This window comes from Manduca sexta, chromosome 19 (assembly GCF_014839805.1).
Source record: "Manduca sexta isolate Smith_Timp_Sample1 chromosome 19, JHU_Msex_v1.0, whole genome shotgun sequence".
Classification (NCBI taxonomy): Eukaryota; Metazoa; Arthropoda; class Insecta; order Lepidoptera; family Sphingidae; genus Manduca; species Manduca sexta.
Window position 1 is genome coordinate 3,743,982 of NC_051133.1, and position 62,906 is coordinate 3,806,887.

At 34.2% G+C, this 62,906-nt stretch overlaps 7 protein-coding genes across 8 annotated transcripts; 4 read left to right on the top strand and 3 right to left on the bottom strand.

Annotated features, from left to right (window-relative positions):
• Nucleotides 1-24,480: 24,480 nt before the first annotated feature.
• Nucleotides 24,481-33,169, bottom strand: LOC115440971 (MMS19 nucleotide excision repair protein homolog). The gene is given in 8 exon segments (XM_030165516.2): nt 24,481-26,595; nt 27,054-27,221; nt 27,537-27,803; nt 28,146-28,759; nt 28,762-29,587; nt 29,814-30,163; nt 30,559-30,942; nt 33,082-33,169. Coding segments are annotated over 8 exon segments (2,901 nt in total). The 3' UTR covers nt 24,481-26,391.
• Nucleotides 33,170-33,974: 805 nt separating this feature from the next.
• Nucleotides 33,975-35,302, top strand: LOC115441272 (DNL-type zinc finger protein-like). Its single transcript, XM_030166003.2, has one exon. The coding sequence runs from the start codon at nt 34,136-34,138 to the stop codon at nt 34,664-34,666; it is 531 nt and encodes a 176-aa protein (XP_030021863.2). The 5' UTR covers nt 33,975-34,135; the 3' UTR covers nt 34,667-35,302.
• A 2,061-nt stretch (nt 35,303-37,363) lies between these two features.
• Nucleotides 37,364-40,882, bottom strand: LOC115440746. Its single transcript, XM_030165180.2, has 2 exons — nt 40,612-40,882; nt 37,364-40,357 (listed from the first exon to the last, which is right to left on the bottom strand). The coding sequence occupies exons 1-2, from the start codon at nt 40,693-40,695 to the stop codon at nt 38,798-38,800; spliced, it is 1,644 nt and encodes a 547-aa protein (XP_030021040.2). The 5' UTR covers nt 40,696-40,882; the 3' UTR covers nt 37,364-38,797.
• A 222-nt stretch (nt 40,883-41,104) lies between these two features.
• Nucleotides 41,105-42,138, top strand: LOC115440736 (U6 snRNA-associated Sm-like protein LSm1). The gene is made up of 3 exons (XM_030165167.2): nt 41,105-41,307; nt 41,387-41,571; nt 41,852-42,138. Exons 1-3 carry the CDS (start codon nt 41,250-41,252, stop codon nt 42,023-42,025), a joined length of 417 nt encoding a protein of 138 aa, XP_030021027.1. The 5' UTR covers nt 41,105-41,249; the 3' UTR covers nt 42,026-42,138.
• Nucleotides 42,139-42,916: 778 nt separating this feature from the next.
• Nucleotides 42,917-49,801, top strand: LOC115440727 (rho GTPase-activating protein 19). Of its 2 annotated transcripts, XM_030165157.2 has the most exons (10): nt 42,919-43,266; nt 43,351-43,538; nt 44,203-44,412; nt 44,781-44,989; nt 45,764-45,954; nt 46,352-46,524; nt 46,914-47,059; nt 47,752-48,342; nt 48,581-48,783; nt 48,997-49,801. In XM_030165157.2, the coding sequence occupies exons 1-10, from the start codon at nt 43,154-43,156 to the stop codon at nt 49,598-49,600; spliced, it is 2,628 nt and encodes an 875-aa protein (XP_030021017.2). In that variant the 5' UTR covers nt 42,919-43,153; the 3' UTR covers nt 49,601-49,801. The 2 variants fall into 2 exon arrangements, with proteins under 2 accessions (XP_037296310.1, XP_030021017.2); XM_037440413.1 differs by lacking the exon at nt 47,752-48,342 and having other exon boundaries at nt 42,917-43,266.
• An 827-nt stretch (nt 49,802-50,628) lies between these two features.
• LOC115440719 lies at nt 50,629-52,221 on the bottom strand. Its single transcript, XM_030165143.2, has 3 exons — nt 52,042-52,221; nt 51,512-51,935; nt 50,629-50,749 (listed from the first exon to the last, which is right to left on the bottom strand). Exons 1-3 carry the CDS (start codon nt 52,079-52,081, stop codon nt 50,629-50,631), a joined length of 585 nt encoding a protein of 194 aa, XP_030021003.2. The 5' UTR covers nt 52,082-52,221.
• A 6,340-nt stretch (nt 52,222-58,561) lies between these two features.
• LOC119189831 lies at nt 58,562-59,650 on the top strand. Its single transcript, XM_037440492.1, has one exon. The coding sequence runs from the start codon at nt 58,562-58,564 to the stop codon at nt 59,648-59,650; it is 1,089 nt and encodes a 362-aa protein (XP_037296389.1).
• The last annotated feature ends 3,256 nt before the right edge of the window (nt 59,651-62,906 follow it).

Below are 62,906 nucleotides of genomic sequence, written 5' to 3' on the forward strand. Positions count from 1 at the left end.
TATGCCGGTTAAAAGGACATTTACGTTAAAATATTATTGGACTCTGTGTGACTTAACAGGATAGCGTAATGTGCGACGCAGTTCGTCATACATATTTGGTGGTGTTGTTATAATGATTTCTTATGTTTACGCGCATGTTAGACATTAAATAAAACTATTTTACGGACCTTATTGCGGTTTTTTATATTAGAATTTTCTCACGACGTTTCGAAGACTGCTGCCTTTAGTGTTACGTAGGAAAAAAAACGCGATAAAATCCATAAAATAGTTTTATTTCGGTAATCCCATAGTTTATGGGTAATCGGGTCATTTGTCATGAGGCGCACTTGCTTATTTTATGATTCAGTAAAAACACTCTCACAATTTTAAACCAAATTGAATGAAATAGAAAAGCGTTACGTGCGCGATTGTACTTCGCCACACCGCACAACATTTCGGAGATGAAATTACACGGAATGCTTTTGTCTACTAAAATACGAGGCACTGAGTACTTTCTTATACAAATGCAGTTCTGTGATGCAACTTAGTTATAATTTATGCAACATTCCGATAGTATCTTTTACAAACATTCTTGGAGTTCACCTTGTGTTTCCACATCATTAATATTATGTACTACGTGTATGTTTATTAAAAAAGAAAACGAGCAAGCAAACCATTTAATTAGAAATCAATTTAGTACCATCATAATTAACCTTAGAATGTTCACTGCTATACTGCCCAAAAATTACCGAAGCGATCAGTTGAAAGCGGTTTGTATTAAGAGCCAGCCTATCTGTCAATATTAATACTGGCCAGTACGACTAATAAAAAAAGTTTGAAAATAGAACAACTAATTTTATATTCCTCTTTATCTAAAGTTCAAAAAAGGAATGAGAGCAAATTTTTCAACTGTTAGATAATGTTATATGATAAATAATAACCTGACTGAATTTAAAAGTGAGATCAATTAAACACTTTATACATAAAACTGTCATTTCAAAATATTTTGTGTTGTAGTTTATCCTACGAATAAATTTTATCTTATAGAAAAATCAGCTCTGAATCTTATATTATAATTTAAATCAAAACACAGTTGAGAATGGAAAAGTATTAAAATATTCCAGTTTAATTTAGAAAGGTTTAAAAATAGAAAATATTTTACTTTTATTACATCATTTCTATGAAAATTTCTCTTTCATTAACGGTTGCTCGTATAAGTTTATTTTAGGAGACCTTTGGAAACCCTCGCAAATCGCAGGCATAACCATTAGCTTAAAAGCTAAAACTACTTAAACTACTACTTAATTTTGCAAACTCAAATTACACTTAGATAGTGCTTATTTAAGTTGTTTTCGTGTAAAAAAATATTTCACAAAGTTTACAATCTATTTTTGTATAACCCAGTTTCGTTAGCTTTGGCATTTTTATATCAAAACTATTTTTACTATTCCACGACTCCTAAGTTAACTATGGTATTTGAAAAAAAAAACTTCATTTATTAACCTATTTAATGAGTTTGGTAGTAAACAGTACTTAAGCAACGAAACGCAAAAAAAATTAAAATCGTAATTTTTGTTAGATGCGACCGAGGCTTCGATTTACTTTTATAGTACCGCTACCATATAAAAAAACTATTTTAAATTACCAATTGATCAAGTATCTAATATGATATTCCTATGTTGGGAATCCAGTCTGTGGATTGGAATTAGTGTTAATCCGTACTATGTAGACTCCGGCCGTAAGAGCACGATGCGTTATCAAATCTTTTATACTGCGCACGTGCAAACTTTGGAATGGACTCCCTGCATCGGTGTTTTCCGTTATGACCTGTCCTTTAAACGAGAGTTAAAAAGAGTGCTCACCTACTTGTAGGCAGCTTGGCTCAACCTCTGGGGTTGCTACAGTCAATGAGTGGCGGTTGCTGCTTACTATCAGGCGGATCGCTTGCTCGTTTGCCTACTAAGGCAATAAAAAAGTAATATTTCTAAATTAGATTTACATGGAAGAATGGCTTTCGTCCTTCGTCAAATAAAAAAGAGCATATTTAAGCATCTCGTCGTCTTTACAAGGAAGAATTAAACTTATAATAATACACAAAATGTAACCGAGAACAAATCAATTGCAAACAAATTATCACATAAAAAGGTAATCCCTAACCAAAAACTAAATTAACACATACCATTGAACAAATAAGATAGGTTATCCTTTACCCCGTTGCAAAACAAATAGAATTGGTTCCCAATGAGAGCAATTAAATAAATGTGCTCGAGCTAGTTACGCTGAAAGGGACGTGCTGAGCCCAACGAATAGCCTATAAAAACTTGTGCACCGTTTGAACAGAGTCGGGAGATGCGGAAGTAAATTATATGAATTCGAAACTATACATATTATAAAACAAAGTACCCTTTCTGTCTATCTGTATGCTATTGATTTTGTCAAAATCTACTGAACGGATTTTTATGAAATTTGGTATGAAAATAGTTGGTTGGGAAGGTTACGGATTACTTTCTATCACGGGAAAATATATAGCGGGTCTTTTATCCCGGAAAACTCCTTCACATGTTCAAAGCCGCGAGCAAAAGCTAGTAAATCATAATTATAATTATTTCGTGGATTTTGATGCATACATGTCAGCCAGTTGTTTCCTTCCAATTTTTTCTAGACTTAAGTATATGTACGCTGTTTTTGAACCTTATTAAATAAATAACCATCTTTCGATGTTTGTTGTATACATATCAGCCAATTTTTTACTTACTAACTACTGTCACTTGCTCTGTTCAATCTTATAATGCCCGGTAATTGCTTATAACGATAAACTAATTGCCTATAGGAACTATCTCATTTATTTTTCGTGTTTGTTCGTTAACATACATAACCGTTATCGCTACAACTACAAATGGCAAAAAAGAACACTCTTCGTGTGCGCCCAGTAATTGCCTACATCGAAAAATTAGCCTCATATAGGAACTATCATATTTATTTTTGGTATTTGTTCGTAAATATAACTGTTATCGCTACAACCCCTATGTTAAAGCTTCGGTTTAATCTGATGGTTTTATGTGTAAAATAATAAATAATTTTAGAAGATACAATCATGACATAGATTTTATTAAAGAAGAATGACAATCATTTTTTATGTTCCATTTTTATAAAATATATATCGTAATTCTATCTCAAGCAGCCAGTACGTCAGTTTTCGGCTTCAAAAGTTTTTATTAATATATTATGGCTGCAACACCCTAATGGCAAAAAAAAACTTTCTTCGTATGCCGTCGACTGGTTCTTACGCTGTCTTTCAAGATCTACTAATATCATCAATAAATAATATGTACTACGTACTAGATCTGGCGTTCCGAACACTCACTGTGTTCAACTGTGTACTGCAATCCGGCATTGGTTGCTATTTTACTTATACTCTAAAGCGCTTTAACACTGTATGTTTAGTTTGCTTAGACAACTGATGTTTTAGCACTGCAGCGAACTTTAGTTCTAACTCCAGAATTTGAACAAATAGTTTATGGACGTTTGTGTCTATAGAATATACGTGAATGACTAATATGTTTTGTCTCTTTTTAAATTTGAAAAACGAACAACTGTCCTAATTATTTTTCTTAAGGCGATACCTCAAGGTCCATTTTCATACATTTTGTTTCGCCTTTAATCTGGGTAACTAAACAAGTATTGGCAAGTAAAGAATTTAAATTCACGTCTAGTTAGTGATTAGTTCTCGCAGTTGAAAGAAAAATGTAAAAATAATTAATAATCATGGATATTTCTGCCTTTAAAATTTCGTCATATTAAATTTGAAAGGCCGAAATATCCATGATTATTAATTATTTTTACGTTTTTCTTTCAACTGCGAGAACTAATCACTAACTAGACGTGAATTTAAATTCTTTACTTGCCAATACTTGTTTAGTTACCCAGATTAAAGCCGAAACAAAATGTATGAAAATGGACCTTGAGCTACCACCTTAATAAATTTAAAAAACGAACAATCGTAAATACTGACCAGCACGTACCTTTCAACTCACCCTTCCACTATCCCATCCCAACACAGCACAAGTTGTTTAAGAACGCAGCCAATGAAATTACCAAGCGTAATTGGCGTAAAGCTTTTATCTCTATTTACTTTACACTAATCTTCAAAATTGTATCATCAGTGAGCTGGAAACATCGGAATTCAATTAAACGCTCCGCATCGAGCCGTGTTTACGATTATAAAGTCTTCCAATGGAACGTTTTGATCGAGAGTACAAATCTTACTAATGTAAATGTTTGTAAAGGTTTTTTTATGTTTGTTACGCTGAAAGTGCTTAACAGATTTGGATGAAATTTGGTACGTATAGATCATGTACATTATCATGTACATTATTAAATTTAATATGACGAAATTTTAAAGGCAGAAATATCCATGATTATTAATTATTTTTACGTTTTTCTTTCAACTGCGAGAACTAATCACTAACTAGACGTGAATTTAAATTCTTTACTTGCCAATACTTGTTTATTTACCCAGATTAAAGGTGAAACAAAATGTATGAAAATGGACCTTGAGGTATCGCCTTAACTTACCTTTTTTTTCGGAAAAAGTAGTGAAAATTTTATACTGGGAAAAATATCAGGTTTAAACAGGCCGGCATAATTGTGTTGAAGGGTAATCATCTCTCGTCAGTTGACATTCTATTGGACACTTTGCCATGGCCGAATAAACAAAAACGAAAAAGTTTTCTACGCAGGTGGAGACTCCAGCTACAATTACTTAGTACTTAATATGACGATGTTACAATTTTTAATTACATTCTAATTCCACGTCAAAAATCATTAATAAAAAAAGTTGCCAATTTCAATGTACTACAAACTGATTCCAAAACCTCAAACTACAAATAAGTAATAACTTAAAATAAACTTATTTATATAAAACACTAAGTTCACATTTCAACAAACACGTCACAAGCAAACACGATTAGACTAATAAGCTAACGCGTTCAACAACACGAACCTGAAGAAATAGCGTCGAGTAGACAAAAGATGTCGCTCTAATGAGACGTATTTTGTATTATGTGTATTTTTATCCAATAGAAATGGTCTACTCTTATTTCTCTGCGAAATATGTAATAAAAATTTTACCTTCGGTGTGACAAATATAAAAGTCTATGTCCTTTGTCGAGGTTTAAGGTGAGTCTGAAGATCGTGCCAAATTTCATCAAAAACGGTTTTATGGAACGCTCTGGAAGCGTAACAGACAGGATATCAGTATAGATTAGTATAATCATGTAAATCAGTACAAAGTTTTACTCATTATGGGATAAAATGCAAACTTATTGCCGATCTCAATTAACGATCCCAACCTTTTTTTGATCTATCTCAAAAACGGACCAATCAGAATATTTTCGAAGTATTTTTGACATGCTTACAATTGATTTGTTGCTGATTAGCTCATTTAAAATTGGAATCCGTTATTAACGGCCGTTTTCTATGTTCGATCTTAAAAGAAAATTTCAAACCCAAGTTTAATTTTTATCTATTTTCAAGGAATCTCAATAACCAATCCTTGTAGCGTACAATCGATCGTTTTGATAAATCCATCTATGGACGGATTAAGTTTTAAGATTAATGATTGTATGAAAGAGACAGTTATACGTTTTCAATATTCAATCTTCAGTTTGACACGTCTATTTTTATGCGTAACGTCAGTAAATCAGACGTAAATAAACTTCCAAAATTTTACCAAAGAGTCATAACAGTGGAAAAAATATTCCAAGCCGAAACAAACTCCACATACCAAATGGCGACACGTCATCCGCAGACTGGCATAATTCGGACCGTTGAGGGACAAAACATTTCTCTTTAGCCGACATCACGCTTAAACTGGAATGTACGCGAGTAGTATAGTTAATATGTCAGTAATAGCACGAATAATTAAGATTTGCGCCATGTAACTATTAAGTTATCGTTGATATATTACTCTTTAATGTTTAGACCATACTATGCGTAAAAATAGATTCGTGGTGCCGATTTCCATGCCTTTTGATATACACTATTATTAGCGTAGAATAAGGAAGATAGGAATCGTGGCAAGTACATCATGTGATCCAATCTGTTCGGTAGTCTGTCTGTTGAGGTCATTGATCCAGTCTTGGATTAAAGGCGCGCGCGACGTTTTACTTTACTCTTTACGGAGCACGCGCAGCGTTCACTAGTTAGCGAAAATTCTTGTTAATTTTATATCATCATCAACAGCCAAATAAAATCTACTGCTGAAAATAGGCTTCCTCTAAAGATTTCCAGACGAACCTGTCGAAAGCGGCCTGCATCCAGCGAGTTCCTGGGACCTTTATCAAATCGTCTGTCTGATTAAATAAACATATTAACGATTTTATGTACAAAATTAAATGAAATAAATAGTCTGCATTATATATTTTGACGTAATTGTTAAAAAATATTTAAAATTGTGTTTGTAATTAAACATTTTGCAATTGTCATTGTTATTTTTAATACAAAATTTAAGTGTTTGCTAACACTATTCTATGGGTACACGATTAGCTATTAGATATTACGTGCCTAAAGTTCGTGCTTTCAATTTCGTCCCAACTACGCTCACGTGGAGCTGTTCAAATTCCCATAGTACAAATATTTACTGTGACGAATATTAACCAAAACTACAAATACGTTATAATTCGTACTAAGTGTACGTACGACGATTGTATTATGAATGAATTAATTTCATGTTTTTACAGTTCCCCTATGATAATGTTTTAAGAGGTACCTACAGTATAATATCTATCTATAATCATAATAAATAATAGTTCTATTATAGGTATAGTAGCTATGTTGTTGTAAGTAGCCTTGTTGAGTGTGGAACGGACTGCCGAGATGAATGTCCGCAGGTTCAAAACTCAAGGGCACCCATTTCTGACTTTTCTAAAATCGTGAGTACAAAGACATTCTATAAGGGTTCTTCTTGTGGAACGAAACTTAAATACATGAAACATTTTCAATCACGTGCATAGACTTCAGTAACCATAACAGCTTTAAAAAATTTCACATACTAAACACTAAATAATAATTTACAATAACAAATACACACACACCACGCATTTATCCCCGAAGGGATATGCACGGGGCAACCAGGGCATCCACTTTCCGCCAAGTGTGTTCCGTCCCATGATGTGATAGGGGGCGAGCCTATCGCCATTACGGGCACAAATCCAGACTCTAAGCTGATACTGAGCAGAAAAACCTAAATATCACTGCCCGACCCGGGATTTGAACCGAGGAGTACAACTACGCCACAGAAGCACTCATCAGGCAGTCAGCAAAAACAAATACATCTTACATTTATTTATATGAATAGATCAGTTATCCAGTAAATGTTCAGTTCCAAGAACAGTATAAAAACAGACGACAAACTTCTAATTGGAATCAAAGTTCCAAACACATTGAATTGACAATACATAGTCTGAACCTTTCGTAGACAAAAGATGTCGAGACTGGCCCTAATGAGGTATACCTCGCATTTCTTATGTATTCTTGGATTGAATTTACCTAGCCGTTTACAAGACTGCATTCATGTTTAGTCAAGAAAGATTAATTTTGTTTGAACTTTAGTTTTTGTATGTTTTTGTAGAACGCGTTTGTATGGAGTGTCTTTAGCTTTTATTAAGCTCAGAGAACTTGAATTTTATTATTATCTAAATTGTTTCTTGGCATGTAGTATATATGAAATAAATATAATAATAATATCAGGCCTCTACCACTGAAACGGATTAGGCCTTAGTCCTACACCTGGCCTAGTAAGAATTGGTAGACTTCACACACTTTCAAAATTCCTATAGAAACTTTTTAGGTATGCAGGTTTCCTTCATTGTGGTCTCGGCAGTCCGTTCCACACCCAACTAAGCTATTGCCACTTCAATGGCATTTAATATATTAAATAGATACAATTGTAAAGTTTTGGGTTCGATTCGATAGTCATCTAAAATATTTTTTAGACAAACATACATCATCTTGATCATTATTTGCAAGTTGTAACTATTTGAACTATAAGAAGTTCTTAGTTTATCCAAAGACGTCTCTCCTTTTACTACAAATATAAATTTAACTTTTAAACCTACGCCATTAAAAAACCATCGGGAATCAATCCAAGACTCACAAACTTCAAAGTTATGGTAATGTATTCATTGGTTTCGGGTGTGAGCAATGCGCGCGTTTGGGAAATTAAGGGTTGCCAACGCGATTTATAGCTGTGCAGTCTTAATTAGTTTATGATTGTCGATTTTGGGACCAAATAATTGGGTCAAATGTTGGGTCAAATTTTAGATGTATTGATTCCGAGTCAGTGTATAATTAGAGAAAACAGTAATTCCTTATCAGACTTAGATTTTTACCTTTCGCATGGCACAAAATAAAGCTTTTGTTGTTCATGGAAAGTTTAGAATCAAATATTTATATAAGCGTGATGATTAAAAAGAAAAAAGACAATCAAACGAAAGCCTTTTTATCTTTCATTACTATTATATTGAAAACATACACTACCACCTTGTAATCTATACATATTATAAAACAAAATACCCTTTTCTGTCTGTCTGTATGTCATCCATTGTTTTAAAATCTACTGAACACATTTTTATTAAATTTGGTTTAAGACCCTGGAAAGGTTATAAGCTACTTTCTATCCCGGGAAAATATATAGCGGGTCTTTTATCCCGGAAAACTCCTTCATGCGAGCGAAGTCGTACAAAAGCTTGTACAAAATAAATATGAAAGATACACGTACTTATACAAAGATTTTCTGCATTGTAAATAGAATTTATATGACAATCTTCCTTCTCCAGACACAGTAAAAATTGCACATCACACACATTAGTCTCGCAAAAATCGATCCGACGACCTTTTGCTTTTGTCCAGGAGCCTCATGGAGGTCGACCAATCAAACTTTGTTTGTCCAGCCACGGTTTATTCCTGCCGATTTTAAACAACGGTCCTGCTAACTATGAATGGAAATTCATAGATGTTGCTCACAGGTGTATTGAAATTAATTGTTAAATGATACCTATTTTGTATAACATCGCTTTAATACTATAACTGTTATATTTTATATATGTATATATAATCTATATCAACGGTTGAAAGGCTAATTGACGGAAACGACATTTGCTTTTCAAATAAGTTAAATGCGTTAAAAAAATAGGAAAAAGCGCTGATATTAAATATGTATGAAACTTAGTTTGTAAAAACTAAAAATTCAATTATATATTCTCTATAAATATATATGAAACTTAGTTTGTAAAAACTAAAAATTCAATTATAATCTCTATTTCCCTTAAATCGCATCACGCGTGAACGGATGAAACGATTTCACTAATTATTTTTTCGTGTGTTGATTATTGTCAAGAGAAGGTACTTATAAAAAATAATAAAATAATAAAATAAAAATAAAAAGCCTTTTATTTCACTGATAAACAATTATACAATTAGTTAATGAGATCGTTACAATAACATTTATTACATTATTTATAAAAAAAATAACAAATTAAATCAAATTAAATTAAATCAGACTAAATAATTTAATAATTTACTAAATAATATTGTTAATTATTATAATTTTATTAATTTATAATTTAATATTATTTTAAAAAACGTGAACCCCTCTAGCTGAAAGTGAAGGCCTCCTCCAGAGATGCCCAGTAGTCTCTATCTGCAGCCTTTACTCTCCATAGATTTCCAAAGAAGGTACTTATGAAAGAAAAATTAATTCACCCTGCAAATTTATAGTTAAGACAGGACAACGTCTGTCAGTTCAGCTAGTATATAAATGATAAATATTCATTGACGTATATTCTACAGACACGAACGTCCACATAAACTATTTGTTCAAAATCTTAACGAAAATGGCAACCAAAACGTCACTGTTATAACCTATTTATTCTCTTGAACAACAAATAATTTTACTTATTTGACTAATATTTATTATTCAAATCTTGGTTTACACTTAGACTCGAGTTCTTATATTATGAGCGCCACTCCGTACACAACCGCAAGCTGTCAATATTGACCATATAAAATCAGTTTGAATGGATTGCAGGTCAAATTAGTTGAACACAGTGAATGTTCGGAACGCCAAATCTAGTACGTAGTACATATATATCAATGTAATTATTATTTTCTGTTACTGGCTATTAATGTGAGCGGACGTGTGTATTTTGTGATTTTTTAATTTCCATTTAACAGATTACTCAACACAAGTCTCGTCTACTCACAATAATCACCCATACATCTAATTTTGAATTGTTGTTTGTGGAAAAAAATGTATGTAGCATATGTTATTAAATGTGTAAACTTAGATATATGTATGTTACTGTTTGTTTTCTCTGTATTAAATAATAAAAAATATATTATATTTTATTCGTTCTTTGGTCGACTTATCTACATTATAGAGCGCTGACTCAAAGAGGATAACCAACCTATTCCTTATAAGTTAATTGTTAATAAGCTAAGTATATTTAAATTTACCTTTTCACATTACACAGTATATGAAATTAAGTATTTTTCATCTATCTACAAATATGTTAGAGTATTTTTGCATTCAAAAATTCATGATGTAAAGTTATTATAAAATAAAAGTTAAAGTCCACGTAGATATTTCGCACCTGCGCTGGTGTTAAATAACTAACGAAGCTATAAAAGCCAGCTGTTCGTAGTTTACATAGAAATCATGCACTTTCAATAAATACTTCATCGATTGACTTTTGCAAAATGTATTTAAAACGCCTCATGGGAAACAGTTTTTGAACGGTCTACAGCAAGAAGTTCCCAAACATTTTTTCTTATAGAACTCTTTCAAAATTTTGCTGATTCTTGTGGACCTTTTTTTTTCAAGTCATATCTCCCGTTGACTCCTGAAGGTCCACCTGGACTACTTTGGGAACCAATCAGTCCACAATATATATGTTAAAATCCATCTGTCTGATATACACAAGAATTTACACCTCTGCTAACCCGTTTGGGATTAGCGTGACGATATTTTTATGTATACAGATCAGAATCTGCATCCAGCCACGTAGATGTGGCATAACGAAAGATATTTGGCTCCGCCGAGGGCCGTGTGCTAGTGAAAAATCTAATTTTGACGAATTCTGCATACGATATTGGCTCTCGAAAATAAAATTGTGAGAAATTTTAAATCCGTTTCCTACATTGGAAACAGCCTTTAAAAATTATTTCAAAAAATTCACATCCAAATATAAGTAAAAGCAAAACATATCAATTTTATTATCTGATGTAAATGGATGCCTCGGTGACGCAGTTGTATTGCAGTTGCATTACGACTAATGCTCTGAGTTCCTGGATTCGAGTCCCGGGTCGGGCAAAGTGATATTTTTTTGCTCAGTATCAATCCGGAGTCTGTAATTTGGGCTGCTGTACATGATATTGCGATAGGTTCCCCCCTCCCCGTCCTATCACATGATGGGATTCAACACATGGCGCAAAGTGACTGTCCTGATTGCGCCCTTGCCTATCACTTCGGCTATAAAGGCGTGTGTATGTGTTCGTGTATGTTTATGTGTGTGTATAAAACGTAAATTACAATCCTAATCACACGTAAATCACAATTGTATACACAAAACGAAGGCACTTAGCTGCAAACGACAACAATTTAGCCAACAAAGCCATAACTAAACACCGCAATCGCACTGCTAAAGAATGCATTAGCGGAATAGCTCGCTATGACAAACGATACCTAATGACGTCGTGAAACGCCTTTATGTATCTAACAATGAACAATGTCTTGTTCGTACGATGTTTTATGTAAAAATTGTACACGCCAATGTGGGTGTAGCTAAGCTAGCTAGTTTTTTTTAAAAACACGGCAAAGTGACTTTCCCTTGATGGTAAGTGGAGTGGAGTCCAATAGAATGTCGACTGACGAGGGATGATTGCTCCTCGATAGTCGACCCAATTATGCCGGACTGTTGGAATACTGTTACAATGCCCTACAAACCGGAACACAACAGTGAATACACATTGTTGCTTGGCGGCAGAAATAGACATTCCGGTGGTACCTACTACCTACCCAGGCGGACTATCACATATGAGAGATCTACCACCAGCAAACATGTTATTTTGACAGTATGTAACAAGTACATAACGCATTGCGTCACGTTAAAGACAATAGAAATTGCCATACAGGGCCCTTATTCTGTATGATAGTGTAAACGCGTAACGCGGCCGTGTCATGTTATCTTCGAGAAATGTGCGTGGAATGGTATTCTGTAAGCCAAATTTCTATAGTCCTAAACACGATGCGTTGTGTTACGTGCTTGTTACGCACTGTCAAAATAACGTGCGGGATAGAGAATAAGGCCCCAGACTACCATTTCATGCTAATTTCACGAAGATAACGCAACACCACCGTGTTCAGAGTTTACACTGTCATAAGAATAAGGTGCCAGACGAACTGACGCGTAGGAGGGACGAGTGCTATTCCTATGCGATATCGTCAGCCAGCTTATTGCCATATTGGGTAGAAATCCAATCCTAGAAAAATCACCTGTTTTCCAATCGGGAAACTCATACAAAGATTTCCCGACTTAGGGGTCGAACTCAGGACTACATTTGAGACAAAAAAATGCAATTATCTAATCTATACCACATGTACGCGTGTTAATTTCAAAATATTAAAATAATTGACGCTTGATTATATAGACAAGAAAATCTCAAGAATATATACAAGAGTTTAAAAGTATCTCAAATTTGCCTTATAAATGACGAGGTGTCAATCAAAACTGTATTCTAAATACTTACTGAAAGTATTTTTTTTTTGGTACGGGCATGGCAACTTGATCGAAAATCCAAACTAAAGTCGATTGACGAGAGATGATTACTCCTCGACATATATAATATATATTTTGATTTCGATATTTCCAAGAATTTTCGTTACATAGATGTGTATAAAATGCCCATTAAATACACCCAAAACCAGACATTAAAGACAGTCTAATCCGCCCCCTGTTGTTGTTTAATTACCAGATGAAATAGAGCACCTATAATTCAGTCAATTACCCATCAGCCTTGCTAAAAACAAAAACCTGATGAATATGTGCGAGAAACTCATTACACCCGGGAAACTCCATGCGTGGATACGTGATATGAAGACCTACACCAAACTACCAACCTCAGTTAGTGATGAAGAGTGATTTATCCTCTTTTTTTGACTTTCATTCTGTAGTTAATCGGTTAAGTACAATAAATGTTTCATTTCTCTTGGGGTAAAATCCAATAAGTCGGCACCCTTTCTAACTTATATTTTTTTTACGATAAAGTGGATTACCCCAGAATCTCAAAAATATTTTATTTCACTAATTAAATATATAGACTTTCACCACAACATACTTATTATAATGATACTTTTCGAATATCATATATCTTGGCCCTTAAAACTTAAACATTGAATATCTCGAAAGTAACAATTTCATACTTATTGGCTTTTAGCACTATACCCTCGATATTAATCCTCGATACATTTATACCTGCCTATTGGAACCCGATATATACAGCCTGATCTAGGAATGCGACACACTTATTCAAAAATACAACTTAGACTATTAATCTGAAGCGCTACAGACTTGGGATAGTAGGCAAAGTAATAATATTATATTATGCTAGCAGTAGCGCTTATGAGCAAGCCTATAAGAACATATTCCTCAAGCACTGTATGTGTAATCGTCGGCTGTAATTGCTGAGCCAATATTGGAAACCGAATCCGACCGATCCGTCACACACACGATATCGGAATTGCCAGCGGGAATCTGGCTTCCGATACAATCATATGTCGAAGCGTTTTTATTTCCCTCCCAATATCAGAGATAGAAATCACAGCTCGCTTCTGCGATAGTTCAATCAACTTGTTCCTCCCAATATTTGCACCACAAGCGTATTTTTAAAACCCTTCTCTTTTGAAAACAATAACCAAAAAAAACATCATTAAAATATTTAAAGAAAAAATGATTAAATCCGTCCCTCTAGGGGCTCGTCGGTAAAAAATACTTAAATGTAGAACACAAAAGAACGAAACAAGTTAAAACTCACGAAATGTTTTCTACAATACGCATAAAGGAACAATGAATTTAGCCCGAAACAGCTACGGGCGAGAAAGCTCGTAGAGCTTTGCTACAAATGCTACGCCGCTACGACAGTACTGCGCAAACGACGTAGCAAGACCAGAATTTTATGTTGTTTGTATTTTAATTTTGTACAAGTGCATTACATTGTGTTACTTTGTTGCACGATTTTTGGGCTACGAGTGACTATGTTGACAAAGCGAAATTCTTTCGTGATTCATTTTATAAAATATAAATTTTTGTGCTGTAATATCTGAAACTTTTATATTTAAGACTGCTTTTGTTTGATCAAAAGTTGAAGGCACTGGCAAATATCTTCAGTGTTACATTTACCTTAATATCAAGTTTCATATATATTTTTATAAAAGGCTATTTACTACAACATTAAAATCATGGACTAGCTGCAACAACAAATGATTGATCAATTAAAATTTAACTATTTTTTCGACTTTATCGCGATTTTTATATTTTAATGTTCTCCCGACTTTTAAAAGACTTTGCAGTCCTTATGGTTACGAGGGGGGGGGAGGGCTGGGATATTGATCATCCGCAAAGTCAAATTAATAATAACATCCGATTTTTTTTTTATTTTAATGTCTAACATTCGCGCAAACCTAAGGACTCTGATCAACAAAGGTCCTAAATTCACCTCTCCTTCCTCACCATAAATACTACTAACAAAATTTCAATATCTACGAAACAATCAAGCGCAGCAAACAGTAGCGGACATGAGGAGCTAAATGATTTACTCCTAGCGCAGAACGGTGCGCTATTGAACGTACAGACAATGCCGTGTGAACGCACGCAACACCGGCACCTACCTCTATATTATCGTTCAGTTGAGCCTTTCGTGGGTCGGTGTCTCCGAAGTTTTTTTAGTATCAAAACAAATTTTCTGATTTTGCCATGGTTCTATGTTTAATTTTGGTGCTGACGATATGAAGCGTGTGTTCGGAAACTAAAATTTAAAATGAAACTGTGATAAATCTGAATAGTAGTTTGTTTCGTTGTTTAATATTCGCGAAACTTGAAAAAAAATGTTTCTCCTATGTGAATTTTGTAGATACTTCAATGTTATACTTCAAAGCTACCACTGTTTGACGTTGGTGTTTGTAAGTTTAATAATTATGTCAGTGTCGTAAAAAAAAATCTTTTTCTTTACAAGCATAACAAAGTAACTCACTGCCATTCCTACAGTGTGGTCACTTTGTACACGTAAAATATCGCATGAGCAGATTAAACTCAAAAATAGAAAACTATTTTAAATTAAAAACGCTAACACTTTTAAATATTTCACAGAAAATCACAAGCCAAATTCCCACTTTCGCATATCGCAAAATAAAAATCGATAACCCATACCGGTCGCCGGATAAACCGGCAAACATTAACAATATTGCGTGCCGGCAGACGCATAAAGAACAATGAAATAGGGATTTTCTTTATTACGAGCCCCGCCGCCATTTTGTCGAGAGGCCTTGTTTAGTGACCTCCGATCTTTGACCCCAGGTCTAGTTGGGGTCTGGACTCTTTAATTAAAGACCCTTTGCTTTGATCGTTCTTATGTATGAGTTTGGTAATTGAAGTACTTTTCAGTAATGAGGGGTAAATAGGGATTAATTTGTCATTTATATAGTTAAAGGCAGCTCAGTTAGACCTAACATAAGTAGATATTGAATGACTGTATAATTAAATTTCTTTGCTTTCTCTACTTTTTTTGTCTGACAGCGATTGCAATTACCGATAAGATTGTAACACTTTTTCTTCTATATTAAATTTTTTTGGTGTGAACGTTACAGAAGTGCTGTCTACAGCATCTTCTTAAAGAAAATAATAAGTCTATTTTGTTTATAAATATTAATAGTTGTAAAAAACAGATTTTAAAAACATATGTATAATATAAAATGATTTAGAAATCGTTACATAAATATTATAAAAGACAGTTTCCCGCCACGTTTGTCTCTATGAACGTAATAAGCTCAAAAACTACACAACGGACTTCGATGACATTTGATGGAGATAATTTAAGACCCTAGGACATAGGATAGTTTTAATCTCGGGAAAATATATAGCAGAACTTTTATTACAGAAAAAGCTTTTTCTAGCAAAAGCTAGTTACTCCTAAAATTAGAAATATTTTTTTTATGAAAATAAATTAGTTATTCTGTGCGTCAACCGTATCTCTGTACTCTAAATGTAACACGGAAATTGTTTTACGAAGTAACTCTAACCGTATTACCCAGCAATATTTTTAAAAATAACAGTTTGTTACATAATTCTGTCATGTAAATGAATACAAAAAAGAGGCAAGGCCCCTTTGCTCGTTGAGGTAGCAAAAATGAGCGAACGGCGCCCGGCGAGCGACTAATACGGTTGCTCTTACTAACATTATTAGTCCATGAACGCAACGTTCACACTGGAACACTACATCATACTAAGACTAGATATTTGGATACTGAAATTGCTAAATAAGTAATAATAGGTATATCATGAGAAAAAAACAGAAATTGCACACGGAATTTCAAATAAGACAACGACTTACCAATGGTAATAAGTTTTGAAGCACAGATTTAGTCCTGATGTCGTCTATAACTAACTAATGTATATTTTCTTGCATATTATATAAATGCCATAAACATTTTCCATGTATATCCGGGCTTAGTTACAGATTTAGCCCGACTAACCCACCTACCCAGTGACTCGGCAAAACCAGGCCTCTATATTAGCAGGCTTAGTTACAATGCATTCACACGCACCCTGCACGCGAGCTATAAGCGTACATTATCTCGAATAGCGTGCTTGTGGCTTTTGTATTTATCTTTGTACATAAATATAGCTAAATATTTCTTTAAAGTTTTTTTTAACCTTAAATAAATTAAAAACTTATTTTTAGCTTTATTTTATTAAGCTTAAATCAGTGAACAAACTGTACACATTAAGTTTTATTGATATCTTTTTTTATTACTTTATTTGACTAAGATAAAATAACGGTAAGGACAGAAAATCATACGTGATTAGTATTATATATCTATTTGGACAACCAACAAACATAAAACATGGAGAGAATCTAGAGCGTTACAGGTTCTAACTCTAGATTACGCCGAACAATAATATTGATGAAAACTTATTAAATTCAAATTATTCTGAGGATTAACTGTAGTAATGAAATGTACTTTGCAATAAAATTTTAACGATAAGCCATAGTATGTATGTTACACAAATAATTAATTTAAAATAACGGTCACATTCTATTTTCAAAACACACAAACATTTATAACAACGTTTATTTTGTTTGAGGGCCTGTTTCACAAGTAAATTTTATTTGACAGTTATATTAAATAGGTAATGTAGATAATAGTTCTTTTGACATTTAATTGGAATTTATTTTTAATTGTGACTTTTGTATTTCTACTACTTATACATTTATGTGACGAATAATATTTACTTAGAAGTCGGATATAGACCCTTAAACATTACCTATTCTCGCGTGGTAATAGAGGAGGCAGTAAATCAAAGGCCATTTTTTTATTACTGATTAGAAATGTACGCTCAAAGACCTTTCTTCCTATCTAGGTTTCATACTACGTAAATTAGAAATGCATTTTCTTTCATAAACAGCATTAAGAACAATAAGTTAATCTATTTAACCATGTAAGACAGTAGAATTCCTTTCTGACTCACTGTTATATTGATTACCAGTATTATTGTTTTGACAAAAATGAAGGAACGAAGCACACAAACGCGTACCATGAGTGTATTCATTTACTTGCCTTTTATCTTTATATATTGATGCACTTACAATAAATTAATGCTAGCACACATTTACCATGTTATCTTTTATATTTATCACTCACCTTCCTTGTATTTATGCGCTGTAATATTTCTTTTCCTATAAGAGTGAGGTAACTTTTCTTTATACATTCAAACTGGAACATAAGAACCTGCACATTGGTTAATGACAGAAATATACCAGTGGTAAGTAACCAAGGCAGGCTTAGTGAATACTTGTTATTTGAATTTGCTATGTTAGTGACACACACATCTTAATATACTAATCTATCTCACTACTCTCCCTTAACACGGGCTATTAGATTTTTGAATATTATATCACAGGACGTTGATGTATTTAATTGTAACTTACCGAAATTAACTGAAGCAGCATATAAGTGTGTAGAAAAAAACTAAAATGATTGTAAATTATAGCAATTAAGGACTTAATATGTATATTAGTTATAGCATCGTATTAGTGTTAATTGTAATTGATGTTATAATTTCGTCTAATAAATAAATAAATAAATAAATCTTTATTCTTTTGCACATATCTGTTGTTCAGTGAAGTTTCATATTCCTCTTTTAAAATAAATACGAGAAAACTATATTGTTCTATATTTATTACTATTTTATTTTTATCCCGCCCTTTCATATTGTGTATATGGTTAATCCGGTTCTACCGTCATATAAAACATTTTTTTTTCTTTTTATCTGTATTCCGCCGTTACAAATTGCAATCTATCCATTGAACAATCCACCTTTCAATTTGTACATGTTCCAAAAATATTCATCAGCATTTATCTTTCAATACTCAACGAAACATTTTGAGTTTTTTGAACGAATTCATTTGGTTTTCAGTTGTTACATTTTTGTTTAACAGATTTATAAAAAAAGCAGGTCTTATTCGACATATTTTTTTTAATTAACGTTAATCCAGCACATGGTCTATCCATGTCAGATTTTATCTAATATCGTTTACTCGTTAAACCTTTTCACAATCATTTGCATCTATATTAATATATAAATTTAAAAAAATAAGATAATTCATATTGGATGTTAGTCTTTTTAATTAAGTACGAGTAAAGAAAACACAATCAGCATTAATATTAGGATAATAAAGATTGAAATAGATTGCCGAGATGTATTGTAGGTAGGGAAGGTAAAGGTTCGCTTTAACGGTGAAGGAAAACATCGTGAGGAAACCTGCACATCTGATAAGTTCTCTATAGGAATTTCGAAGGTGTGTGAAGTCTACCAATCCGCACTAGGCCAGCGTGGTGGACTGAGGCCTAATCCCTCTCAGTAGTAGAGGAGGCCCGTGCTCAGTAGTGGGCAAGTATATAATACAGGGCTGATATTATTATTATTATTATATTATTGTAGGTAGAAATACTTGTTGCCATTTTGTGTAGACCTAATACAAGCCCTGCCCCATGATGGCTGCAAAGGCTTAGAAATGTCGGAAGAAAATAATAATATAAATAACCGGGATAAAAACCATATGTAATATAGTTTTATTTCAATGTCTAATGCGAGAATTTAATAGTCTACGCGGCGCCTAATTTCCTTAAATCCACGAGCTAATTATACTAAAATAACATATTTGCTGAAGGCTGACTGACTTGCAACTAATAGGAAATATTATCATCATAGGTTATATAATAATATAAAATATTTCATGATTCCTGAGTTAGTTGTGCACTCTAATAGAAATTTAAAATTAATTTATTCCTTATTTTGCGAGCATACAAATAAACTGCTCTAAACAATAATAAAAAAAACAATTGTATTTTTTTTCGTTTCTTTATCATGTAGTCTATACTTTAAACTGATTTTGAAAAGAGCACCACATGAGTTTCTTGTCCGTTCTTCTCCGGTGAGAACTGCTTTCCGAACTGGTGGTAGAGTTAATATTGACGGAATCTAAATAATGTATAACATTTTACGGGTTCAAAATAAATCAATTCATATTACGGCTTGATTACACCTAACTTATACTTAATTTCAACGCTTACGTCATTAACTAATTATCCTAATTAAAATTACTTACGCACACAAGATAATGGTGTATCAATATCGCATAGATGCTCCAATGACCGAATTAACATCTTCCCTAGGGTAAAACAAAAAGGTTTTCGCAAACTATGGTTATATGCGAGCCAATTTGCTGAACCAATTCCGTTAGGTAATCTAGTCAGAGCCCTAAGAATTTTAGGAAGCCTTTCGTAAATTAGTAACGTTTATGTGCGGACTCAGTGTAGAACTCTTTTGTGAATGACTTCGAATCTTGGATGGGGAACGGTTTGGATTAGTTTTGTTTATTTTGTTCGTTATGTTAATTGGTCAAAATTGTTTTTATTTATTACATTGTACATCAAAGGTGAAGGTACAAACATAAAATATGAAATAATAACATTAAGACAAATGGTGCAATAGTGTCTTTATAGGTGTTCATACTTCATAACAACATAAAATTTTATAAAAAAAATAGGTATAAACTTTATTAAATTCAGTTTTGATGGGCATTGTACCCAGTATTTACTAAACATTATGGGATTTAACATCTCATATCTCTTTGTGATGGAGATGAAGCGATCCACATACATCCGTAATTTAAATTTTGGGCGATAGAGTTATCTTTTTTTAAGTGAATCTTTTTTAGAATCTTTGTGATTTGAAATTCGATGCAACGAACATGCGTCACGATATTTCAAAAAAGGAACAGCGTTCATCCAGCATGCTACATTTTGCATCATTTTATTCGTTTGTATGTGTTTAATACATGTGTTTGCGAATGCGAATTACAAAGCTCTAATATAAAGCAAGCGTATTGTATTATTTTTATATTTTAAAATTAAATTTGCAAATCCGTTTTAGTATTATACAAAAATAAATAAACGTTACAATTAGCCTAATTCTGATACTCTATATCAATCTCAATCTCTCGTAAGCTATTTTTCAGAAGATTTTTTATGAGCAGTCTTTGTCATGTAAAAGCCATGCTCGAGTCGTCATTGAGCTTAAAAACTACGATGCCAATTGGATAGAATCCGATACTTTTTTCTCACCCTACATTTATACGGGTCATGTAAACTACCACTGGGACATCGCTACGTTCCAACAAAATAACATTCTTTAATTAAACATCGTCAGTAAAGCTAGAAATTAACTGTACATACTAACAATGCCCTTCATTCGCTCTAACATTAACACTTAAACTAAACAAGATTTCTGCTTAGAATTCGGGGCGTGTGCGAAACGCTGGCCGAAAATGCTTTCCTAGACGAATGGCCGTGGAAATTGTGCGCTCGGACCTTCGCTGATTAAATGGTGTCCGTTGATGATTTAATTTAAATGGAGATCGTCACTATGAGAAGATTTATCACTAGGGTTGTTCTTGCGTTATTGAGACGCTTGCAGCGAATAATCGAATGAGATTCGATTACAAATACGAGTTAAAGACTTATTCGAATTTGACGGCCAATAAAAATAACAGCTGCTGTGTATCTCAATTATAATTTTGTATAGCATGCAGGCTGGATGAACGTTGTTCCTTTTTCAAATATGGTGACGCATGTTCGTTTAATGAAATTTCAAATCACAACGATTCTAAATAAGTTTCTCTTCAAAAAAGATAACTCTATCGCCCGAAATTCCGAAATTCTTTTCTATTACAGCAAATCTTAAATCTTGTTTCAATATAATTACAACTTAAACTATAAATGTCAATATTCTTGATTAATTTATTCCCCGAATAAATCAATAATTCATTTCTAAACTAGTTTTTCATATCCATCGAATTTGGTTAATCAATTTTAAATCAACACGCTTTGATATAAAGCTTATATTTGGATCACCTACTCAGTAAACATTGAGTGGCAGTGAACAGCCCACTGGGAATCCTAGATATTGAACAGACCAGATAAGACCAGTGTGGACTAGTTTATTTATAAAACATTTTATTTAATTAAGTACTTTATCATTTTTATTTAAAAAAGAATATTTTATAGACATGAATGTAAATATACGTGTTAGAGTACAAACTGATTAACGTATAATAATATAAATAATATAAAGTATAAATTATTAATAGGTAGTTTTTAGAACCATATTACGATGTTACATCAGTTTTGAATACCATTTAGGCTATAAATGATTATGATTTAAACAACTCAAAAATAATTTTACGATGTGAGGTTGCGAAAAAATATTTATCGATATTTATAATAATTATAATATTGACGGAGTTTAAATAATGTATAATACCTTTTATTTCATTTCATGTGCTACCATTCCATCATCAGTCAAATCGATACCAAATTATACATTCGTTTAAATATTTATTCAAATCAATTTTGCTAACTAATAAACTACATTTGATCAAGTTACATTGAAATTATTTTTATTAGATGAATACAAAGTTAATAGGTCACTCAGAAAAAAATAACGCTCGCGAGCTACGTAACTAATTGAAGTTCTAGAAAAACTAAATTAAGTCGATCTCGCGCTTTTAATATTTAAATACTGAATAAATTTACTTTTTACTTTAGATAATAAGAAATGAGTTGTGGCGGGAATTCAGTAATGCAATTACTCTGTTATTGCTTCTGAAGTTTTCTTAAGGGTATCAAATAAATGATATTGTGTCGTCAACTGAATTTTTTAAATTAAATCAATTTTGATTACCTAATATCGATTGAGAACTTTTTTTATTACTTTTAATGCAAAGTATTCGTTTTTGATAAAAATGAGGACTACTTTGGTGGCGTTTTGTACTGCAGCGCTCTGAGGTCCTGGGTTCGAATCCCGGGTCGGGTAAAGTGATATTTGAGTTTTTCTGCTCAGTATCAGCCCGGAGTCCGGAATTTGTGCCCGATATAGCGATAGGCTAGACAAGTACATCATGGGACGTAACACACTTGGCGAAAAGTGGGTGCCCAGTTTGCACCTCTACATACCCCGTCGGGGATAAATGCGTGATGTGTAAAAAAGCGAATAATTTACCCAAAAAACTAACATGAATCACACAACTATAACTTATAACAGCCATTAACAAAACCCTTATCAAGCCCAATATCAACTTAAAAAACGTCATTTATCTAAGTAATAGACCGTTTATATGCAAGATTATCTCATTCACGGCTAATTTATACACTGAAAATATTTTAACGTCAGTATGTCCCTGGACAATAGGTTTAAAAACCCCGCCCAAGGGTGCTCTCTCATTATCATTTAAAGTGCGGCAAATGCTCGCCTCTGATAACAGATTATGCAAATTTGGATCAAATTGTTAGTGGCCAGAGATTTGTTCGACTAATCCAGGGGTCTTTGGAAGTGTTGCGATACAGTCTGGATTTATGTGGGATTTAATTTGAGTTAGAGTTATGTGCTTTGAAAGGAGTGCAATTAATGTAGTAAAAAATAGAATTTTAGAAAAGTTAGCCCTATAAAATATTCTGGCCCCGTTGTCCATCAATTATAATCGGCCCAGAACCAATTTTTATCAAATTATATACAGGATGTCCCAGAAAATAGTGTTAAGCGGAGGTCCAGAGATAGAGCATCCCTTGGGGTATCCAAATCACCCCCATGTATGTTCCAATCTTATTAAATTTAGTAGTGAGACTCTATCTCCAAAGATTCCGATTATCACAAAACTGCGCCATCTACCGACAATATATTCAATTATTTATAGAATCCCCTGTTAAAATTAGATTCAAATTTAGAACACCAATTCAAATGTAGAACACGAACCTCTCAATAAGTGCGCTAGGCTTCTTGGCCGATAAAAAACAAAAACAAAGCATCAATAAAACCACGTGTAAAAATAAAAACTTTATTTGAAGCAACAAAACATCCATGACCTTAGTCTCAACATAAACTATCGTATTTGATACATGGCTGATTTTTTAATCATCAAATATGTTATTTTTAGGAAAATAGATAACAGATACTAATTAAAAACAACAATTGTATGAATAAAGTTGCCCTATAGTTTGACCTTCATATTCCGTCTGGTTATAATTTATAAATAATCATATGACGATTGAAAAATCACATGGCTCAGAAGAGTCAGATCTACCACTAATATATTCTCGTGAACAGCTGCTAGTATATTTAATATTTACAGATAAATCATACAAATAAATGCAGACTATAGATTAAATATCGATACAATAAAATAATAATTTCACATATACTTGCTGACAAAAAAATGACGCACTTTGAAACACGAAATATTGTAAATATTTAAACTTTTTATTATTGTATTATATTTAATTATCATTGTATTAAATATAATACAATGATAAAAAGTTTTAAAGAGGTAGCGTTTTTACTACAGTGTTGTCGTTGGAACTAGATACCAGAAAATATATAAAAAAAAAAACTTTTTACTAATAGCAAGGTAAAAAGGCCATATTTTATATTGAATAAATCACAAAACTTACTTGTAATATTTTTTTTGTCCACATGTGTATAGTACAACCAACATGTCCATGATATTTTAAGATTAGGAACATTATCATCAACAAACATTATATATACGTGTAAAATGCAGTTCGGTAATTTTTTTTGGAGGCTACATAGTTAACAAATTATATTTTTATGCATGCCACAGTAATAAAAACCAAATTAGAAAAGAATTAGGGGCCAGATAATATACAATTTCCTTAACATTCATTGAACTTGCCCTTAATACGCGACGGTGACAAATACAATTAACTATCGTTTATAATAAACACTCCCAATCGCTTTTCCGATCCGTCGCAAGAATGGACCAATCAGAGCAAAGTATTTTTGACGTTTACAAATAACTTATTTTCATTGGTTTATTCTCGGAATGAGACCAAAAATTAAAATTGGAACAGAATCGCCTGTAGATTCAGTTAGGATGCGGAATCATCAGTTACTAAGGTAACAAACGTTTGAGATATTAGTGAGACAAGCTTACCTTGTGTCTGGAGATAGAAAAGTTAACGATTTTTAAAGAAAAATAATGCTATGGAAAAATGCTTCTATAACTGGTGCTAAATTGTTGTATTTTCTGATAAACAATATTTTATTGCTGCCTTCAATGTACGGATTTTAATACTTTGTGCTTGAAGCTCTATGGAGAATGGGTAAGGAATAAATATAATAAAATAAAACGATAAAACGCTGTCATGAATTATACAAAATAATATTTACAAAATCAGAGAACCATTCTCACCAAATATAAAAAGTCAAATAAAAATTGCTCTTTACTCAATATGTTGTAAGTACTTTAAAATATATTTTAGCACACATATATTCCCTATAAACATAGACAATCATCCCTGCGTTATTACCATAGACAATTAGGTTTTAAGCTCGAAAAAACATTGTACGGCTATTTTACATGGAATAAAAACATACATATCCGACTAACATTTATTGCATCTAATATAATCGCTCAGTGAATATGAAGATACCAAATTAAAGTGGTATTGCTGATCGCAATTCTTCTAAATACTGTTTACCTTCAAGTGCGACGAGGGATAAAGGGTAGCTCATGAAACCATCAAGAAATAAAAAAAAAACTTATCATGCTCAAAACTGTTCATATTATTTTTAATAAAAGCAATACTTTTATTCTCCTTGTCAGTAGACCAATCTTGCAATCATGTTTTTACTTTTCCACAAATTTATGGTACACTCCAATTATATTCAAAATAATCTGATTTCGCATGCTTCTTTGTGCCTGATATTTTGATAGGTCACATTATAGGACGGAGATAAGGTCAATACACTGTGTTTTATCCCTAAAAGCGCATTTATTTGCCTACATTTAAGTTTGAACTGATTTAATGTATTTATTGAGCGTTTGGCGTTCAGTTATTATAAAATGTATTGCAACTACTGAGATAAAACAGTTTCATATCGTGAGATAAACTACTGTAAATATTTCTATACCTCCAGATAAGGCTTTTCATCAGTCAGTTTCATTTTTGTAGTAAATTCTTTTCAAAATCCACATAAAAGAAACTTCTATCTAGTCAGATCGCATTATGAAATAGTCAACAAAAAAAAATCGTCACATTAATAATGGAATCGCGTCGTGTTATGAGGATATCCATTTTTTGCACTTTTTTTTTTAGTAAAATGCTCACTGAACTGCGCACTTTTGCTATCGGTATATCGATAACTTGTTCCTACTTTTCATTCAGTCCATTATATTAGTATAGGCATTTCAGCTGAAATCATACCATAAGCTGTATAATTTGTTGTTGATACATACATACAACTTTATGCTAATATATTAGAATGTCGCGTCCACTGATACTACCAAATATAAGGTAATTTGTCACTATCACCCAAAAAAATCACAAAACACCATTCCATATCTGGATCGAAGGACCAAAACTTATCGACGCCAATTTAATTTTTTAATCACTATTACATCGATGAATGTACACATAGCTTTAAATCTACACTGTTCTTAACCTTGCCTCTCGACTCTGAGCTGTTTCAATCACCTTTCAAAATCAATGTCCAGTACACATTAATTCTCCTTAGCCTCGCCGGGTGCTCCGACCATGAACCACCTGGTGCGCGCCTTTACCGCGACGTCGCGTACCAGACGTTTCTTGTCGTCCAGCGCCGGCGCAAGGCCGATCAGCATGTCCTGTTTGTACGGGAGGATGACGGACGTTGGATACGTATTCGCCACATGCGCCAGGAACCGTAGGCTCATTATTCGTACATCCTGGAATGATATAATTATTATTTGATATGAGAAAAACAGATAGAAAATTAGGTTTGGCGCGATTAGTTCTGAATTTATATAAATCGTTTCGAAAAAAATCGATATAAAATATGATGGATACTAAGACCGCCTTAGGCATAAAAAATATTCTTTATAAGTTATAGTCCTGAATTTGATCTCATAAATAAGGCACATCCTGAAATTTAAAGCCACATTCCTATCCATTGCTAATTTAAAAAAGAAAACATCGTGGGAAATCCTTTTAGTTCTCCAAAATCAACTAAATTAGTTTATAGTTTTGCATGTATCAATAACTCTCATTACACTTGAGTGGACAAAAGGCTAACCCTATTAAGGAATATGCCCAGACGTAACCCAATATAAAAAAATACCTATACTAAAACTAGTAGAGACCGATGCCCAGAGATAGACCAATAAAACAGATCTAATAAACTCACCATAGACCCTTCATACTGTGCTAAAGCTGTGAGGCGCGGAAGTAAACTCTGCATACTATCGACAACTGATGCATTTTTAATGTCAACCAAATGTATTAACAATCCAATCATTATAATCAATAGGTGTTTATTGTTGTATATTACTGAATCTATTATTATCCTTGCGATCTGTAAATAATAATTAAACATTTAATATCGATATTTTAATCGATTTGCCGTATCGATACTGCTTTAGAAAACAAAATGAAAACTACTTAATGCATAAGCTTCCACGTGAACTCAATGCGTTTTATTTCACCTGTATTTATAAACAAACAAAAAATATTGTTTCTTTTTTATTATTTGATATCTATATATTTATACTGTTACTCAACTAGTCATTTATCAGTTGTATTTTGTTAATATAAGGAGCATACCAAAAAATATAATATTATACATGTATATCAAAGTTTATTATATAATTTAATATTTCCGAAATCTCACCTTGTCCAATTCACCGATAAACGCGCTCCGAGGCGTTTGTTCCAAAATGTAAGCCCAAGCTAAATAGTAATCCTCCTTCACGCTCGCATCCAATTCTCCTATACTTTGTGAAAACTTAAAGAACTCCACAAACACCCTCTGTTTGTACACAGGGCTCACCCTACAATGCTGACTCGCCGTCAGAATGTGTGTTGAATCCGACATTATCAGTTTAACAGCATTAGCTACGTCTTTACTGTGGTTCGGATTGTTCATGAACTGTGTTATCTGCAAATTGAAATTGGATGATTTTTAGTAATAATTAAATATACTTATGTACCTTGACTTATAATAAGTGCAACTATATTCGCCTACATGATGAATAAAGCATTTTATTTATTTATTTTTTGTACTCAGCTTTCTCTCAGTAAAACTAATCTGAAGGAATGATGATACTTTTCTTAAGGGTGTTATTATTAAATTGTGATAGGGTTCAATTTATTGTAATGGAACTTTCATTGACGCAACCGTGAGCAAAAATATAATTCTATCTTTAAGAACTAACTGAAATAACGTATCTAAACGATACTAGTGTCGATCCATTACCACCCACAAAATCATAATATTTACCTTCTGAAACCACTCCGTGTACATCACACTGCCTCTCATGACCAAAGCTTTTGTCACCCACGCGTAAAGCATTAACAGACGATCGGACACACCCACTTCCATCTCCAATTTACTATTCAACATCTCATAAACAACTTCAAACGGCTCTCCAAAATCGGCTTTATTCAACATCTGAGCCAATAGGCTTGCTGCACTGTATCTCACTTTTTCATCATCAACATTAAGAGCTAGAGTTGTGGAAAGACGTACTATACCTTTAGTATAACTTCCACTAACGCCTTGTCTTAAGGAACCATACAATGCCTCTATTAGATAAAAATAATTTGCACATTCAGCACATTTTGCTATAGCCCTTTGAGTATGTCTATCAACTACATCTTTTTGTTTATCTGCTGGTAAATTCGCTACTAATCTATTAACTAATATAAAACCGTCTTCTGAAACACGATTGTGTAGATCTTGTTCTGTATACAACCAGTTGATTACTTTGTCTATAAGCCCGTGATCACTTTCGATTTCAACTACTTTATTTTCTGGATACAATTGCTTATCTAAAATACTTTCGCTCAGAGCCTCTACGACTTGACAAGCGTCTTCATCGTTCGAAACAATCATTTTAACATCTCTTCAAGTATTACTTTAGTGAAATCGTCGATGCTAGCTAAATTTGAGAGCAGTCGAGCACGTTTCTGCAAAGTAGCTTTGTCTTCTGTCAAATTGTTTACATCAAATTTGCCTCTGACCACATAATCCATGATCATTTCAGGATACTTCCTAGCTATTACATTAATTGTTTTTATACTCAATTTAAGCACGTCATCATCCCGAGAATGCTGAATGAAACTAACAAGAATTTCCACAAACGGCAACACCAAATCAGATTTCAATAGATCCTTCACTTTTAACAATGTTTTGAGTCCCACAATTTGAAAATCTTTCTGCGTTAAACTCACGGCTTTCAGACATAGTCCTGGTATTTCGTAAATATGATCACCAATGCTATCTAGAACATCCCAGTTTTTAACTATTCCATACAAATCCGCCAGAAATTCTAAGCTTGCCATTTGGAGTTTGTCTGTCACTCTATATTCGGTGTAAGCAATACCTGCTGGCACCATAATCTTTGTGATTATGATACAAGATTCTTTTGTCGCGTTTGAAGCTGTGATCAACACTTTGGTTGCGTGTGTAAAATGGCCTAATGTTGTAGCATCAGCTATCTCTCTTTGCATTGTTATTATTATCCCTTTGAGGAAGTTCTCAAATTCTTGGCCAGTGTTTGCTTGAGTCGCTTGAACAACAATGAGGCTTGAGAGTGCGTCAAGAGCACCCATTCTCATCTCATCGTCTGTCTTCTGCATTACATCTGTGTGAATCGTAGACCACAACCTTTTAAGGAATGGAAAGTATACTTGGGCGTTGAATATTTTGCAAGATGCCGCCTGAAAGTTAGAAATAACGGTGTTATAGAGTGAGCTTATTTTTTTGATTTTGATACCATTTTCGCATTTAAATGGGTCTCGCTGCCCATATAAATAAATGCTTATGGGCAGTGTTAGGGCAATTTAGTTACTTAAATAAGGCTTTAAATCTAAACGTTTACTCATGTTTAGTAATTCCTATTACAACATGAGCTGATTATAAAAGAATAAATATAAAAAGACATACCAACAACTTATACGCATCAAGCTTAGCTACACGCAAACTAGATTCCAGCTTTTCGATCAACAAAAGCATACATGGCTCTCCAAACTCCCCTGTGGCACATAGACAAGGATACAACGCATTCGCCAAGTCATTTCTAGTGACCGCAGTAGGATCTTCTGAAGTGGGATGAAAGTCAACAGGAAAGTAACAGGCAATAACTTCGAACATTTCTTCAACTAAATGTCCCAATGGTACATTCTTTATAAAAGTTGGTAATATAGAAAATAGGAACATTAGATTTCGAGGATCCCTTTCGCCCTCTATAGATGAGATAACACCGTATACGAAATCTGGACCCAGTGACTTCACATCTGTAATATAATAAATATTGTTAGCTATGTAAGAAATGTTGTGACAAAAGTAGCGACACATCAAGAGAAAGCGATGCCGCTATTAATAAATCGATTGACCAGCGATATCATGCTCGGAATAAAATGCTCGGATTCTACGAGCATATTATAATCCCAGTTCGCGAATTGCGTCACTAAAAAGACTTCGCACACAATATGTCTTTAAAGTCACAAGTATCAGCATTGCTTCGCGGCACATCGCATCACTTGATGTGAGCCCATTTTCCCATTATATTTTCCTTCTAATATAAGCATAATATAATTCATGTAACAAACTAAAAATGTAACCAGCAGATTAGTAAATCTGCTACTGTAACTTTAACTTGAGTACAAGTAGTATGATAGATAATACTTACATTCAATATCCTTCTTCATTACTTGGTATAAAATATTATAAATATTGTGCCTATCCTGCCTTACTTGAGACTGGCACGACACCTCCTTAAACAGTACTGTGAAAAATTCACTGCTCCACTGAATCTTGTAATTCTTCATTGCGACTATAGCCAAATATCCTTCTATGACTGCAGGTATTATACGGTGATTGTCTTTTAACCGATCTATGTAAAATTTTGATATGAATTGTAACTGCATTTCTGATAAGAGAGTCTTCGGTAACTCTTTAAGGACTTTTGTAAAAAATATCATTCCTTTTTCACGGTTTTCTACATCTGTGTTTGTCAAGACTCCTTCCATGTTACCAACTAGATTTTGGATTTCTAAGTGGCCGGACACTATGTCTATAAAAAATATAATTGCAAAATATATATTAGGATAATAATAATAAAACTGAAGAAGAGTTTTAGAAAATAATTTATTTTAAATTTTTAAACAGTTAAACCCGATAAACCATAATATACTAAAATACAATTCTTCTCTTATCGGGGACCAGAAAACAAATACATTTTAGATCCATAATAATATATTATAAAAAAAGAAAATCCTTTAAATAACCTTTAAAATCACATAATCAAAAAACCTGGGTTGATTATTTTAACTGGCAAGGGATAATCATAACTTTTCAGTCGATAGTCTGTCTGGACCCCAGTGTGTGTTTTCAGTTGACAATCTATCTAGACCCCACTTTGGTTACCATCAGAAGCAGTGGGGTTTTTTTACCATTCCCATATTTGTATGGGTGAGAGGCAATCCTCTTCTGTACAATTACAATGGGTGTGATTTTCAAAATCCACTACATGATTCCTTAACCACAAGACTATCAAACAACGTAAATTAATTATCATATTATTAGTGACCTACTATAGAATTATCATTTGGAACACATGCTATTTGTCCATTATCTAATTATGTTGACGTCATGTTTCTTATCAATAATTCTATTAACAAAATTAAGACAAGAAGTCACATAATCCTTCAAATTATCTTATTTTGTACTTAATGAAACATAACAGGTTTCCAACACAGCTTATTTTATTATTTCATCACTTAAATTATATAACTACAAATGTGTAACAATTGTTTATAATTATTTTCAAAGTACTGTCGGCAGCTGTTCCTATATTAAAGTGTGTCAGAGATGTTTGCAGGGGCATATGTAGATTGCTTTTACGTTACATTGTAAAAACATATGGAACACTAGTTTTCAGGGTGAGGGTCTGCACTAATAGCATTGTGAACATGTTTGCAAATAGGCTAGACTGTGCCTGTGTGAAGCACTGCAGCTGAGGCATGCTATGAAGAGTGCATTGGTGGACACATTATTGCCTTATAACATAAAATAAGTATTGTTTACAAAACCAAATGAGTTTATATTACTGGATTGATAATCATAATAAATAAACTATTATAAATTACAATACATTTGTTAATTCGAGTTTGATAATGATAGCATTTTCGCGACAGTTATTCATAGTTATGAATGGCACCGATATATTTGTTAAGTAATATTTTTATTTTATTACATTGGCACTTTTTATAAACTATTATTGATACAGAATTTGAAATTTTTGGTTCCAAAATTACAATAAAATGATTGTGTATATTACCTAGTTTTTTTACAGGAGATTAAGCACCTAGGTATTTTGCATTTGTAAGCCAGGTTTGATGTATGACGAGATAATGGATAATACTTAATGGTCATATTCATGTACAATGACCAATAAGGTAGGTCAAACAAGTAATTAAGAGTACCCACACAACAGGAATCTTTTTCTATTTTTTGAGGTAAATACTCCATCATTTATGCATTTTGGGTATATTTTTACTAGCTACATGTAACCATGTACTGCTGTGTGTTTAAATAGGTGCCTTGATTAAAAATACATACTGTATGGTCATTTGTATTTTTTTTAATTTACGTAGTATTTACTGAAGCTAGTTATGCAGTATTGTGCAATAACCAACAAGTTGTTATACAGTGCTGATGAAGCATATATTATTATACTTTTCCCCTACCTTTATTCTACTCTAAACTGGGGTCAACAAAACAATAGTTGTAGTAACACAATAATTAAAACTATTCCTTCATATCAATATATTGCACAAAATTAAATAATTATCGAATAGCAGTACAATATTTGCCAAATAATTCATTTTCTTACAAGTATTATATTGTATTGAGTATATTAGAGTATATAATACTCTGATTTCAATCATAATCAACATAATCTCTGATAAATTTTGTTGTGTAGTGTGTAGAATAAGTAATTTTTTTAAAACCAATTCTACAAAAAATCTTATAATCTAAAGTGTCGTTTAACGACCGCATGAACTTGGTAATTAAGATAATGAGTTAATAATACTATGTCGAGAAAAAGCTGAATAAATATTGAATAAAGCAATTTGTCTGAGTCCAAAATTGGATTTCTAGCAAAGAGAATACAATAGTTACTTTCTAAAGGTTATTTTTATTAACTCACCTGTGGCGATATTGCGTGTATCGTCGAATTTAATTTCATCATTTGTGATAGCCTCCGACAACCGGGAAGTGAACCAAACTTGATCCATTTTGCTGTATAAACTAGTAACGATATAACTTTAAAAACTATATTTATTTACTAATCTATGAACAGAACTACTCATGGTTTATACATAGTATCAAACGTTGTTTTTTTTACTGAAAATTTAAGTAAATTGCACCAAAACAATAAATATTAGACAAAAATAGGTTAGAAATTTATATCCAAATTTTATTTGATGCAAAACTGTCAGTGTCAGTTATAGAACGGCGACGGGCGAACCTAAATGTCATTGTAACGTGACAGTAGTGCTGCAAGCCCTTAAAGTTAATTATAATATTATCTTTCCCCATCTACGGTTACAATGTAATATATTAGTACATAGTTATTACAAAGAACAAACTATGAATGGCAAATAAAATTATTATGTTCTAACTTTGGGTACGTTTAAAGACTTTAAATTAGATCTTTCTAAATGAAAAACTTCAATCTTTAAAACACATGTGTACTTTGAAGATCGCTATTCATGAAATTACTGATATTATGTATAAAAAAGAAATATATTTCTTTTCAACTTTCAACACCAATAACAAGACCCAAAATTACCAAATGGATAGATATTCGATATTATAGTCATAAATTTACCTATTTACACCTATTTACCCGATATTATCATGAATAAAAATTTTGAATTTGAATTTAAAAATCTTTCATTGCTTCACTTTCCAGGTAGAAAACCTATGATACCTAGCATACTATTATAATTAAACATCAAGAAAGCTTGAAATAGAACGAATGATAAAATTTACAATTAATGATCTGTTATGTTCTGACAATTGTTCGTTCTTTCTGATTCTACAGATTACTGCATTTTGATGTTTACAAATTTAATTTATCAAGTTGATGAAAAGTGGTGCAACATTTTAAGTATATTACTAACTCGTGAATGCTATCCGAATTTTTAGTTCCACGTTCACAGCTGCTCATTTCAACGAAGACATAACCGAAAAAAACAATGTCGCAGAAATCATTGATAGATTTTGTCGTGAAATATCACAAACCACGTTTGCTCAACAATCTCGTATTTTTCCCGAGCAATGGCAATTCATATTTTGGACGAAGATTCGTCGTGCCTGCAGGTGCATCATCTACTTCAACACCAAAGATTCAATCGCCGAGGCACTTTGGCACTACCGCGGCAAAATTTAACGAAGTCGCTCCGGAACGAAAAAAATTTGACGGCAAATTTAAACTCATGTTCACGTGCAAAAAATGTAATACACGCAATACAAAATTTATATCAAAACTAGCGTATTATAAGGGTGTAGTTATTGTTATTTGCGACGGGTGTGCCAACAAGCACCTGATTGCAGACAATTTGAATTGGTTCACTGATATGAATGGAAAGAAAAATATCGAAGACATCATGGCTGAGAAAGGCGAAACTGTACAGAAAATAATGTCTGAAGATCTTGAATTTATCGCTACTGAGATGTTGAAGAACACGGATAAATCTGAAACAGAAATGTTGCAGCTGAAAGATTAATCACAAACTTTTTTTTTAAGTAGACCGTTATTGTTACATTAATTGAAGATATTGTTTTCATTCTAGTTTCTTTGATTATAAAATGTATGTTAGTTTATTTAATTTAGCTGGACTATAATTTCTTAATTTAGGTGCATCTATGAATCTTGAATATTTTGCTGTAATAAATCCTTTTTATTGTATTATAATTTATATGACTTTGAGGAAATATACTTACTAGTTCATAATCTCTAAAATATTACAGTAAGTTTTATCCTCATGTATCAAATTCATACAAATAATTTGCATGGTCAGTTGTATCAATTATATTATAGTTGTATCAGTATTATATGGATAACATTTAAATGCTTATGTAAACTACAATGCTATCAACACTTTTATGCTTAACAGCATTTTGATTACTTACATGTCTTGTCTAATTCTATAATCATACAAAGAAATGATTGTTTGTAAGAAAACAACAATAGTCGAAATAAGAAAATTATTTAAAGTTAATAAGAGGACAAGTAAAATTATAGTTACTCAGAGTAACTACATCACAAAAAATTCCAATAAATAATTGTATGGTGGTTGGTAGAGTAGAATATACTTTTAAGTAATGTATATCTAAAAGAGTATAAAATGATTTTGAGCAGTGATACGGGTTTATGAAAGCATTCATTATAATGGATTTTATTTAGAAATAATTCTAATTTTATCCTAAATGTTTTGTAGAGTTGGTGGTTGTAAAACAAAGGCCAAAGTATAATTGATCAAAATGTATGTAATAGTTAAATTTTGTTTGATATTGACAGGTAAAATGCATGATTATGTACTAGATGTTTTACATAATTAATATCTAACCTATTTTTCGGATTTTATTGCAGTTTTAATATTTTAATTTTCTTTTATTTTTTAAAAAGGAGAACTTTAAAATATAAAAACAGTGATAAAATCCGAAAAATAGTTTAATTTTAATGTCTAACATTCGCATAAACATTAGAAATCTTTATGATTTAATATCTGCTTCAAGTGGGTAGTATCCAACACAGGTACTTAATAATGGATTATATTTCTGTTCAAAATATTCCATCCTGTTTAACATTACCTGGTGTGTTAATTAACCGCCATTTTTTTTATAAACAATCCTGATCGCTTTTTCGATTTATCTCAAAAATGGATCAATCGAAACAAACATTGTTTTCACATGCTTACAAATGAGTTGATTGATTAATTCTCAGTATCAGAGTTAATGTTGAGATTGAGATTGTTTATTGAAAATGGCTGTAAATCATGTGGTTTAGCAATATATTGTACTTAACATCAAATTACAGTAGGGACTTGTAAAAAGTTGATTAAATCCCTCAAAATAATCATAGGAAAAGCCTTGAGAGTGCCAGCTCATTGAATAGTTAAAAGTGAATTAGATAGTAAAGGTATTGAGATATTGAATTTAAGGGTGATTTTACTATGTGCATAGGTGGGAAGGCAACATAAAAAACAAATATCTAGTGATCCAGTTCTTCCCGATATTTGTAGAATATAACTATCACAAAATAATGTTAGTTATTAATGTATGTATTATTCAACACAAAGTGTTAGGAATCAGATTTTTTTGTTGTTCTCTCCTTAATCTTGTTTTTTTACATGGAATGGGATTTCGAGGTGGAATTTAGACACTAATGACTCACACATCCTAAAATAAGTGTTTATAACGAAGCTAGATTGAAAATGTAGAGCATTTTAGATTCATTTACATAATTTATTATAGAGAATGTAAGTAGAATTCCTATGCATGCTCAGATATGATTAAAATGAAGACTATTATGTACCTAGTGATATATATGGTTATGAATTATGTAGTGTGATTTGATATATTATATTGATATATATTTGACTGCTTCGGTGGCGTAGTTGTAATTGTACATGGTATAAGTACGACTACCGCGCTGAGGTTCTGAGTTCATAGCCCAGGTCGGGCCAAAATAATTGTGACTGGGTTTTTCCATCCTAAAAATTACTCAATCGCAGCTCGGAGTCAGGAAGTTGGTGGTGTGATACCCCCGTGTCTCGGAAAGCAAGTAAAGCCGTTGGTCCTGCGCCTGATCTCTTTCCGGTAATGTCGGCTTGCCGTCTCACCGAACTATGACAGTGAAGGAACAGTGAGTGCACCTGTGTACTGCGCACACACTTGTGCATTATAATATATCCTGCGTACTTGGCTGATCTCCGTTGAGATTGGCCGCCGTGGTCGAAATTTGGCTAGGAAGATGTTATGTAGTGTGATGAAGTTAGCATAATATACCTATTTATGGGATTTCCATATATTTTTAGATTAGTAGTTACATATAAAAGGGTATTCTAGTCCTAACCGGAAGACATTATAAATATAATTAGTAATGGTTTTCCTGTATTTGTTAGCTGCTACAATCCCAAGTTATACACAATTTTACCGACAATACATGCGTAAATAAATAGAATATGTAACAATTTATTGTATTTTATTTATTACACCGATCGAATATGATGAAAACAAAATATTTAATAAGAAATATTAGGAACTAGTATTAGTACCACAAACCAGGACAATTGACTCAATAATTCAACTTTTTATTTATGAATCATTTTCACTACATACTTTCTTCCATATCTTTGGGAATCAGTTTTAAATAAAAATGTACACCTAAATGTGTAACTATATACAAATAAAACATCAAATGAGATTACATGATTTATTAATATCAATATAACAATTACAAGAGATTTAAAAAAAATCACAAAATAATATGGCCAAAAGAGAAATCTCCAAAATTTTCACTATTGATATGCTATAAAATACACATATGCTTAACTAGAACCGCTCATGAGCTATACATCTCAAATATTAAATTGGCACCAAAATGGTAATCATATCAATACTCTAAAAGGCACAATATTATAATCACAACAGTAATACGCTTAAAATAATGTAATTGTAAGATATCAAAAAATATTCTATAATCATTAAATTAAACAAAATCCACAATAAATTTAATATCATATTTTTGTTATATTACTTATTTTTATAATGGAAGTCAATATTAATTCGTTCCTGATGTAGTACATTGTAAAGTTTGTTTAATTTAATCTATTTATTTCCCAAAATCTAAGGCAGTATACTCAATAATCTCTTATAATACATAAACATTTTGTGCATCGTTAAAAATACGTACAGTATACATTGGTCCCTTAACATAGTATCTTATATGGTAAAATGTAAAAAAATACAAAAAGGAATGCATTACAGTCTCATTTTGGAATTTGATTTGAAATGTGTATTGCCTCAATGCATCTTCATCAGATCTGAGTAGCAGATACTTTAAAAGATCATTTTAAAATTGCCTTACATTAAAAATAGAGCTGCTTACATTGGGAATAGGGTACTGGCCTATGTTTGATTTTGTTCATTATTCTATATGTAATGGTTAATAATACGAAAAAGAAGCACTCCTGCGAAAACTGCATATAAATTGGTTAAAAAATGGGCGAGTAATTCATATTTCAAATATTGTAACGTGCAGAAGTGGGCGCATTGTGGGGATATCGCTTCATCTCTTTCTTTCGCACGCGTCGTAATTCCCGATGACGTCAAATGTGGGTATTTCGTCTCTTTTCTGTTTCTTGCTATTTACCCCTTCCAAAGACATTCAAAGACTTATAACTTGTCGATTTTTTACTGGATTTTAATAATTCCTTCTGTGTTATAATTCATACAACGTAAACATTTCATATTGTAAAGAACAAAAATTAGTTCGGTACCCTATTCCCAAGCAAATTCACTACTACAATAACAAGTTCAGGATAACATTGGCTATAACATAAATGTCAAGGAAATAACAAATATACTTATCTGAATATTGTCAAACATAATTTAATACTTTTGTACTTGCTGAAGTACGCAATATAATAAATGGTAGATATAAACCATTTTATTTGCAGAAATATTTTTTTATAACAAGATTTGAAAGTTGCAGTTTATGAATATCTATGTATGCACTTAATGTCTTTTATATGTTGTGTATGACAAAATCTAAATTACCTAATCATACTAATATTGTTGACTGAGTGAACATTCACTGTCAAAATTCAGTCTTTAGAATAATTTCGATTGTTTTATACACGTTTCGGGCGACTCACAATGGCATAGTCTGTCCCATTGCAATTGTTATGATTAATTTCCTCAAGACCAACTTGGTTCTGTAATGCCTGGACTTGAGCAGCTGTTGGTACTTGGGGCCCTGGAGTATTCGGTTTCCTTATCATACCATAACCCAAATGTGAATCGTCCGCCAATCGTGCAGTTTGCATCACATTTTCAACTTCATCATAGTCATTCCAAGTGTCTTTAGATTTAGCCTCACTCAAAGCCAATGTAGTTGGCCGTGCCTCTATTTTCTTATATCGTGAGGACTTGTTTAACTTACTTGTTGATCCAAAATACTGCAACCTGTCATAGTTCTCGTCTTCTGGATCTACTACTGGACTTGGCAAAAGGATTATTCTTGATGCTTCAGGCCCAGAACTATTCAAATTATCCTGGGATCTTGAAATTAATTTCATACAACTTGAACTGTCACTCAAGTTACGAGTAAACTCTTGGTGATCAGGCTCTTCAATACCCAATGTCTTCCATGCTTCACTCCGTATCTCCACTTTGTCATATGGCACAGTTACAGGACTGTGGTCCCCCTTCACTTGGTCAATTGGTTCATAATTATCCAGCTTTTTGTATCTACCGAATTCAACATTATCATCATTTAGATTTGGAATATCTTTGCTTGGTGGTTTGGGAACAGTCAATAGTTTGCGTGGAGGCTTTTGTGGTTTGGGTTTTAGTGCAGGTTTTGGCATCAGCAATGGTGCAGTGTCTCTGTCAGAGAGCAAACTTTGTTGGCTGGAAACCGAAGTAGTTTTAAATGAGAGGGAACTTAAATTCAGATCATCAGGCCTTGCAGCGACTAAAGGGCTTCTAGACCCTGGCAGTAAGTTAGCACTTGTCTGTATATTAAATTCACTATGTTCAGGACTGTTGAGATTATCATTTCCAATCATCTGCTTCATAGTTTTCATTTTCAAAGACAGACATTTGAATATTTCAGATTGATTTGGATGTTCCAGATGGAATATACCTTCACCGGTATCACATTTTCTCCCAGCTTCAAATGTAAATTTGCCCTGTCTGTATCCATACCTTCTTATGTATCTATATGGCCATGTAGCATACAACTTATTATCATTTATGTCTCTCAATTCTATGGCAGTAGATGTAAGCAGGAGTAAGTAACGAATTGGCTCAAAACCACATCTAGTTGATGCATCTGAAGGACACATTTTAACTGAAAATATGCCTTCTCCTGATGAACAATACAAATCATTATCCTCATCACAACTTATTGGACTGGAGTCTCTGCCTCTAAAGGCTATGGACTGCAGTGCCGTCACCCACTCCAACGTCTCAGGCTCTGATGGAGCACAAACTTGTTGTGTGCATGACTTAGTAAGTATTGTTATTGTGTTGGGACTAGAATGGGTTATTTTTATACAATTCTCGAGAGTTATAATTTTAGGTATAGCACCGGAAGTCACGTCGTCCTTGTTGTCGTATATTTCGAGCCTTTCTATTCCCTGCTTACTTGAATTAAACAATATGCAATGCTTCTGCTGCCAGTTTTTCTGAAAACAAAAAAGATATACGTAATTACGTCAGAATTATATCACAACAGTTGATACTTAATTGCGGGTTAAGGCGAGGGCCCGCGTAAAAACTGGCTTCATATGCATGCAGAAAACGAGAATCGCTGGTTACTTTTTCTCTGAGTCATAAACGTAATAATGTCATAACGACAACGACGCGTGGTTTTCAGACATTATAATATGGTATTTACGCATGAATGGCGAAGTAAACATAAAAATTTTGGTAAACGTACTTTTTTCGGAAATTTACTGAACACATTTCCTCCTGCGGGTGGAAATAGTAAACAACCGGATTTGATCTCGTCGTCTTGTTCCATTTTCAGTTTTCGATCTTGTCGACTGTATTCGGACAAGTATAAGACTATAAAACATATCACGACTTATATAGGCACGTATTTTTTCATGTTCGACATAATACGACGGCTTTGTTTCACGTTTGTAATAAAAATATTTTTATAAAAATGAGCACACAAAAATGCTTGGTCTTGATGCACTGACAGTAACAGCAATGACAGATCCAATATAAGTATTGCCATGTGTCATAATAGATTTTTTTCCAAGTTTTACATTATTTATATTTTGATGCACTGACTTACAAGTTAAGTCAAGTTAGCTCATAGTATTTTTATTCATCAAAAATTGTCTGTTGTAATGAAGAACACCGAACGAAATAAGAAATTATTATTAATTTCCTTATATTCTGTTAATCTGTGGACTACGAACATCTGTGAGCTGTCAGCAAGGGCTGTCAGTTGTCACTGTCACGTTTGCTTTGCTTAAAAATACAATCACATTAAACTTATTTATTCCGTAAACTATACATGATTCCTGCTCAAGCTTAAAACCTCTGCTAATAAAACAAGATAATAACATGTCGAGTAACGTAAATCCCTTAGCCGGCACGGCGCATTTACTCGACGAATTAGACAGTACGTTTCCCAAATCGATTATTTCCTTACATCTAAACTTTTTATTTATTTTTATCAAAGCGGTTCTTGTTTCATGAAGAGAAATTGATGGTGTTGCTGCGAGATGGGAGGACATTGATCGGGTATTTACGTTGCGTGGATCAATTTGCGAATTTGGTTCTTCACAAGACTATAGAAAGGATACACGTTGGAAAAGAATATGGGGATATACCTAGGGGAATTTTTATCGTAAGAGGGGAGAATGTCGTACTTCTTGGTGAAATCGTAAGTTATTCTGAGATGTGTTAGCATTTATATTCATTTCTATTTTCATAATGTGCAGTACATTATGATCTGACCTATAAATATGTTTAATATTTTTTTGAATATACAATTATTGGGTATTGAGTCGCTTCTCCAGCAACTGCGCTCCTGTTATTGACTAACTCGAATCACAATAAATTAATAAAAAGTTTATAATTTATTTATTGTACTTCATGCATATCATGTAAATTGTAAAGTTGGACTTAAAGATTTACTTCACTTGACATTCCTTATTTTCTAGGATAAAGAAAAAGAAGACAATCTGCCTCTAACAGAAGTTTCAGTTGATGACATACTTGATGCTCAAAGAAGAGAACAGGATGCCAAGATTGAGCAGCAAAAGTTGCTCTCTAAAGCTTTAAAAGAGCGAGGACTTAACCTTCTAGCGGATTTGGGGCATGATGATATGTTTTAATTTGTCCCCACATTCTTTATATCTTAAGCATCCATGTAAAAACTGAAATAAATCTTTTTGGCTATTGATGTATCTTGTAAAATGAATAATTATTATTGATTTTATATGGAAAATATTTGTCTAATTTATTTTTATTTATTAATCCTCATATGTGGCACTATAAATCCTTTTTGTTATAAGAATGTAGTCAATAACAAAAATATATCTTTATAGTCACTTATATAAAAAATACATTACAGTTTGCAAAGCTTCAACCTATAAGTTAGTGTTATTCCTTACTGTGATATTACCTTTTTCAACTGGAGAATGGGAACATTGTAGTCCTTGGTATCAACATGTATAATAAATAATTATAAATGGCATTTTGCATCGGTATTTAATTAATTAATAATAAAGTTATGGATAGTTACAACTAGCTTTTGCTTGCGGCTCCTGTATTTACGCTCATTTCCGGCTTGGGATATAAAGTACTTATCTAGCATACCACTTATTTGTTTTATACTTTTTCTCAATAAAGGCCACTTAATTTGTGTTGCCAGGAATATCCGGCGTCCGTGTGCCTATTTTGCTGGAGAAAAAAGAAAGGTCCCCCATTTGCAACTAATTAGTACATAACAAGTTTAACAGGGTAATGACTTCAAAAAATTTACATAAAGGGTCTCGCATTCAATTTTCAGAAAATTGGCCGTTTTGTGTCGCTTCTACTTTGAAAATATATCATTTCCAGATTGCGGCCAATACGATTTATAAATCCAATACTGCCACCATTTCAAACAAACATACAAAAATAAATATTTTCCCGTTATAATAAAATCTTTGACCTTCGCCGTCTGCGGTTTAGACAATACTTTAGTAAAATAATGTGTGAAATTATTTGATTTCTGAACGCAACTATCTAAGTTTCTGAACGAGTCTAGTTTGGCCGTTGTACAAAATGACATTCGAAAACAAAGCATGCAGAACACGATTAGATCTTCATTAATTAATTTTGAGTAAACCATTAAATAAATAAAGTGTATTAAAGTAGTCTTAATGTTTTTAGTTCCTCGCGACTTGAATTATGTGTTTAATTCGATGGTTAACATAGTCTTTAACGAAGTTTTGGTGGCCTTGTTGTGTTCTTAAAAAATGACTTCCTCTGATACTTGTATGATAGAAAGACTCCGAAATGAGAATTTAGAGCAATTCTTCACATTAGTGCGCATGCATTTATCTTTTGTTGTGGATATTAACACCGACGAGTGAGTAGAATTTGAATTATCACCCGACTTGAACTTCCGGTTGAATTGTGTTGTTTATTAACTGAAAAATAATTATATTTTTAGTGTTGACTGCTCAACGGATAAACCAAAGCAATTTAGATGGAATTTCCACAAGAAAACCAAGAGTTCAAATACTAATTCTAGTTTAAGTAGTGCTAGTAATACAAAGAATAATGTAGAAGTTAATTCAATAACAGAAGAGGGCATATTGAGGCTTAATGAATTGATTGACTTCCTGTCCAAACCAGAAAGTGAGTAAAAAAAACAATATTAAATGATATAGTTCCATTATATATGAAAACCATACAGAATAAACATTTTATTATCATGTTTTGTAGTTCCATAATATATTTAACAGTTTTTATTAAACAATAAAACAGGCTATAAAATTCTAATCTCAATTTGATATAAAAAATATTGTAATTAATAATATCCATAATAATATTTTTACTAGTATTTAAACCTATGATTAATTCTTTTGTTACTGACATCCCTTTTTGGCCTTCTTTCAAAGTAATTACAATTTCAATTTATAACATTACTAAATATACAATAACCTGATTATCAACTATAGTGTAATAACTTTTATGGGCAGTATACATAGTGTCCAAAATATATATTTTTAGTCACATTTTTTTTTATTCATTTCAATACAAATAATAACTGCCATTAGTTATTGGTTTTATATTATATTGGGTTATTTTAAAATTGTGTTAATAAATAAAACTGTATATTCATCTCTACCTCTGCTAATATGTTTTATATGACTGCTAACATTGTGCCAAAAATCATCCCTAAATAACAAATATTTTCACTAATATACACCTTGTCTATACTAATATGATTTATCATTCAATGGTTTCATTTTAGTCACTGTATACAGAGTGTTCTAATAATTTCATTTTAACATTCCAGATGTAACACAGGAAGGCATATTCCGTAGAACAGGGTCGCTCAGCCGCCAACAAGAGCTGAAGCAGCTGTTGCTCACTGGTTCGAACCTTGGACTTGATGAAGGACGTTTCTCAGTGCATGACTGTGCCTCAGTACTAAAAGGGTTCCTTGCTGAATTACCTCAGCCATTGTTAATGGATCAGTATTATCAAACTTATTATACATTAGCTGGTAAGTTGTATTTTGGGGGCTTGTTACATTACTATTTTATAAAAAAATTATAAACATAAAATCCATCCAAAAATATAATACTTATGCTTGTCATACTTAAAAACTACTTTTTGTGTCACTCGTAAATATAGGTGTTTTTAATTGAATATCCATGGGTATTATATTCATTATGAATTATATTATAACAAAATAACAGTTGTATTCATAAACATTTAGATTGGAAAATTAAAGTGCAAAGCATTTATATTTAAGTTTATAATCTTTGTGCTCCTCAGTAGATGTATACTTATTAAATAACACAATAAATATTGCTGAAAACTTTACTTTATTTAATACACTCACTTAATTCCATTATTCCCCCTTTACAGGCCAATACCCACCAAATGTAGAATCATCGGAATCTAAACTCCTAACAGCACTCCAACTGCTTCTGATGCTGCTCACACCATCACACAGAAATTTTTTGCAGCGGTTGTTAAGACTGCTTCGTTTGGTGGCTGACAATGAAGCATCAAATAGAATGTCTCCGGACACGCTTGCTACTATGTTTACGCCGCATTTACTATGTCCTAGAAAGGTAAGGTCTATTAATCTTTGCTACATCTATAAAAAAACAAAAAATTGCCAAAAAATTATAATTGGGGTCAAAATTAAGACATATTTATTTGTTGTTGTCGCTCTGTGAGGAATTTGGATATGAGCTGATATGGAAACTGTGAGTAACTATAATAATGTTTCTTATACTAGACTGCAGATTATTAAATGCAATACCCAGTTTTTGGCCAACTTTGACCTTGAATATGCATTAATGATAGGTGATTTAACAATCATTACTAAATTAATATGAGGAATAAACATTCTGAGAACCACAAATGAGCTACAGCTGAGTGATTACTACATTTTGTGCAATCTATGAGATTCCTGACTTATGGCTTTTTCCAAGCTTATAATCTATGATCTGCTTCGGATTTGTATAATAGCCAGCAAAAAAATTTAGTACACTACCATGTGTTGTGTTCTTTGTATGTAAGTGTAACTACACTATGTAGAAGAAAGTCCACCTCACCAGTGGTGTGCTCAAGTTGTTCTTTATTTTTTTATTTCTCTATTTTTTCTGATTTCAGTGGGGTATAGTATTTAGGTTATCTGTTAAGAGTCACCTTCAAGTATTATCTTAGACCTTCAGGTCAAATTCTATTTTCTTTTAACTCCAGTAATTGGCAAAAAGCTTTCCTTCCAGAACCTTATACATGGTACAACACATAACTGGTAAAATATAATTACAATAACTGCGCCTATCTCTGAAAAGTTACAGCATATGTATGGTTTACGAAAACATGTATAATTCCAGCTCTCTCCAGAGACATTCCACGCGGACTCCATAGCCCTCTCGCCGGTGATCAGCTTCATGATCCGGCAGTCGTCGCGGCTGTTCAGCGCGCCGGCGCGCCTGGCGACGGACGCGGCGGCCTACTTCACTGTGCGCGAGCGGCGCCGCGCCATGTCGCCTGACGTGGACCTCGACGAGAGCATTACTGATAAGTATGTAGTGGCCATACAAAGTGTGAAGATATTTGTGTGTTATGATTTATTTATGGAATAAGAGTAACAGATTTAGTAGTATAAAAGACTTGAATTTCGAACTATTTAGATATTCAATAATAAGACAAATGATTGCTTTTTTATATATAACTAAATTGATTAAGCCACTTGGTTTATGGTGACCATAGAATACCCACAAACAGCAACACACAACCCAATATATAGAATCACATGTTGATACTTAAAAATGTAAAAAGTCTAATAATTCCATAAGTCACTATAAATGACCTAAACATTGAAGAAACAGCGCTTGAAGCGCTGAACACAATTAGTTGCATGTTTTCGTATATAAATATCTAATATGCCCCAAGCTAATACTCAAAAATTGATCCCACAGAACAGCAGCGAACACAGTGTACACATTCGTCGACAGGCATCGCACGAAGGCGGAGAACGAGACGAACCCCACCGACACTGCGCTCGCGCAACTCTACGCGCACATACAGGCGCTGCCAGACTCCCATCAGAAACGACGACTCGTCAAGCACTTCAACAGGCAGAATGGATATGGTATGTACTTGCAGGGTAATTAGTGGTTATCAAAAATAATTATTAGTCTATATGTTAGCATTAAGGTTTACTACCCTCTTTTCGATAGTGCTGTTTGGTCCGTAATACCTCAGAGGTGGACGTCACGTAAGTAATAGTCCACTCGTAACAACAGGGCCAATTTTCAAACATAATATGTAAAAGTGTACTGTATACTAATTATAAGTAGTGTTGTTTCAACTTTCTTTGCTATGACGGGCAGGCATAATCTATGCGACCAGAGGAGACCCGCATTTCTGCTTAATAGACATTGTAATAATTAAATCATATTTATCACGCTCAGTACAGTCCTTTTCCCATAACAGGGTAAGTATTCTTTACACAGTATGTTTAATTATTAACCTTCACAGGAACACCAATACAAATACAAAGGACAGGCAAAGTGGCCGGTTCGCGAAGTTTCGGCGATTCGATCAAGAGACACATATTTAACAAGGGACTGCTTAACAAAACGCCAAAGAAAGGATCCGGGTCCAATATTAATACGATAGAGGAGGTAAGGGAAAGTTCAATGTTTTATTTATTATATCATTGGCGTCAATTGTGAAAGTGCTATATTTTTTTCTAAACCTTATGTGCTCCAATATAAATTTATTTTTCATAATATTTTCTACACTATATTTTTGTTAAATCTATACGATCATTTTTAAAATCTGTCAGTAATAAAAATAATTTTAATTAATCGCTTATAAAATATGGCGTTTTTACATCTAAAGCGAATATCATATGTAAGTCAACCATAATACTGCTTTCTGTGTATGAACAAACTGTTTTATGTGTCTGCTAAGATTAGTGCCATACTGTACCTACTATAGTATTAATATTATCATTCGATGATATGAGCTTGGCGTAACAGCAATGCACTGATTGCGCCTCTGCTTAACCCTTTAGGGATAAAGTTTATGTTTTGGTTGAACAAAATTTTCATAATTATCGATTAATTACTAAAGTGTTACATGTGCCGGAAGCTCTTATAAGTCACATTCTCCTAGTATTTAACTTTGTGTATAAATTAAAATTTATTTCTCTAATAGATTTTTCATGAATGTGATTTTTCTTATATGTGGCACTAGTCTTAATACCGCTTGACCACACTAACGCCATCATGCTTTGTCATGACTCGCCTTATGTGTTCTTCTGTCTCTGTCTATCCTTAACTTTCTTACCGCGTAATCGCATGCGTTGCAGAAAACGGCCAAAGGAAAACTCAGATTCACCGAAGAGAAAGTCGACGTTTCCCATAAAAATATAGTACTGAAAAACTTGGCAAACAAAATCGCCAGTTCAGAATCGTTAGATGATGATTACGAATCAGACGCTAGCAATGAAAGCACGTTATCCGAGGGAGCGTTGAACAAATCGCGTAAATTGAGTCCGAAGTTCGTTTCCGAACCGAATCTAAGCATACTTGACGCCGAGGAGACGCCAAAAAATGTCAAAAAGAGATTGTTTCGATCGAAAATAGTGACGACTCAGAATAAGAAATATCGGAAACGGAACGGCGTGATACGCGGCACTCCGGCGTCGTGCGTGTCGTGTTTCGATCAGGATACCGGATCGGATTTATCTTGCGGCGAAAGTGAGGCGAATATCGACAATACGCCGAAAAAATCTCGCTTGGATGACGAAGAGATAAAGCATTATTTGACGAGTACACCGGGGATTTCCGACGCGGTTTTTTCGGATGAGGAATGTTCCACGCCGTATACGATAAATTTTAGAAGGGCGTCAATGTCGCCGATAACTAAGTCGACGCAAAAACTGTCAAAAGCTATGCAGGTTTGTTTGACATGTGCACGGTCATGCTTCTTGTCTGTTTATTGTTATTAATGTAACGGTGTAATGGTATTTTTAACCTATTTTAATTACATAATTGATTGATGATTTTATATAATTCATGTTACACCATGATTTAGAAGTCAACTTGGCCTTGGTATATATAAACATGCCTTTGCATAAGTATAGAAACATAAAGAATCGATACTTAACGACTATTAAAATATCGATAATATTCCAGGAATCGATAATGACACCAAGGTCGCGCAAACCGTTAATAATAACGTCGGAGCAACGCGTCAGTCTACCAGAAACAAACGAGAATAAACAACAGGAGGATAAGCCAGAGGATATGTATCCATCGATGTCGCCGAAAAACGATAGCGATTTTGTATCTTCGGATGATGAGAATGAAATGTCGAGATCTTCACTCTCTTGTGAACGGTAAGTTTTGTTTAGTCATAGTTCTTTTAGAAGATTATTTTTAGAACCCGATCCCTCATAATTCTAAGATTTTTTGGCTATTGCTGAACATTAACTAAATTTGGAAGTTTTATTTAAATGCTTTAATTTTTGTTTACTCTGTATTTAATCCCCCATTGCCTTAAACAAATATCGATATTCAATTTGTAATTATGAGATCTTCGTTTATTATAGATCGAGTAATTCAGCGAGTGCGTTGATGCCACGATCGAAAACTCCGTACGACGGTCGATCCGTCTCCATAGGTGATATTAGCCCCCTACGTTCCGAAAACCCTCGCTTCGTTATCAGCCAAGACCGCCCAAAATATGTCGATGATTTAAACACAACACTATGCGGTGAAGATGATCTGTTACCGAAATTTAAACTAACCCACGAGATGACAAACGACCAAAGAACAAGATCATTAACTGACCCCTTCAGAGAGTACTTGTTAAGTCGATCTGTACTAACAGCGACACCTATCGACTTATCGATGTTAAATAAATCGAACGAGACCGACGATAAACTATCAGAATCGCTAATGTATTGTCTGGATGGGAACGTCCCTAGTGATTTGACGTTATCGATAAGTAATTTGGCTGTCGATAAAGATCAGTGTTTGCGGTCGCCCTTGAAAAATATCGATGTTAATGTGGAAAAAAGTCCGAATAGGAAGCGTTGTGCTAGTTCCATTGCTTTTGATAGTGAAGAAAGTAGAATCGACGGTACAAAGAAGGCTATGGTAGAAAAAGAGAATATAACACAAGTTTATGAATTACGCGAGACTGAACTTTAAGTCTTTAGTCACAAGTGCCTCGAATTTAATTTGTATAATGGATACTATTTTTTATATATTATTTTTATGTTACTCTATGCTCGTGATGGTTGAATTAAAATTTGTAATTCGTGAATCGAATATTTGTTTGTCAACTGACAATATTTTGTAAATTTTACAGTTACCTATTATGTAAAATTACAATTATATTATTGTCTTCTACTAAAATTTCATTTTTCCTTATATTTTTTTAAACTGTTTCTTTTAACCCCTATGTTACAATGGCATTACAGAATTACGGTATTTCTTTCATAACTTGTTAGTTTATTAAGAAATATTATTAAAAAAAACGTGAATTTGGAAAACTGGTTTTGCTCATTGACGTATATTCTATAGACACGAACGTCCATATAAACTATTTGTTCAAAATCTGAACTAAAATGGCAACCAAAACGTCACTGTTATAACCTATTTATTCACTTGAACAACAAATAATTTTACTTATTTCACTAAGATTTTTTATTCACATCCAGGTTTACACTTAGACTCGAGTTCTTATATTATGAGCGCCACCCCGTAACCACATGCTGTCAATCTTGAAATCATACTAGTCAGGTGTAGGGATAGCAGCACAGTTGACACGAACATAATGAGTGTACGGAACGCCAAATCTAGTATATAGTACATATATATTGATGGTTTTACTACATTGTACTGGCTGGCTAAGTATGGCTAAACTGGTCGTCTGGCAATAGTCGGTGACGACCTCCTGACTTGCGTGACGTACCATTCAATCTCTAACTTGAAGAAGATTATTAGGGCATTGGGACGTTTAGTTTCGTAGGTGCCATAAACGTTTATAAACATGGAGTTTACAGAATTTTTTTAAATTTTAGAAATCCAATAATCCCTCTACCATAAGGATTATGGCCCATGGGTATCTAAGATGTTCGCCCATTAAAAAGATGCCATAAACTAGTCTTTCGAAGAGTCGGTCTAGTGTAATAAAAAAAAACACTATAATAAAAATATATATATAATAATAAAAATTACAACACAAATACGACAACCACGATGACCACGATCACGCAGGTGAGGTAGCAATAGAACTGGCAACACACGCGGTATATGCAGTTCACGAAGCGATCAGCCAACGGCGCTTTGTGTTTGCTGCAAAAAAGGTAGGAAAGTTATATCTTCTATCCAGTAGCAGTCCACTTAAATTATGAAATTGATGATAATGTTTCTGTGCACATGAGAATGTATTCGTCAAGCATTTATATGCAAGGCTCCGAACAAACAGCCTGGGGCATTTATTCCGTACTTGTACGGCGTATGAGTTACGGGCATATGCAGATTTATGACAAATTTATTAAAAAAAAAAATGTTTGATCTTTTTGAAATTAATTTGAAAAAATAACATTAAATTGTCTATTTTAATAGTGTTGGTTGCAAATTAAAATTATGTCTACTTAACGAAGACATGCAAGGATCGATAATTTTAGTGGCATTTTCATTATGAAATTAATGAAACAATATCTAGAGTATAAAACAATTAAACAACCAAAGTAAAATAATCATAATATCGAATATAATAGAAATATCGAACAAGATTTACCAAGAATTATTTCGACCTGTCTTTCTAATGGAACAGGATTAATCTGAAACGTATATTCAAATATTGTAAACAGCCATAAAGGCGGGTATTTTTATGTGTAGTAAATTGTTGAATGTTGTTTCCTGCCTAGTACGGAATACTCCAAATACATTAGCACCAACTAAGTGTATTAACTTCACTATCATAAAATTCACCTTCATCCACCGTCCGGGGATATTTATTTCTTACCGGTCGACATGTTTTTGGGCATCTCTTCACTTACCATCAGGTATAGTGAAGCCACTTTGCCATGTCCACGATAAAAATATACTTACTATTTCTTCACCACAGTTGCGTACTGCGTCTTAGTAATAGGTTTTACGCTGGCTGATTTTTTTAACACATGACGTTTTTCTTTTATGACCACTGGCGGTGCCGACTCCGACCTTTGCCGCAATTCCACCTCTCGAACAATTCTGCGACGTTGTCTGCCTACCCTCACAACCTCGTTAACTGTTTCTGCTTTGTAGCCTCTCCTTCGTCGACACCACCTGAATATATTACAACGTCTCTTCTGTTTTGTTGGTAGACAGGTATTTTTCGCTCCCCATGGTGTTTGTTTATGAAAAACTTGAACTGTTGTAGGTTCTCTATTAAACTGGTTCACGAGTAATGGCACTGGGAGTCTTCGAGGCTCCTCGATGAAAACTTGTGGTCTGCCAACAAATCCAATAGTGAGCTTGTTTTCCTCGTCATTCTCTGGAAAGTCAAATCTAATAAGCCTCTACAAACTGACCTTTTGTATTTGGGTACTATAAACAAATGTATCGGCATGTTCTAGTAAATGTAGAAATTACTTTATGACCTTCTTTTTGCGTCCCTTTGGCTTTTTGCTCTCCTGACATTTCTCGTTCTTTGCCTTTCCGCTTTAGGCATCTGTAGTTATACCATTATTTTAAATTTATCCCAGATATTTTCAGTGAATAAGTTGCTGTTTTCTACGAATGTGATTTACCATGTCAGTTTATTTCCATCAAAATTTCCATTTGTCATCTTCATAGATTTTTCTTCATAAAAAGGTGAATTCATATTGTATGTATTCTATAAAAAAAAAATAGTATAATTTTGTTTATTGGTGGAGAATTAGAGTAATTTGCTTCATATTTCCCTCGCAACAGCGTCAATTAGAAATATGTAGGTAGGAAGTTTCGAAACGATATGAATTGAGTAGGAGTGGGTTTTGCAGAGCTGGCCCATGCATAGGGCGAACGGGGCAGCTCCTTCAGGCACAAAGGATTAGGAAGCGCGCTCTTAGCTTCTGTATACATGCGGCACCCTCGGCGTTTGTAGAGTGGAGCAAGCAATGAATTGCCCAGGGCGATAGCTCCTAGAGAACGCGTCAAAGGGCTTTGGGGCACCTAGTAACTTAAAAAAAATTGCTAGAAAGAAACGGCGCCAAAAATATGTCTTCCGGGCGCTTGAATACCTAAGGTCTTCCTAGGGATTCTGTGTTCGACATGGCGACAATTTTCTCCACTTAGTTGAAAATTATCTTACAACCGGTAGGACCACTAAAAATATAATTATTAGTGGTCGCACTGGTTGTACGATTTACTCCCCCTAGCATATATTATAGTAAAGAAATTATGTTCTGTCAGCCTCAATTAGAACACAAAAATATACATACCTCGTTAAAATGAACTGGATATTAGTTAAAAGTGTATTCACAATAATCTTTCGGAATAATGAATGCAGTTCATAACTCCGATGGACTAGTTAGGTGGTCCGAGGCTTAGCATCTATTAAATTAGCTCCAGAATATTATGAATAAATTAACAGTGGCGTGGTTCGTTAGCGAGTCCCGAAATAGGGTGGCAGAACTTGTGTTGTTTGGCCAAAACAACTATTTCGTTACCTATTTTAGGTGAATAACTCATCATATCTCTTTATGCACCAATAGTTTTTAATTACCATAAATATAGAACGGGATATGTTGAAGAGACAAGACATTATAATTGTGCAGACAGCATTTTTGTTTATTGGTACCTAACTGACAAAGTTATGACGAGGTAAAATTTTCATAAATCCTGCATAAAACTATGGACATTACACGTATTACGTAAGAAATATTATGTTAATCAAAACAAAACGTCTGTAACATACGATTATTTAATGAACGACAATAAGACAGTAAAAAATCTATCAAGTTGTATAATTGACTAATCATGCTAGAAAACCAAAATTATGAACTAATGTAATTTGACCGAAAATTATCTTTTTTAAGGATCACTTTATGACCTGTAAAGTTTTTTTTGTCAAATATGTGCTTAGTAACGGCAGCAAATAACGCATTATTTTTATAATTAACAACTAGTGATATATGCTGACAAGGACATTGAGATTTTATGTGAAGCAGTAACAAGTCAGCTATGCTTAGAGTTACAGTCTTCATGGAAAGTTATACTGTTGTCAGATATTATAAAGAATAGTCATACTTCGTTAGCATCGACTGGTTAATGAGTGCCTTTGCACTTCTTGCCAGAAGAACTTGGGGTTGCCCATTAGAGCACCTTACGTACTACCGTCAAACGACCGACGCGAAGTTTTATTGAATATGCCGTGTGTCATTACCACCAACGTAAATATAACCTATTAAATTTTAAAAACAAATGATCAAAATAAACCATTCATACAAAAGCATTCAAACTAAACAAAATTCAGATTAAAATTGGTATGAACATCTAAGGTTGTATGCTAACAAGTTATTCGGTTTGTAGTGCCGACTGGCGAATGGCGAATGCGACATCGAGACGGCAAACTGTTGTTGCGGGCCGATTTAATTTGCAAAGGCGACGCTGTAAGCCCGGGTATTCCATAGGCTACTGTTACACAACTAGGAAGTTTTGGATGCGGTACTCATTATTTTTAACAGACTTCAAAAAAGGTGGATGTTATTAATTCGGCGTGCATTTTTTTGTTTGTGTGTGACTCCATAATTGGTAAGCTGTATATACCTGTTATATTCAATATTATTTGTTTTTAATGGTTTTTGAAGTCCGTTTAATCTTTAATGTGTGAATCTGTTTAAGTTATTTGATATTACGACATAGCGCGTTTGACAAGCATTTTGTATTTTAATGGTCTGAAGTCTGAACTTTGGGTCTGAATGAGGTTAGTACTGTTTATGAAAATTGAGGAGTGAGCAGTCTACGCATTATCATTTGACTATTTTGTCATTTATTTCACAAAAGTGAGTATTACTTTTGCCTGTTATATTTTTTTTGTAATGTTCTTTGCAATTTTAATCATTTATTAATCATGCTATCATCAATAAAGTATATTCTTTAAATACTATTAACCTCTCAGTAGTAGAGGAGGCCCGTGCCCAAGGGTGGGACAGTATATAATACAGGGCTGATATTATTATTATTATTATACTATGAATTAACACAGTTTGTTTTCGAGAATTTCCATCCACATTTTAACCTATCCTTCCTCGCGTTGTATGAATGGTCTACAAATTGCATGCCATTGTTAACATGTTCAGTAAACGATGGGTGAAGGATATGGTATTGCTGTTTAACCAGAACTCATTTCAACAATCATTAATCACTTGGTCTTTTAGACCCAACTATTCGTTAGTATAGGACAGAAATTGATGGTGTGTTGAACATTATTATTGTATTTTCAAATGAATCCCGCGTGTTAGTTTAACACCCTTACATTTAGCCCTGAAAAATGACGTGGTCTTTTGACAAACGAAAAATAAAATATTTTTTTAATATGGAAAATCTAATTGATATACGTAGGTATCAGTCTAGCTAGATAACATATAATTGCATTTAGACTAATCGTGAACGCTGTGTTACTCCATAGCTGTGAGAAGGGAAAGAAAACAAAGCTCAATTTCAAATGATATAGATACTGCCAAGATAGGATACGATTTTGGTTGAATATGGTTGTTTCGTAACCGTTGTTTATAATAATAAACTAATTCTATAATAATTCGCGTGATGGTGGTATGTGTGTGAGAGCGAAACGTATTCAAATTCGCACGCATTTGCCGCCAACTAAATCGACCAATACCGCTGGCCAACGGGAGGCCACACGCCCGCGCCATCCAGCGGATGACGCCAGTAACGAAAGTTTGGTGCATCGATGGCGGCACGTTCCCCGGCGCGCTTCATAATTAATACAATAACTGTGAAAGTATAGATTTCCCAGGACCCATAATCCTTACATTGTGTGTACTAACTGTGTGTGGTGTCCTGACAAACGTGACGGAGTGCAGCAGTATAACCAAGGCGGGTTCCTGACGTCGTGTGGCAGTGGCAGATGTGAGTACTTGCATGCATTTCCATCGTCACGCGAATATACGTCTATGTCCCTATGTATCATCACGATACATATTTTGGTGCCGAAACCCGGGAATAGCAATCATAATTGGTCCGCTATTTCAATCATTTAGTTTGAGTTATTTCGATAAATTTGTCTCTATAGCCGAAACATTACGATAACCCGCCATTACTCGCTTCAATACATAGTTTAATCTAACTTTCCAGTAAAGGCATATGATTGTTTGCATACTTAAAACCTTAAATTTCGTTGTTTACAATTGATTTCTGTAATAACATTCATTTCCATGCGATTTAGGTAACAATATACTATTTGTTACGCGCTAACATTAGGTACTTATAGCGGCGCGCATACTTCGTAGTGCCTATTTGTTGTAAATCGCCAACGATACACGTAGTTTATTCTAATAATAATAATTATTATTTGTGTGAGTGGCTATTTCGTTGTTACAGTTAATCATTGTATATTACTTTTCCCGATGCAAACAATTAAATCGTATTTCGAATAAAATCCGCCATTTTGCAGTTTAAGTTGCGCCGACGTATATTTGCCGCTTATGTATTTAAATAATAAATACATAATATTCAAAAGCGTTCTCGTACTATAAGCCGATGTGTTATAATTATATACGTTAGTGTTAATTGTGATTTTCTCGTCTCGTTACCGTCGATACATCTATTCATTTTAAATTCGTTAGTGTTTCGTCGCGTTTCGATCCTCTCACATTTTCACCCATTCATAATAATTATTAGCACATACAGATCGGCCTGTACGCAGATTCAATTCGGTATCGGTTTTAATACAAAAGGTGTCGTTCATCCGTATTAATTCTAGCGACGTCTATTTATTAAAACATACACAGTTAGGTATCTACCTGAGTCAAAATAAGCGGCAAAGTACATTTATATACTTTCGTTACTGTCGTGTATACATACATACGTAAGCCATTCGGTCACTCCTACTGTTGTCGTAATAAATACGTTAGTGCTATTTACTTCAATCGTTTTAACTAATTCGTATAGTACTATTTCTCGCGACAAACAAATTGAGTTGTGACAACTTTTCGTAGATATATAATTATTGTATTATATATTTAATTTTCATTTCATTGCGTAATCATTAGGTATTACATACCTACTTATACGTTCATTCGTTCACTCATTCGCTGTGCCTACTATTCAGACTCGTGCGTTGTATTATCCGGTGTTGTTTAGGCATATTTAACGCGTATAACGCTTCTATCCGCAACGGGGTAGGCTGTGAGTATAAACTTTTTTAAGTTTAACAATTCGTTTAGTCGATTTAATAATCGTTTAAGATGTCGTATCGTACGGTACGCGTTTGTAAACCTAAAGGGCGTGTTACTAAGTCGGCAAGTTTAGATCGCCCACATATTCAAGAGTTGCCTGTGCTTCGCCGCAAGCGCACTCTGCCCTTAAATCGTTTAAAGAAACTTCTCGAAGTTGCTAAATTAGCAAAGGATGATGAGTCATCTTTAGATTTGTTTAGTATTCAATTTTCCGCGTTACCGAAATTAATTGAAAGTTTTGAAAGTGCTCATTCGGACATTTTATGTGTTATCGATGATGATGATTCCGAACACGAGGATGAAGTACGTGACGAGTTCGACAATATTCATTTTGAGATTTTGGCAATCCATCGAAAATTATTTCCCGAATCTAATTGTAAACCGTGCGATAAGAAGGCGAATTGTTCGTCCGCAGCAGACGTTAAGTTACCTAAAATTAACTTACCATCGTTTTCCGGGGAAATAAAAGAGTGGCCAAAATTCTTTGATTTGTTTAATTCGTTGATTCATAACAATGAATCGCTATCAGACACGAAACGTATGCAATATCTCGAAACATGTCTCAGTGGGGATGCATTAGGTGTTATTCGATCTTATCCCATTCAAGGTAAATACTATCGCAGTGCATATGAGGCGCTGGTCGCCAGGTTTCGAGATAAGCGAGAATTAGCTTTTACGTGTTGGAAGGGAGATATTAAATATTAATTTGAAATCTCTGTCACCTGTCGAATTTCGGCGTAATTTGGATTTAATAAATGAAAATTTAAACGTATTATCCGGTCTTGACCTTCCTACTCATGAGTGGGACTTCGTTCTGTGTTATTTAGTATTATCGAAATTAGATACCCAGACTCGACGTTCTTTTGAACAAAAGCAAGAGGCTACTGAATTGCCGCAGTATCAAGCGCTGAAAACCTTTTTGTTTAATCGAGCTGATGCTTTCATTCGCGATAACCATTTTTCTTCAAGTAGCCAGGTTAGTCCTGATGTGGGGAAACCTTCAGACAAAGCTAAGCCACTTAAAAGCGTATCGTCGAGTAATTCGAAGTTTCAGAAGAAAACCACAGTATTTCTTGCAAATAACACAGATAATTCCGTATCCAACAAGAAACTCAGTTCACCTTCTTCTCATTCACCTGTAGCGATATCCGTAAAGTGTTCATTTTGTTCGGGTGATCATTCGATAAACAAATGTAATAAATTCGTACAACTTTCAGTCGCGGAACGCAGTAACCATGCGCGCACTCATCGTTGGTGCTTCAATTGTTTAAAACCGTCTCACAGCGTCAAGGATTGTAAATCTTTGTTCAGGTGTTATAAATGTCATAAACGGCATCATTCACTTCTACATGAGGAAGCATCGTCCACTCCTTCAAATGTGGTTCCAGATGGTGAAACACCGAATAATCAGGTTCGCGTGTTGACTAGCATGCGTGAACATTCTTTTGTTTTATTATCCACAGCTGTTGTCCAAATTCGCGATTCATCGGGACATTTTCAATCGTTTCGAGCCTTGATTGATTCTGGTAGTCAAAGTCACTTTATCACCGAGGAGGTCGTTCATCGATTGGGTCTCATCAGTAATTCGACGTCGAATAAGGTTAGTGGATTGGGTCATTCATTAGCTCCAGTGTCAGGTATAGTACATCTTGATATTGGGCGAAGCGATAAAGCTCTCTTTACCATCAAAGCCTTGACTTTGCCAAGTATCTGTGGTAAGATGCCATCAATTCGACTTGATAAATCTTCGTGGCATCATATTAAAGCGTTGCAGTTAGCAGACCCAAATTGTCACAAACCTGGTCCAGTCGATCTTCTTATAGGTGCGGAGTGCTTTGCTTCGCTTCTGTTGCCGGGATCAATTAAAGGTGACTCCAATCAACCGTCAGCTCTTAATTCCGTATTCGGTTGGCTGCTGGTCGGGAATGTCGGATACGTAGAGCCTGAAGCACACTCGTTCTTCGTTCATGAGGAGCCACAACTTCATGATGAGTTAAAGAAATTATGGCAGCTGGAGGAATTGAGCGTTTTTCCTTCGAAACCTCTCACCGTCGAAGACGAGAAATGCGAGCAAATCTTCAAAGACCTTCAGGTAAGAGATCCCGCTGGTCGATACATTGTATCTTTGCCTTTCAGAAACGAAGAGCACGAGACTACCTTTCCCGGATCTCGTGATACAGCTTTGAGGTGCTTTCATTCAATTGAGAAACGCCTCCTCAAGAACATGGAGTTGTATGAAAAATACTGTGACTTCATGAAGGAATATCTCGATCAGGGTCACATGAGCCTTGTACCGACTGAAGAATTGAGTATCGGAAAATACTTCATTCCTCATCATTTTGTACTCCGTACGGAGAGCAGCACTACTCCTCTTCGTGTTGTATTCAACGCCTCCGCAAAAGATGCGAGAGGACTATCGTTAAATGATGTGTTGCTCGTAGGTCCTAAATTGCAAACGAATATTGTTGAAATTCTTCTAAAATTCCGCGTTCATTCTGTTGTTTTCACCGCAGACATGAAACAAATGTATCGACAAATTCTCATTCGAGCGTCTGATCGTGATTATCAGCGCATCTTCTGGCGATTTAATGCGGACCAACCCGTGCAAGAATATCGTCTTAATACCGTGACCTACGGCGTGTCTTCCGCACCTTTTCTCGCATGCCGTACTGTCAAACAGCTGATTCATGATGAGGGTGGTGACTTTCCACTTGCGAGTCAAGTTTTGGGATCCGATGTTTATGTCGATGACATAATAACTGGTTTTAGTAACGTTCGTATGGCTCCAAAAATGCGAAAACTCAAATAATCGAACTTTTGAAAAGGGACATTTCGAACTCAGAAAATGGGCTAGTAATGTACCTCAGTTACTCTCTGATTTACCACGAGAATATTGCTTAACCGATCCTGTATCCATGGATGTTGACGACAACCCTACTCTCAAGGTATTAGGTCTTAAGTGGGATCCTTGTAATGATTCGTTCCTTTTTTCAGTAACTCCTCAGCATAAGAAATGTTCGAAGCGTAACATTCTTAGCGAGCTTGCACGTATATACGATCCACTTGGCTTCCTGTCGCCATTAATTTTGGTGGCAAAGGTGTTGGTTCAGCGCCTCTGGATCCTTGAGATAGGTTGGGATGAAGACCCTCCCGATAATATAGTCCAGTTTTGGTCTCGATATCTTGAACAATTACCATTGTTAGAATCGTTACAGATTCCCCGTTTGTTTGCTGGACAGGATTGTATTTCTTGGGAGTTACACGGCTTTTCAGACAGTTCGGAAACAGGTTATGGTGGTGTGATTTATTTACGAACCGTGAACGCTGAGGGTAACATTCAGACCTTCTTTGTTTGTTCAAAAGCGCGAGTCGCACCTACAAAATCCACTTCCCTTCCTAGGTTGGAGCTTTGCGCTGCAGTTCTTCTTGCCGACCTGCTGAAATTTGTCATGGATGTTTTCATCTCGGTTAACATTTGCTGGTGTTTTCGCCTGGTCTGATTCTACCGTTGTGCTAGCGTGGCTTCGCTCTCACTCCTCGCGCTGGAAAACTTTCGTTGCAAATCGCGTTAGTCACATTCACGAAGTCATTCCAGACGTTCACTGGCGCCATGTGGATTCCGAAGATAATCCGGCAGATGTAGCTTCTCGTGGTCAGCTGCCATCCGATCTCGTCAACAATAGCTTATGGTGGGCGGGTCCCGCCTGGCTTCGCTCCCCTTCTGAGCAATGGCCACAACTTGAAATTAATCCTAACGAGGACATCCTTCATTTTGAGGAAAAAGCTTTAAAACGTTCTTTACCTCCGACGATGCGAAGAATTCCTTTATCGACACTCTTCTCATTCGTTATTCTTCGATTCGAAAAATACAGCGTATCATTTGTTGGTGGTTAAGATTCATTAGATTTTACGAGATAAAAATATTCGTTGCTCAAATCCTTTTCTCGATCGTGTTGAGCTTCATGCCGCTTTGTTGATCGTCGTAAAGCACAATCAACAATCCTTTTTCGAAAACGAAATACGCCAGTTGCGGGAAGGACAATTATTAACAAAACAGATGCGTAAGTTGAACATCTTTCTCGATGCGCAGGGAATTCTCAGGGTGGGCGGTCGCCTTGCAAGATCCGGCCTCGAATTCGAGCATAAACACCCCGCTTTACTCCCTCGTAAATCCAGGTTAACTTACCTTGTTATAGAAGCCGTTCATCGTGAAAATTGTCACGCGGGCGTAAATACCACGCAGTATCTTCTTTCGCAACAGTTTTGGGTATTGTCTCCTAAACGTGCCATTCGGCATTGCCTATCCAAATGTGTGTCGTGTTATAAAACGCATCCATCCCCACTGGAACCTTTCATGAGTGACTTGCCTGCAGTTCGTGTGAATCAGGTAAAACCGTTTTCTGTTGTAGGGACCGACTACGGTGGCCCTTTTCGTATTAAAACCGGTAAACATCGAGGTGCGAAAATCACTAAAGCTTACTTATGTTTATTTGTTTGTCTCGCAACTCGCGCAGTTCATCTTGAGGCAGTCTCAGATCTTTCTTCGGATGCTTTCCTCGCTGCTCTGCGTCGGTTTTCCGGGCGACGCGGACGGGTCACCATAATTCATTCTGATTGCGGGACAAATTACGTTGGTGCTAATTCACATTAACTGAATATATGCGAAGTGCTGCTCATGCTAATCAAATCGAATTTCGTTTCAATCCGCCCTCAAGTCCCCACTTTGGTGGAGTGTGGGAAATACAGATAAAATCCGTAAAATCGCATTTATATCGTATCGTTGGCGATCAATGTTTAACATTTGAAGAGTTAACAACACTCTTTGTACAAATCGAATCGATGTTAAATTCGCGACCTCTTTGTCCTCTGAGTTCAGATCCTAATGATTTTGCTGTTCTAACACCAGGGCATTTTCTTACTCTTGAGCCGTTAACATCTGTCCCTGATGAAGATGTAACTTCTTTGAACATAAATCGTTTGGGCCGATGGCAACTGATTCAACGTTTTCAGCATGATTTCTGGAACCGTTGGAAACATGAATATCTTCATTCTCTGACTCAGCGGGCGAAGTGGACTAAGCATTCAAAACCGTTGAGCGTAGGATCAGTAGTTATTGTTAAAGCCGATAATTCGCTTCCGTTACATTGGCCGTTAGCTCGGGTTGAAGAGTTACATCCGAGTCCTGATGGCATAGTCCGCATTGCCACGATACGTACTGCTGAAGGCTCTCGTTTCACGAGGCCTTTAGTCAAACTCTGTCCGTTGCCGAATCAAAACGAATAACGTAACTTAACTTAAACCTATAGTTCATAATTTTAAGTTCGTAATCATAATTTTAAGATCATATGCCTTTTAAGTTAGGTTAATTTTTTCTTAAATTTTGGAAAATACATTAATGTATTTTGGTGGGCGGAATGTTTCGTAACCGTTGTTTATAATAATAAACTAATTCTATAATAATTCGCGTGATGGTGGTATGTGTGTGAGAGCGAAACGTATTCAAATTCGCACGCATTTGCCGCCAACTAAATCGACCAATACCGCTGGCCAACGGAGGCCACACGCCCGCGCCATCCAGCGGATGACGCCAGTAACGAAAGTTTGGTGCATCGATGGCGGCACGTTCCCCGGCGCGCTTCATAATTAATACAATAACTGTGAAAGTATAGATTTCCCAGGACCCATAATCCTTACATTGTGTGTACTAACTGTGTGTGGTGTCCTGACAAACGTGACGGAGTGCAGCAGTATAACCAAGGCGGGTTCCTGACGTCGTGTGGCAGTGGCAGATGTGAGTACTTGCATGCATTTCCATCGTCACGCGAATATACGTCTATGTCCCTATGTATCATCACGATACAATGGTTTACAATAATCGTTACCATATATGTACTTATTTATAGTTATAATGTTAGTAAATTATATTGCTTGTGGTGGGATATATTTTATATTCGCCGGATAGCGACCACCGTATGTTGTTAAAATCCGCCATAGTGGAACACGTAAGTGTGTCGTGTTCCGGGATCAGCCTGAGTGTATTCGGTTCCAACAGGCCGGCATAATTG

Excerpts from the sequence above, each read along its gene's own strand:
- LOC115440736 (XM_030165167.2), top strand. The coding sequence starts at position 41,250 with ATGTCGAGTAACGTAAATCCCTTAGCCGGCACGGCGCATTTACTCGAC. Across the intron at positions 41,308-41,386 it reads TTTACTCGACGAATTAGACA|AGAAATTGATGGTGTTGCTG; the intron begins GTACGTTTCCCA and ends TGTTTCATGAAG. Across the intron at positions 41,572-41,851 it reads TCGTACTTCTTGGTGAAATC|GATAAAGAAAAAGAAGACAA; the intron begins GTAAGTTATTCT and ends CTTATTTTCTAG.
- LOC115440746 (XM_030165180.2), bottom strand. The coding sequence starts at position 40,695 with ATGGAACAAGACGACGAGATCAAATCCGGTTGTTTACTATTTCCACCC. Across the intron at positions 40,358-40,611 it reads TCAGTAAATTTCCGAAAAAA|AAAAACTGGCAGCAGAAGCA; the intron begins GTACGTTTACCA and ends TTTTGTTTTCAG.
- LOC115440719 (XM_030165143.2), bottom strand. The coding sequence starts at position 52,081 with ATGTCAGGAGAGCAAAAAGCCAAAGGGACGCAAAAAGAAG. Across the intron at positions 51,936-52,041 it reads CAAAGGGACGCAAAAAGAAG|AGAATGACGAGGAAAACAAG; the intron begins GTCATAAAGTAA and ends TTGACTTTCCAG. Across the intron at positions 50,750-51,511 it reads GCAACTGTGGTGAAGAAATA|CAAACACAAAGCGCCGTTGG; the intron begins GTAAGTATATTT and ends CCTTTTTTGCAG.
- LOC119189831 (XM_037440492.1), top strand. The coding sequence starts at position 58,562 with ATGCCATCAATTCGACTTGATAAATCTTCGTGGCATCATATTAAAGCG.
- LOC115440727 (XM_030165157.2), top strand. The coding sequence starts at position 43,154 with ATGACTTCCTCTGATACTTGTATGATAGAAAGACTCCGAAATGAGAAT. Across the intron at positions 43,267-43,350 it reads GTGGATATTAACACCGACGA|TGTTGACTGCTCAACGGATA; the intron begins GTGAGTAGAATT and ends TTATATTTTTAG. Across the intron at positions 48,784-48,996 it reads TCTTCACTCTCTTGTGAACG|ATCGAGTAATTCAGCGAGTG; the intron begins GTAAGTTTTGTT and ends CGTTTATTATAG.
- LOC115441272 (XM_030166003.2), top strand. The coding sequence starts at position 34,136 with ATGTCGCAGAAATCATTGATAGATTTTGTCGTGAAATATCACAAACCA.